This window comes from Hakea prostrata, unplaced genomic scaffold (assembly GCF_041222555.1).
Source record: "Hakea prostrata isolate BN-2017 unplaced genomic scaffold, UWA_Hpros_2 contig_31, whole genome shotgun sequence".
NCBI lineage: Eukaryota > Viridiplantae > Streptophyta > Magnoliopsida > Proteales > Proteaceae > Hakea > Hakea prostrata.
The window spans coordinates 78,136-150,224 of NW_028291150.1; the positions used below are offsets into that span (position 1 = coordinate 78,136).

General features: G+C 39.6%; 1 protein-coding gene, 1 long non-coding RNA gene and 1 pseudogene across 3 annotated transcripts; all 3 read left to right on the top strand.

The window, feature by feature from the left end:
• Window positions 1-15,254: 15,254 nt before the first annotated feature.
• LOC148999160 (pentatricopeptide repeat-containing protein At1g79490, mitochondrial pseudogene) lies at window positions 15,255-19,153 on the top strand (annotated as a pseudogene).
• Window positions 19,154-28,048: 8,895 nt separating this feature from the next.
• LOC148999161 (uncharacterized) lies at window positions 28,049-35,717 on the top strand. Of its 2 annotated transcripts, XR_016171005.1 has the most exons (4): window positions 28,049-28,636; window positions 32,649-33,002; window positions 33,135-33,797; window positions 35,171-35,717. It is a non-coding gene; the product is annotated as an uncharacterized LOC148999161 (long non-coding RNA). The 2 variants fall into 2 exon arrangements; XR_016171004.1 differs by having other exon boundaries at window positions 32,649-33,797.
• A 32,207-nt stretch (window positions 35,718-67,924) lies between these two features.
• Window positions 67,925-68,533, top strand: LOC148999162 (uncharacterized). The gene has a single exon (XM_089141411.1). It carries the CDS (start codon window positions 67,925-67,927, stop codon window positions 68,531-68,533), a length of 609 nt encoding a protein of 202 aa, XP_088997537.1.
• Window positions 68,534-72,089: the final 3,556 nt, after the last annotated feature.

The window sequence follows — 72,089 nt, forward strand, 5'->3', positions numbered from 1 at the left end:
CCTCTCACGGATTGGTTACCGGTCTTGAACGCCCATGAGCCCAAGTCTACTATTTGCAACCCTACCAATAAATGGCCCCCACAATGTGATTTGTGTCCCCTCATGGGTTGGTTACCAGTCTTGAGCGCCCATGAATCCCCATTGCTACCACAGGTTGTTCGGTCTCAATACCCTTCCGAATCGGGTCTAATATAATAGGGGTATTCCTAGCCAAACACTGCTAGACTAATCCTAGGTATGTCAACCAGTAGTTAGGGAAAGAGTCAAGGGGCACCATAGGAAAGCATCCCATACCACTTCCACTGATGTCCAAAGACAGAAACGCTAATAGGGCATTCCCCATTTCACAACTACGACCTAGGCATCCACATCACCTCATGATTCCAAACATATCATATTCACACTCATATCCACATCAGAGTCTATATCCCATTCTTATAATCAATAATCACTTCTAATATGTAATTCACAATGTGGACAAGCTACTGTAGTTGCAAAAGTATCATGATGTAAAAGAAACCAAACAACAGTAGTTAAATCATGCATTCATGTCATAATACATAAAGGCATGCAAGTAGGCATATTGTGAGTTGGAATACTCACCTCGTAATCTGAACTTATAGTCTTCAAATAAGATATCAGAGAACAGATCCAAAATCACCTAAATAAGCTTGACAAAACATGTATAGGTCATAAGAAGCAATTCCAAAAGATTGGAGTCTAAAAGGATCAAAACGGAGTTGCTGTTACTGCGGGTAGATTGGCTAGGTTGATTGGTCCAATTGACCCAGGCAATCTGCCCAGTGAACAATGCGCATCCAAAATCATATTTTTTATCCGAAACCTATTCTACGAGATTTGAAACGCTACGAAACTTGGAGGGAATCTCTAAAACAGTAATCTAAGACTAAATAGCATAGTTTAGACATCAAACAATGATCAAAACCATTACTTACTAATTAGAATCATGCTTTCTAATTTGGTAGAAAACATAGTTTTCATTGAAAACATGCTATGAATGAAAGAGATGAACTAGAGATGATGAGATCTCATTCTAGTAGACTAATACAGTAAATCAAGTATATGAATAATCATGGAGATGCATCTATAATGCTAGAAGAAATCAAAATAAGAGTATGATCATAGTTTTATGAAGAAAACATAAGAATCATGGTTTGTATTGAATATGATGATCATAGCATAGAGTATGAATGGAGATTTTAGAAGATATGATTGCAAGGATGCAACATCTTCTTCATAATCTCAGTTCAGAGAAGAGAATAATCATAGTAAGAATGAATCAATAACATATTAGAGTGATTACTAACCTTTGATTGAAGAACAAGAGAGAGAAAGCTTGAGAGTTGAGTGTAGATCTTCTTCCACACTAATGGAGGCTTGGAGAGGAGTTCCCTTCGTTCTCTAAGTGTTTTGGAGGCTAGGGAGACTAAAAATACGAAGTCCTATGGTATATATAGCAATATAACCCTATTTAGAAGATTCTGCCCAAATTTAGTATCCTTGGGTTGATTGGCTGGGTAGACTGACCCAAGCGACCCAGGCAGTCAGCAAAGCCTAAGTTAGGGAATTGAGGTCCTTTCTCTTATCGGAATCAAATGAGATATTACACACACAAACTATAACTTACCTAGCATGGAGAAATGCCTTCAAATTATGTCTAACCAAGCTCTAAGGTCATCAACCAATCTTCTCTTCATCAAGGTGCATTTCATCTCCAAATCAGACAAGGTTTTCAAATAGGGAATTCCATCATCAATTTTCTATGGGTTAGTGTGAAATCCAGCCCTATCCTAGCCCTAACCCTGATTTGGAAACCCGGTTGTTTTTAGGTCCGAAGACCCGGAGTAAAGGAAGAAGCCAACTATGGGCCATCTCAGTAGAAGACATGGTGTTTGACCTAGAACCCATGGAGATTGATGATGGAGTTCCATACTTGGAAGTCTGTGTAGATTTGGAAAGAAAGCTGCACCTAACTGAAGATGAGATTAGTTGAAGGACTTGGAGTATTATCTGACTTGGTTCGAAGGCATTTCTACACCCTAGGTATGTCACTTGATGTGAGTGCAAAAGCCCTTGAGGTTTGGTGTTCATTAGATCCTCCAATTCCCTGTTTGGACTTTGCTGACCTGATTGGTCGACCAAGCACACGACCAACTGTGTGTTAAATCCGAGAAAATCCAATTTTAGGGTTTTTCACCTCTATTTAAACACACTTTGTGTTTCTTAGTGTCCTCTGCCTCCAAAACACTCTGAGAACGTGGGAAGACTCATTTGAAACTCTCTTCGGTGATTTCGAAGAATTCTCCGCTAGATCTGAAGCCGATATGAAGCCTCTCATCTCAGATCTACCAATACAAGGTTAGTAATCTCTTTGGTGTCATGATTTATTCCTCTTTAATCTTGTTCTTGTTTGAGATTGAGAAGAAGATGTTGTATCCTTGCAACCATCTCTTCCATGATCTCATTCTGTCTTTAGGGTTTATGATCAGCATAGAGATCTCAACCCTAACTCTGAAAATTCTTCTTTAAACCCTAATTCTTCTTATCGATCTGATTTCTTAGCCGACTGAATCTAAAATCTCATGACGTACTTGCATTTGATTCTGATTACCTTTCCCTTGGATGAGATCTAAATCATCCCTTGTCTTTGCTGTGATTTCCATAGTATATTTTTTCATCAAATTCTAGGGTTTTCACCCAATTGGGGAAACCATGATTTTAAAGTAAAGGTAATGTTTTTAATCATTATTAGTGCCCGATCTTTACCCCCTTAGTGTTAGAATACTATCCTATGGATTTCCTCCAAGTTTCGTGAAGTTCCAAACCCTGTAGATTGAGTTTCGGATCAGAATTCCCGTATTTGCTTCGTACCGACTCTGTTGGTCGACTGGGTCGTTAGACCAATCAATCAACCAATGAAGTCAGAAGCTCTATTTTTCGCTCTGTTTGATTCGTTTGCTCTCCAATCTTTTAGGCATCTTTCCTAATGTTGTATCTATGATTGTTAGGGGTTTAATTGCTAAGTTTGGAACCTCTCTCTTTGATCTTTGGATTATCTTCGACGATAATTAAGGTAAGGACAATTATTTCATAATAACATAGATTGCGTATACCTTGGTTTCTAATTTAAGAAACTCTGAGTTTATTTACTATTCTTGTATTTTATACTTCTGATGTACTATTGTAAGTACAGTAGCACTTCACTTATGTCTTCTTTTTCATTATTCAAGTTTATATGAAATGCTTATTATTACATATTGTTTAATGAATAAATTACGCTTTTATATTCTCTTTTGTATGATGAAGTGTTGATTTTGTATGTCATGATTGATCGGAGAATGTGATTGATTAGGTATGGTTTGGTATTGAGAGGTGTCCTTTTGACACTTCTGTCCTTGGACATCAACGGAAATAGTATGGGATGTTTCCGAGGTTGCCCAATGATACATTCCTGAACCATTGGTTGTCATACCTAGGGCTGTCTAGCACTGTTTTGGCTAGGATGTCCCCGTCATGTTAGACCCTAGTCGGAAGGGTATTGAGACCGAACGACCCATGGTAGCAATGGGGATTCATGGGCGCTCAAGACAGGTAACCAACCCGTGAGAGGACATGAATCACATTGTGGGGGCCATTTATTGGGAGGGTTGCATATGGATAGACTTGGGCTCATGGGCGCTCAAGACCGGTAACCAACCCGTGAGGGGACATGAGAGCTTCCCATTTACCATATGTTGATAACCAATAGGGTTGAGGAGTCCGTAGTCCGGGACTATGAGGACTCTAGTGTGAAGGATACCGGAAAGGATCCCGAGAGAGGAGGAATGGACGTATCTGGAACTGACTTGATATGACTGAGTAGATGACTTGCATTAGGCTAGGCTTAACCCTGACATGCGCCAGTACTTAGACCAATGGTGATGTGAGAGAGCGGTGACTTAACCCCCAACCATGGAATGTCCTGAGGGATGACGGACCCATTACCAACCGGAGCCGAGTGACTGAGACTTACCCAGAGAAGTATGGTGCTATGACTTAAAGCATGTCTACCAATACATAGAGTTTAGATGCATACATATATTATCTGTTTCATATTGCATTGCATCTTCTTATGATCTGCAGCATGTTATTTATGTTGTTATGAGTTAACTTGCCTTGCTGAGTTCATTCAAACTCACTCCTTTTTGTGCAATCTTTTTGTTAGATTATTCTACAGGTATTGACTATTATGAAGGACAATACGATGAAGAGCAAGCCGATGAAGCGTACTACACGCAAGGTGCTGGCAACCATGAAGATAACACTGATGATCCCTTGAGTGATCAAGTTGCGTACTATGATTAGACATAACGTAGAATGGGAACATCTTTGCTGGATTGATGAAGTCCATTACTTTGAAGATGTTATCTATAGAGTAGAAAACTCGTAGTTCAGTTTGACTTTCTTTCCTTACTTTCTTTAGAAACAGTTGTAATTCTTTTTAGACTTACGTGCTACATTTCGCTCTAATTGTGGAGTGAGATTCCGCCTCACTCTACTTTCTTTTGATGTGCTTACATCTGGTATCATTTTCCGCACTCTGATTATACTGATATTCATTTCCTAATTTAGATCTTTTGTTTATAATATTAAAACATTGATTATTTTTTGTTCATGATTATGTTATTGCATATGTGGGAGGATGATTTCCTCGATACTGTTACACATTGATTATTTATGTTCACGATTATGTTATTGCTTATGTGGGAGGATGATTTCCTCGATACTTGATCTTTGGGTCTGTGGATAAGACACCCGGGTATGCCAGATAGGGTACCGGCTGGGTGGATGTGACAACCTCCACTGGTGTCCAATGACAGAAATGCCAAAAGGGCATTCCCCATTCCCCAATCACAACCTAGGCATTACATCTCAATTCAATCCATCATAATCATACCAATAAGACATTCACATGAGTAATATGAATCAATTCATACCCAATATAGATAAGAAAATTACATGAATAAGGTCCTACTGTAGTTATAGTGGTTAAAACAATAGATCAATTATAAACAAGACCTAAAACAGCAATATGATCATGCAATTCAATTCCACTATAAGTAGACATGTAATCTAGGTTATTTGTAAACGAACATCCTTACCTTAACTTGATTTGAATAACTACGGAGAAAAGGCTAGGGATAGGTCCAAAGAAACCCTAAACAAACTTAGAATAGGCATTAGGAACAACCCCAAAGACTAGAGCTGAAACTGACCAAAACTGGACAAGTTGTTGTCATTGTCCACTTTGGTTGGTCAGGCTTGGTCGCTTAGAGCGACCAAGGTGCTCCTATACGGACAGAAACCCTAGGTTTTGATTGGAAACCATCTTCCGGGATTCGAAACACTCCGAAATTTTAATGGAAGGTTACTAACAGTAAAAGAAAACTATCTAGCATGGTCAAGACACCTCCTAAGGTCAAAGGATAAGTAGTCCAACCAAATCATAAAATAGGCTTTTACCAAAATCAGTCCGTGTATTTCACAGAAAGACTAGAGAGAAAGGGGTTTCACTCTAGGAAAGAGAGAACAGTAGATCAAAATCAAGAATTGGCATTGGGAAGGATCTAATATGAAACAATAATCAAGGTCTCCGAATGGATACCCATTCATGAAGGTTACCCTAGAATTTCCCCTCAAAATCAATCTAAAGTAGATTCACAAAGTAATAGAGTCAATGGGGATTCACCCTAAAATTAAGGGGATAGAAGGGAAGGTCATAGAAATGGTATGAGGCCTTCCTCATAACCACAGAGGTAGAAAGAGATAAAGAAGAGAGTAGATCTAGAGCGAATGGAAGCGATCACCAACTTTGAAGAAGAACAATTGACTGAAGAACTTTGGCGGATGCTTGAGGATCTTCCAAAGCTTCGAAGAGAGTGCTAAGAGGTGCTTCCCACGTTCTCTGACGTCTTTAGAATATTATGGGACGAATTAGATCGAAAAATATAATATATAGAGCTTCGAAGTCCCGAAAATTCAAGGAGTGACAAAACTACCCCTGTCACCTCTGATCGGTCAGGGTTGGTCACTTAGAGCAACCAAGGTTGTCAGGAAGGCCAAAAATGGGTTTATATCCTCCAAACTCCTCAAACTCAACTGGGTCTTTTCCCAACTTAACAAAGGGTCTTACCTAGCCTTGTAGAACCTTCCAAAAAGTGTCAAGCTAGGGCTCAAGTCCATCAAACAAGCTCTTCCCCAACAAGTTGCAACTTCTTCTCAAAGTTCGGTAAGGTTTCCATATAAGAAACTCCATCATCAATCTCCATTGGTTCTAGGTCAAACTCAATGGATTCAATTGAGATGGCCCACAAATGTCTTCTGTGTTCACTTCAGTCTTCAGATCTACACTATAGATTTCCGGATTAAGTTTAGGTGGGATTTCATATGGTTGGTTTAATCGACCGTCTTAAATGACTTTCTTAAGCAACCACCAGGCATGGTATTTTATGTCAACGACATATCGTCGAAACTCGGCGATATATCGCCGTGTCGCCCAAGTCCAACACGAAAGTAGCAATGGAAAACGAAATGTACAAGATGTAGCCGGAAATCGGTTATTTTTTGTCGAACCAAAGAAATGTTGACGAAATCAAAGCTTTTGTCGTCGGCAGCATGAGTACAACCGTTGCTGGTGCGTTCTACCGCCGGAAGAGAGGAAGAAACTAACTGAATACAAGCCAAAGCTCTTCCATTTTTCAACAGACTGAATATTCCAGTCTTCTTTCCATTCGCCGGTAACAAAGTCTCTGGTTCTCTCCGCACAATCCCAAAATCCAAAACCCTCTTTGCTCTCTCTCTCTCTCTCTCCAACTCTTCTCCACCACCGCTGCAAGCTTGCAACTCTTCAATCTTCTCCCGCATGGCCTCAGTCTGCTCTCTCTCTCTCTCTCTCTCAGTTTGCGATCTCTTCTCTCCCTCATTCTGAGATCTCCCTCTCTCTCTCAGTCTGCAATCGTAACCCCAAAACCATTGTTGCTTGCTGTCGGCCATAGCAATTGGGTGTTGAGCCTCCTTTCTTGGTTGCTATCTCTGATCTCTCAGTCTACTCTCGCAGTTCGCCCCACTAAATGTTGGTGAAAGGTCGCTAACTTTTCGAGGTTTTGGTGGTGTCGCCGGCCATCGACACAGCTACACCAACCGATACTTCAGACCTTGCCACTAGCTTTTCTGGCAATTTTTCAAGTCTAAAATTCAGACTTCTGATCATCCATCTTTGATAGATTTTGGGATGATCTCACAGAATGTCTAGCACCTGTCAAAAAGCATCCATAACCCTATGGTCATCCACATATAATAAACAGGTTACCCCATGCCCCCTCACCTGCTACAATAGGCTTTTGGATACCCATGGGCCTTATTATATGCAACCCTACTATGAATGAACCATGGTATAACAATATCTCCTCACCTACTGCAACAAGCTATAGACCTAACACACTTAGCACTATGTCATGGGTCACTCAGCCTAGATGCCCATGCCAATAGGGTAACGACACGATGGGATCTTAGCCATGCATCTAGACACTTAAAGTATATGCACATATATAGTCTATATGAATACAAGATACCAAAAGTAATGGGCGAGCCCACTTTACAGGTAAAATATACATGTATGCATTATTCTTCCTTTCCCATCATATCATTATCATAATAATTGTAATTGAAAGTAAACATCAAGATAATAAACATAATTGAAAATACATGTTACTACCCTTGCATGCATGCCTTATAACAAAATCGCACAGTCGCACAACAAACATAATAATCATGGGACAGAATATGAAATAAAACACATGATAATATGAGATTGTCTCGCTCACATGTAGTGGTGTTATTACTCTTTCACCTTCTTCCCCTTCAACTCTGGTGGTCTCATCACCACCACTTGCATAACCAAGGAAGTAACAATACCTATGTGTTGGTCTTCCTCCTCTTCTGCATTTTGGATGGATCAAATGAGGACTGAAGTACAAAGGAGAGCATTTGCTTCAAAAATTCACAGAAGAGAAGTGAAAAGCCAATAAATCTCGCTTTGGAGTTTTGGTAGGGAAAAAAAACCCCATTGACGAAGCACCAATTTTGCAATTTTTTCCTTTCCTCTAATTTCTTTGCTTCTTTTGGAGATTAAAAGAAATTCTTTGGATCAGTGTACCATCGAAACAAAAAATGGAAAAATTCTTGATTAACCCATCTTCTAACCTTGATTACATTATTCGAAAAAATGAAACCAATACAAAAGATCATAATTTCTTGCATCTCATTTCGTTTCCTAAATTTTCCACCCTACCTACTTATTTGAGTTTTCAGTTTTGTTGTTCCATCAATCAAACTCTCAAACCTTGGTTCCCAAAAGCTTTCATAGCCATGGAAGAATAAATTTTCAAAAAAAATTATAGGATTATAGCAAGTCATATTAGACATGGGATCTTGGAAGAAGGGTAATGGGAAGGCTTTTTAAAAAGTTGATGAGGTTGGTGCTATTGGAGCCAAAGATGGAGATGGTGAAGGAGATGAGAGGATAGTCAAGTGAGGAGAGAGAATAGGTTAAAGGGATCAAACCACAATTGAGGGTTGGGAGAATGCTAATAGTTGGATTGGAATGAGCTAGGTGTTGAATCAAGTCCAAATGGGAACCTATCAGTACAAGAGAGGACAAAAATCCAAAGGGGGGTGGGCTAGTGTAGCGGGTAAGGGAGTTGGGTCATGACAGAAGATAAAGGGTAAAGGAGTGGATTAGATGGGGAGGTTGGGCAGGGTTTAAGGAGATTGACTGGGTAGGATGAGGAGTAGAAGAAGGTGGATTTTTATCAAATGAGCATGTCCATTACTCACATCCAAAGGTGTGAAACCCAGCCCTAACCTTTACCCGAAAACTCTATTGTTTGTAGGTCCGAAGACCTGAAGTAGAAGTGGAAGTCAACTATGGGCCATATCAGTGGAAGACATGGTGTTCGACTCCGAACCCATGGATATTGACGATGATGCCCCATACTTGGAGACCTTGATGGAATTAGGAAAGAGACTACATCTTGATGAAGGGAAGTTTGGTTGATGAACTTAGAGTTTGGTTGGACATGGTTTGAAGGCATTCCTCCATGCTAGGTGAATTATAGTTTATGTTGTGAGAAGCCCATTTGATTTAATAAGAGTTGGACCTTCATTTCCCTGACTTAGGTTTTGCTGATAGCCTGGGTCGACTGGGCCAATCGACCCATAGAGACAGAATCTATGTAAGATCCTCTGTTTAGGTTTATGATGCTCTATATAATAGAACTTCGTGTTTCTTAGCCTCCTTTGTTTCTAAAACCCCTGGAGAACGTGGAGAACTCTTCTCAAAGCCTCTCCTTGGTATTGATGAAGAACTCTTGCAAATTCTCAAGTTCTTCATCTCTTGTTAACTATCAAAGGTTAGTAATCTCTCTTACTTGATATTGATTTACTCTTGCTATGATCTATCATTTGTATTGAGATTATGAAGAAGGTACTGCATCTTTGCAATCGTCTCTTCTACAATCTCCATTCATTCTTGTATGCTATGATCTTCATACTTAATCTTAACCATGATTTTTATGATTTCTTCATGAAACTATGATCATACTCTTGATTTGATTCAATTCCTCTAGCATAATAGATGCATCTTTATGATTATTCATATCCTTGATTTACTGTGTTAATCTACTAGAATGAGATCTCATCATCTCTAGTTCTTCTCTTTAGTTCATAGCTTGTTTTCATTGAAAACTATGATTTTATCAAATTAGAAAGTTATGATTATAAATTAGTAAGTATTGGTTTTGATCGTTGTTTGATGTCTAATCTATGCTAGTTAGTCTTAGATTATTGTTTTAGAGATTCCCTTCAAGTTTCGTAGCGTTTCGAATCTTGTAGAATAGGTTTCAGATAAAAAATCAAATTTTGGATGCGTACTGTTCATTGGGTCGACTACTTGGGTCGACTGGACCAATCGACCCAGCCAGCCTTCCCAGCATGATAGTAAGGGATTTCTTCATCCGTCTTGATCCGTTTGATGTCTATTCTTTTAGGATTGCTTCTTAATGATTCTTTAATGCTTGTTTAGGGTTTGTTTGTTAATTTGGATCCATTCTCTTGTTCGTCAGGAATATCTTCGAATCTATTTAAGGTAAGGATAGTTGTTTCCATATTAATATAGATTGCGTGATTCTAGTTTCTAAATTGGGAAACACATAGATTTGCTACTGATATTGTAGTTTCTAATTATGATATGACTGTTGTAAGTACAGTAGGATCTTACTTTTATATTTCCTTTATGTACTTGATCATGTATGGACTCTTACTCATATATGTTACATATTCAATTGATCTTGTCTTTATGTATTCTTTCATATGATGATATATCAGTTGTGTACGTTATGACTGAATTGGGATTGGGATTGATTAGGTATGATTTGGGATTGGGGAATGTCCTTTTGACATTTCTATCATTGGACATCAGTGAGAATAGTATGGGATATTTCTGATGGTGCCCTTTGACGCTTTCCCAGATTATTGGTTGTCATACCTAGGACTTGTCTAGCAGTGTTTGGCTAGGATGTCCCTGTTATATCAGACCCGATTTGAAAGGGTATTGAGATCGAGTAACCCGTGGTAGCAATGGGGATTTATGGGCGCTCAAGACCGGTGAGTTCTATCCATGAGAGGACATGAATCACATTGTGGATACTCGTGAGAGGCCATTCACTGGTAGAGTGGCAAATAGTAGACTTGGGCTCATGGGCGCTCAAGACCGGTAGCCAACCCGTGAGAGGACATGAGAGCTTCCCGTTTATTATTTGTGGATGACCAATAGGGTTAATGAATCTGTAGTCCGAGTTGGTTGTAGCCATAGGATACACTGACTCTAGTGTGAAGGATACCGGAAAGGATCGCCTCGGGCGAGGAATGGATGTATCTAGATCTAAGTTGATATAACCAAGTAGATGACTTGCATTTGGCTAGGCTTTACCTTGACATGTGTAAAATCCAGCTTTTACCTAACCTTGAGCCGACCCGGTCATTATTGTGTTTGTAGGTCCGAAGACCCAAAGTGGTGGTAGAAGGGACTTATGGGCCCTGCTGGTTGATGACGTGGTGTCGGAACTCCAGTATATGGACATTGATGATGCTACTCCTTCCTTGAGCACATTGTCAATGTTAAGTTAGAATCTGCGCACTGATGAAGAGTGAGACAGTTGAGATATCAAACGGATTCCTTTGCATAATCTGAAGGTACTCCCTAAAACTAGACCTCTTAAGTGAACTGTAGGAGAAAACCCCATGCAATTTGACCTTGTATAGCCCTCCAAGTCCACACCTAAAGTTGCTGAACTTTCCTGTTAAATTCTGCAGAAACATATTTTGGTCGATACAGGTTTGCTGAACACAGGTTTAAAGATTCTCTGGAATATTCTTTTCTATTTATTTATTCATCGAGACTGGAGCCCTATTCTAGCGTTTTCAACATCTGAGAACGTGGGAGAGCCTCTCAATAACTTCTTCTTGGTAATGGTGAAGCATCTACTCCATTAATCATTGCCAACCACTCATCATTTCCACTTTCTTGTTCCACTCTCAAGGTATGACTCTCTCTCCTAATCACTTTCTCACTCATCTTTTCTCTATTTTACTATTGGGACCATGGCCAAGGTGCTGCAACCTTGCAAACACCTTGCCATGAGCCTTCTATACCTCATATATTGATGTTTTCACCGATATGACTATGATTTATTCACCTCATGATCATTAACTACACATTTCCATGATTTATTGCTCACCAACTTGCTTTATTTACCAAAACTGAGATGAAGCCTATGATTAACCTAATCTACACCTTGCATATGAGTTCAATGTTGCTTCTAAGTGATTCCCTATCTAATCCCTTATGTTTTCCCCCAATTTGCATTAAGATATAGCTAATGCCATGTTTAACAACTCTTGATCTTGATAAGTAAATTTGGGGATTTCTAAATGGACCATTGGATTATGTTAAATTCTTGATAATTAGTGTCCCTATGTTGTGCTTAGACTATTCCCCAAGTTTCGTATTGATCCGAGACCCGAAAGACCAAATCTGGGCCAAAACCCAAAAAGCCGACTTGTCGTCCGAAATCTTCTTAGTCGATGCTTGTTGGTCGATACTATCGACCAAATGTATCGACCAACAGAGTTGTTGTCAGCAACTTTTGCCTAGTTTTGATTCGTTCGATCTCCGATTGTTCTGATTTCTTCTCTAACCTTTCATATATGCTTGTTTAGGGTTTTAAGACTATTTGGGCCACTTGCTTGTGATCTTGGACCATTCTCTTCTCCAATTCAAGGTAAGGATAGTTATCGATAAAATTACATAGGACATGGAATTTTGACTTGGTGTTCCTAACCTAGTGAGCATAGTTTCTATTTCATATTCCTATCATGTTAGACTTGCTACATATGTCTTTCAACAGTAGCTTTGTGTTTACATTATTTTATTTCAATGTCTTATCATGTTTATCAATTTCAATATATGATGACTTATGTCAGTGTCATGAATCGAATGTTTATTATGATGTTGTATTTTGTGAATTGATATGATGAACTTGGGCATGTGATTGCTTAAGTATAACTTGGGATTGAGGAGTACCCTATTGGTGCTTCTGTCCTTGGACATTGGAGGGAATAGTATGGGATGTTCTTCGGAGGTGTCCATCGACGCTTTCCCGGGTTATTGGATGACATACATAGGACTTGTCTAGATGTATGGCTAGGATGTCCCTATCATATCAGACCCAATTCGGAAGGGCATTGAGACCGAACGATCCGTGGTAGTAGTGTGGATTTGTGGGCGCTCAAGACCGGTAACCACCCCGTGAGAGGACATAAATTGCATTGCGGTTACCCGAAAGGGGTCATTTATTGGTAGGGTTGCAAATGGCTAGACTTGGGCTCACAGGCACTCAAGACCGGTGAAATGATCGGTGAGGAGGACGTGAGAGCTTCCCGTCTACCATTTGTGGATGACCAATAGGGTTGATGAGTCCGGTGAGTAATATCCGTGACTCTAGTGTGAAGGATACCGGAAAGGATCCCGAGAGGGGAGGAATGGACGTATCTGGAACTGACATGATATGATTAAGTAGATGACTTGCATTGGGCTAGGCTTTACCTTGACATGCGCCAATACTTGTACCAAATGGTGATGTGAGAGAGTGGTGACCGAAACCCCCAACCATGGATTTGTCCGAGAGGGATGCAGGACCCAATTCCCCTTGTGATGAGTGACTGAGACTACCTAAAGAAGTATGGTGCTATGACTTAAAGCATGTCTACCATAGATGACTAGCATACTTAGAATAGAATCATATTGCATTATATGTCTCATATCATCTGCATTATTTTATGATTATCTTGTGGCTCATGTATTGTGTAATAACTTCCTTGCTGAGTTCTTTTGAACTCATTCCTTTTCTGTTGCAATATTTTGCTAGGCTACTCTGCAGGTGATTACTCTGATGGTACGTTTCCTGAGGTGAACCCGGATGCCTCATACTACTATCCGGAGGCTAGCTACAATGAAGACTTTGGTGACGATACCGAAGCAGATCCTCCGGCGTATTAGGGTTAGCCCTGGGATAGTATGGGAGCAGCCATATTGGGTCTCTGAGGTCTTCACTATCGAAGAGAACATATTTATTGTGGAGGAGACTTATGTGTAGCTACCCCCCCCTTTTTTGTGACAGTTAAACTCAGAGGAAGTGTAATAACCTTAAATTAAATTTCATAACTTGAGATTTGTACTTATTTAATTTTGACCTCACTTCCACTTATTTGAAGGAGTCCGCCCACTGCCTTCTTAATTTATCTTATATGATATTTACTTCCGTACTCTGATTATCCTTGGTATTTCATTTTTGAATTCTATGATTATCAATTGTTAGTTTAATATTGATTGTTCATGATTGTGTTTTCGTCGATGTGGATGATGTGGTCCTTGAACTATTGATCTTCGGGGCTGTGGATCACATCCCGGGTATGCCAGATAGGGTACTGGCTGGGTGGATGTGACAACATGCGCCAATACTTAGACCAATGGTGATGTGAGAGAGCGGTGACCTAAACATTAGCCATGGAATGTCCCGAGGGATGCATGACCCAACAACTACCACCAGCAGAGCCCAAGATACCAAGATGGTTGAGGGAGAGTGAATGACCTACCCAAAGAAGTATGATGCTATGACTTAAAGCATGTCTGCCTATATAGACCAGCATACATAGAGTTAGACTCATATATGCATTATCTGTCTCATATCATTTTGCATCATGCTATGTTTCGCTATCATGTTATTTATATTGTTATGGGATAACTTGCCTTGCTGAGTTCTCTTGAACTCATTCCTTTCATGCAAATATCATTTGTTAGATTATTCTACAAGTGTTGATGACTATGACGACCAGTACGAGGGAGCGCAAACCGATGAAACAAACTTCACTCAAGGTGCTAGCAGTTACGAAGATTACGATGATGATCCCTCGTTTGATCATGCTGCGTACCAGGATTAGCCCTACCTTGGAGTGGAAGTAGCCGTGTTTAATTTATGAAGTTTATGTTTATGAAGACATTCTTTATAAAGTAAAAGAAACTCTAGTTTAGTTAGATTATTTCTTCCTTTCTTTTGGGAATCAATTGTAATCTTTTCTTTTAGTTTCGAGCTATATTTTCGCTGTGACATGTGGAGTGATATCCGCCTCACTTTACCTTTTGATTATATATATTGGTATCATTTTCACACTCTGATGTTATTTCGTTATATTGCTTGATTTTTTAATTAATATTGATAACTTTGATTTAGTTTTGTTCTTGATTATATTATTGTGAATGTAGGAGGTTGATTTCCTCGATACTGATCTTTAGGGCTGTGGATCACACACTCAGGTATGTCAGATAGGATACTGGCTGGTTGGATGTGACAATATGTGATGTAAGATTTTGGAGACAAAATTATGTGCTTGATGGACGTGTTTTTCAGCCCAGAAGAAAATGACTGGCCGTATATGTGGTGACCTGAGGGGGGAAGGTCGGGCCAAAGGGATAGGTTGGGTTACATGGAAATTACTTTTACGCACCGACAGGGTCAATTGGAGGAGGACCTCCGGAATATGCTTTGAAGGGGTTAGAAGGGAACACGCTAGAGGATCCCATAGACGCATAGAGCAGGGTTATAAAACAGAGAGCTTGTAAGCCTTCTATCAATAAGTATACGGGTGATCGAAGCGCTAGCAGAGGCGGTTGCAGCAGGTTCTTCGCGGAGGAGCTTGTCGTCCTCGAGCCAAAGGACAGATGCGGCGACCTGGAGGTTGACTTCATCCTTTTACCAGTTCGTCTTTAGTGCTAATTGTCAACCATGGACTGCTGTTGGTATCTGTAACTAAGACTAGAGAAATGGTTTCTCGGGGTATTATTTGCCGTCGAAATCTCAAACTAGTAACCAATGGATTGAAAAATCTCCACTTGCTTAGGAAAAACCCTAACTGGGCATTTCCATTTTCGACCTTTGGTGGAGCCATTGATACTGAGAAGTCCTATTCCCGCTGCAAAACGCATAACTGTTATTGCGGAAATTTTGGACTTTCAGCACACAAGGATTATTCCAGTTGGATTACCTCATTTTCCATTCAAAATCGTAGCTCTTGGAGAAATTTCTGTTCAGGAAGAAGCAGTGATGATTCCAGTGAGTGGACAGAAGACCTGGTTTATTTGGATGAATCGGGTGAGGTGATGTTCTCCGGGAAGGGAATCCGTTCAGTGGAGCCTGGGATGGATGGTCATTTCATGGTTGGTGGACTGAGAAAACCCTTATTGAATGTTTCAGCTGTTGCCAAAATTGTGGAGATTGTGAAGAGATGGAAATGGGGGCCTGAAATGGAAACCCAGTTGGATAAGCTCCATTTTGTTCCGAACATGGGTCACTTAAATCAGGCTTTGAAGGTTATTGGAGAACCAGAAACCTCGCTGAGCTTATTTCGATGGGCTAAGAGGCAATCTTGGTATTGCCCGAGTGATGAGAGTTATCTTCTTCTGTTTGATCGACTCAATCAGATTAGAGATTTTGAAGGAATTCAGCTGTTGTTTGATGAGATGATTAAAGAATGTAGTGGCAAGGGAATTTCATCGTTCATGGCATATAACCAGGTGATTCAGCATCTTGCTGGGGCTGAGAAATTGGAAGTTTCCTTCTGTTGTTTCAAGAAGCTTCAAGATTCGGGAGGTAAAATTAATACTCAGACTTACAACGCGCTTATGACATTGTTTCTGAACAAGGGTTTGCCTTACAAGGCATTTGAAATATATGAGGCTATGGAAGTAGCTGGTTGCTCATTGGATGGGTCAACTTATGAAATGATGATACCGAGCTTGGCAAAATCTGGACGTCTCGATGCTGCTTTCAAGCTTTTCCAAGAGATGAAAGAAAAGGGATTTCGGCCCAACTACTCCATATTTGCATGCCTAGTTGATTCAATGGGAAAAGCAGGGAGGTTGGACACTTCAATGAAAGTATACATGGAAATGCAGGGTTTTGGCTTTAGGCCGTCAGCAACAATGTATGTGTCCCTAATCGAGTCATTCATTAAGGCGGGGAAACTAGATGCAGGTCTGAGAATATGGGATGAGATGAAAAAAGGTGGCTTTAGGCCCAATTATGGGCTTTACACAATGATTGTCGAGTCTCATGCAAAATCTGGAAAGCTTGATATCGCAATGTCAGTTTTTTCAGATATGGATAAAGCTGGGTTTCTACCAACACCGTCTACCTATTCTTGTCTGTTAGAAATGCATGCTGCATCGGGACAAGTGGACTCAGCCATGAAGCTGTATAACTCTATGACCAATGCAGGTTTGAGGCCTGGGCTGAGCACGTATACATCCCTTTTAACAGTCCTAGCAAATAAGAAGCTTGTGGATGTGGCTGCCAAGATTCTACTTGAAATGAAAGCCATGGGGTTTTCTGTTGATGTGAGTGCCAGTGATGTTCTGATGATCTACATTAAGGATGGTTCCGTTGATCTCGCTTTGAGGTGGCTGCGTTTCATGGGTGCATCTGGAATTCGAACTAATAATTTTATCATTAGGCAGCTCTTTGAAACATGCATGAAAAATGGTTTGTATGAATCAGCTAAACCTCTGCTTGAGACTTATGTAAATTCTGCTGCAAAAGTTGATCTCATATTGTATACATCAATCCTGGCCCATCTCGTAAGATGCCAAGATGAACAGAATGAGAGGCATTTGATGTCAATCTTGAGTGCGACAAAACATAAGGCACACTCTTTCATGTGTGGGCTCTTTACAGGCCCAGAACAGAGAAAGCAACCAGTTTTATCATTTGTGAGGGAATTTTTCCAGGGCATTGACTATGAGCTGGAAGAGGGTGCTGCCAGGTACTTTGTAAATGTTCTTCTAAATTACCTAGTGCTCATGGGACAAATAAACAGAGCTCGATGTGTCTGGAAGGTTGCCTATGAGAATAAGCTCTTCCCGAAGGCGATAGTCTTTGATCAACATATTGCCTGGTCACTGGATGTCAGAAACTTATCAGTGGGTGCTGCTCTCATTGCTATTGTGCACACTCTTCATAGGTTCAGGAAGCGGATGTTGTATTATGGTGTTGTCCCAAGAAGAATCAAACTAGTTACAGGGCCCACCCTGAAGATTGTGATAGCACAGCTTCTAGATTCGGTCCAATCACCATTTGAGGTCAGTAAGGTTGTTTTGAGATGCCCAGGGGATTCTGTGTTAGAGTGGTTTAAGAAGCCAATTGTTCAACAGTTTCTTTTGAATGAACTTCCTTCTAGGGCTGATATTCTCATGCACAAGCTTAACACTTTCTTTCCAAGTTCAGCACCAGAAATTAGATCACTATCCCCGCCTAAATCATTAGTCATGGGGAAAGCCATGTAACAATTAGCAGTAGTGAGGATGATGTTCTTTTATTTTTTGTATTTCTATTATTCAGTGTTATTTCACTGTGCAGTTTTTGCTTTTCAGACCCATCATATTTTATTTATGCTATTTGTCTGTGCTGTTACCCCAAAACTTAAAATATAAGAAGTATTGTGGTTGGTGAATTGTGACTTGAGATATTGTAGATATCTAATATAGGTTTCTTAATTTGAAACAGTTTGTATGACCTATTATTGATCTTTTCCTCTGTGTATGAACTCAGTCGGTTATTTTAGCAGGCCTATACCTAGGAAAACATGTTTATATCTCAAACCCTTAATCCTGTTTCTGGTTATCATTGAGCAACTACTGAAAAATTTAATGATTTAATTAAGTGGTTTGATCAGTTTAGACCACAGTTTGTCCAATTTATCTGGGAGTTATGAAACCAAACATTTTAGACACAAACCAGTCACTCCCAAGTCCATATCTGCAACCCCTAGGGGGTGGGGGTGGGGGAACAGCCCCACACCACATTTGATTTTTAGGTGGTCGTCCCACTCAAAGGTTGTACCCAACCCATCACATCTAATTCAGTAATTCTTCTATGAATCAGCTGATTCTACGATCTGATTCCCATTTTATTGCCTGCAATTTGGTATCATCCCATTTGAGTGTGAATCGGGTGAAGGATGGCAACCACACCACTCTGAAGAAGATGATCTGGACTTCCTGTCCAGAGTCTCCAGGCATGCTGATCAACAAACGATAACAAGATTGAAGCTGTGAAGACCCCAGAGATCTGCAAATATACTGTTCCCAGATTATCACCAATTCAGGAGTGCAGAAATCAAAAACTGGAAGTCTTTGTTCAGAAGCAACCACTGATGGCTATGAGACAAAGATCAAAAGGCAATGTATGATTTGGTGGCCAAAGCAGCTCTCATTTTTGCACCCCAGTTCTGTTATACTTTTTGGCTAGTTCATCCGTTTGTCTTCTATTTCTCTCGACATTGCTGTAGCTGTTGCAGCTTCCACCGCAAGGTATTTTAAATTTTCAGTCTCTTTCTGTGAATTTTATCTGCAGGTACAAAATCCCCATTTGATTTTTTGTGTTTGTCATATTCTTCCTTGTTTTAAGCCTTGAATTAAGTTCACTTCAACGGGTATCAAGCTGGGCATTTTCATGTTCAATAGGAATGTCTTTGTTTGATGGATTAAAATGGGGTGGACAAAGAGGGTGGGATTTAAGGAAGTTTGTCTGCTGACGGGTCACCTAGCTGTTAGGCGTTAACCTGGCTTATGAAGGGGGTAAAACCTGGGAATTAGTTCAATACATGTGTTTGCTTTTGCTTTTCATATTGGTATTGAATCTGAAGAAATTGGAGATAATTTACAGCAATTTATGATCCGTCCCTGGCTTATGAAGGGGGTAAAACCTGGGAATTAGTTCAATACACGTGGTTGCTTTTGCTTTTCATATTGGTATTGAATCTGAAGAAATTGGAGATAAATTACAGCAATTTATGATCCGTCACTAATTAAATAACCCCATCATGGTTGCTGCAGTGTAGTGAACTCAAATCAAACTGAATTAGGTCAATACATGTGGCTGCTTTTGCTTTTCATATTGGTATCGAATCTGAAGAAATTGGAAATAAATTGCTTTGGAAATAAATGACAGCAATTTATGATCCGTCACTAATTAAATAACCCCATCATGGTTGCTGCAGTGTAGTTAACTCAAATCAAACTGAATGCCAGTTTATTTTGTTGGTGAAGATTCTAGTGCCGTTCTACTTGTATTGTTGAAGAAGCTCATAAATAGGGTGATGCTTTTTGTGACAACAGCATAGCCATGGCATTGGCATGATGAAACCTTGAAAAAGGTCTGGTGGAACTCCTGAAGATTCTGCATGTTAATGATTTACCAAGTCCGTGCTTAATTGTTGGGTTTATGTATCCATCAAACTCAGTTTACTTTAATTTGAAGATACATTGTTTAGTTTAATATTATCATATGTTACATAAAAGGACAAGCTATCTGTATCCTCAAGTTTTCACTTTAAATTGAAGTCACTGCAAGGGTCTGACTGGGCACACTTATCATATGAACATTGCTTTGGTACACCTAGATGTGTTTGATGTCAGGGTACAAGTATGAGAACCTGGATCGATTTATTCCACTGTGCATTTGGGTTCTCTGTAATTAACAAGCACAGGGAATAACTTGGGGTTTCAATGAGGATCCCTTGATCCCTTTAGCGTAAATTTCCCAGTCTGGACTAACTTATGGGGTATTATCTATTCTATCTGTTATACCTCAAAGGAAATCCTCTTCCCCTTCAGATTTCATGCCACTTTCTGACAAACCCCTGGGTTTGAGGCAGAAATCAATGGGTCTTCTGGTAATGAGATTGTAGGGAAATTCAGGCTTGGGTGATTGCCAAATTTTGCTCTGTTGGGTCCTTTTTCTCTCTTTCTTTTGTTAGAACTAGACTGGGTTGAACAATACAGAGAATGGTTGTTTGAGGCAGGGATAATGAAACTCATAACTCTAGATTTTAAGTTTAAAGTCCAGCATCATTGTGAAATTTAATTTTGGCTGATAGTCAAATTTTGCTCTTTTGTCTCTCTTTTTCCTCCCCTGGGATAGGAACCGGGTTGACCAATATTAGGTAACGGGAGATTGAGGCAGATCAAGTGATATTGACAGCGCTAGATTTTTAGCTTGATGTATAGCATTCTTATGTTCGTCTTGCATCCATCCTTGATATATTTGGACTTGAATTTGTTTTTGGTGAACCTGGCAATGAGTTTGGTGACTGAAGGATATATGCCTATCTTAAACCTTTCATATGTAATCCGTTGATGATTTAGTGTTGTCACATGTGCATTTACATGTGTAATATTCTAATGCCTTGTCGTTCTGGGAAATATTAATTTAAAGTTGTTTGCTTACATCTTATACTCAAATAATTATGTTAGAGGTGTGATTCTGGTGGCGCAGTAAGGCAGCTGCTATGCCAGTTTTGGCATCTAAATTGGTGCAGATTTAGGATTGAAGGTGTACTTGGGTGGTGAATCAAAGTTCCAAGCTCCGTCAGGAAAGAGGTATCATTTTCAGTTTGTGAAGTCCGTTGGACTCCAAAACTGATCCAATCTCAAACAAGATCTTGCAGTTGAGTAAGCACTGTAATGCATCACTCCACTGAGTAACTTCAACATGATTTGGTGGTCGATAGCTCTGAATTGGTGAATATAATCAGATGGCCAACGCCGGCTGTGCATGATGATGGATGGATTGCTCACATTGCAGCATTGCTTGTTGTTAAGTATCCAAAACCTCTTATGCACTTACATGTAGTACCTGCCATATGCACAATGGTGAGAAGTAGACTTCTCTTTGTGATTAAAATTGTACTTTGGTGTTGATTTGGCTGTTTGGAATTATGTTAAAGAACAGGTTAATGTTATGGCCTCCTGTTGGTTGGTTGGTTTATAATTATAAGTTATGGTTCAAGTTATTATTATTCAGTTGGTTAGTGAGGGTAATTATGTAACTTTGTATATTTCTTGTATATTTCACATTATTATAAATAGGAAGCTTAGGAGTCACATTGATTACCTAAGGATTCAATTATTTCCACATGGCATTAGAGCTAAGTTAAATTAGAATCGCAAAACCAAGGTTTTTTTTTCTCTTTCTTTTTCCTTCTTTCTTTCTTCCGCCTCTTTCTTCCTCTATTTTCGTTTCGTTTCTTTTCTTTTCTTTTCTTTTCTTTTCTTTCTTCCACCTCGACTCTCTATTTTTGTCTGTTTCTACCATAGCCAGCATTTTCACCTTTCCTTCTCCTTTTCTTCTTCCTTTTGTGTTCTACAACACCAAGAAAAAACTCTATTTTTTTTTGCTTCTCTCTTTCTTCTTTTTTTCTTTTTTTCTTTTGCTTATCTCTTTCTCGATTTTTTTTTTTTTTTTTGCCTCTGCTCGCTTTCTAGCTGTGTTTCGCCATTAACCGGCTTCTTCATCCCCCTCCTTTCTCCTTTGTTTCTCCTTTATTTCTGCTATTCTCTTCTCTATTGCAATGCAGATTTTTTTTTTTTTTTGAGTTTTACTCCTCTACTTTGTTTCTGCTAATAGCTGAAGTTTCTCCTTTGTTTCTACTATTCTCTTCTCTACTGCAATGCATAATTTTGTTTGTTTGTTTGTTTGTTTGTTTGTTTGTTTGTTTCTGTTGTTCTCTTTCTACTACAATGCAAAAACTTTTTTTTTGGGAGTTTTCTTCTAACAGCAAACCTGATTGGAGGGCAAGCATCCATGTAGTCAACCCCATTTAGTTGGGACAAGGCTTGTTGTTGTTGTTTTTTCTAACAGCAAGTTTTATGCAGTATTGATCAGAAAATTACTGCAACATTGAATCCAAAAAAACCCCCGCCCCAGAGAAATATTTTTTGACCTCTTACACCTTCCTGGGATATTTCAGAACTAGTTTGCTGCTTGTAGAACAACAAGTTTTATCAGATTTTTCTCCAGCATATTTGATCCGCCCTTCCATCAGGTTTGGTCAGAATTTTTAGCAAGTTTGATCAGAATTTTTAGCAGGTTTGATCAAAATTGTTTTTGGTGGTCTTGGTGAGTGGATTGAAGATGTGACTACACCGGATGTTTATGCAATTCCGACAAGTCATGAAAATTATTCCAACCTTCTATCACTCTCTGTTAGGTTCGATAAAACCAACTACTTGATCTGGTCTCGTTCTACCTATTTGACAATTACTGGAAGAGATCTAGTCGGTCATATTATGGGCACTAAACCAAACCTTTGACTGCTGGCATTCTTCAAGATAAGTGGATTTCACACGACTCTCTTATCATGCCATTCCTCTTGAATTCCATGCATCCAAATCTAGCCAGGGGATATTTATTGTTTGATACAGCAGCCCAGATTTGGAAGGCTACTAAAGATAATTATGGACAACTAGGGAATGATGCGCAGATCTATGAGCTACGAAAGAAACCTCATGAGACCACACAGAAAGAGCTGACAGTTGCCCAATACTATGCTAAATGACGCTCTCTCTAGCAAGAGTTAAACCATTATGGTGACTACCAACCGACTAATCATGATGATGTGGTTGCCTACAGGAAATATGTTGACAAAATTCGAGTGTATGATTTCTTGGTTGGCTTAAATGTAAAGTATGGTCAGATTCGAGTACAAGTTTTGAGTCGCTCCCCCTTTCGTACATTGGAACACTCCTATGCACTTGTTCATGTGAGGAGAGTCATCGTTTGGCTTTGTTACATAATCTTATAGTGGAAAAATTTGCTCTTTAGAGTGTGATTATCATGTGTCGGACAGAATCAGTCAAACATATAGTTAAGCGTGAGCGTTGCCACAAGCCCTATCATACCAAAGCCACATGTTGGAAATTACATGGGAAACCTACAGATTTTTAACAAAAAAGGGGCTCAAAAGAAGGGTAAACCCAAAGCTCATTATTCAGAAACTGTATCTACTACAACTACTTCAGATATTGGTTTTTCCCAAGAAGAGTTGCTTGCTCTAAGGCGCATTCTACAGTCGTCTACCGCTGCCACTGCCCCTTCCAATGCCTCGTCAACTGCACATTCTAATTCCTACCTTGCTACTTCAAGTACCGTATTTAACAGCTTCCATGCTTCTTCAGTTTCTGTTCCATGGATTATTGATATTGGAGCGACAAACCATATGACAATTTCTGCTTCTCTTTTCTTGAATTATTTACCTACCTCAAGGAAATATAAGGTCCATATAGCTGATGGTTCTTACTCTTCTATTGTTGGAAAGGGAGCCATACAACATTCATCATCCCTTTCTTTGTCCTCAATTTTACATGTTCCATCTTTTTTCTACTAACCTTCTTTCTATTAGTAGTCTTACCAATAGACTTGAATTGTATGGTAACATTTTTCCCTTCCTACTGTGTCTTTCAAGATCTAGTAACGAGGGAAGGAGATTAGATGTGGTAAACTAGACAAGGGCCTCTACTTGTTGGAATCGAATGGAGCCTCTTCTTCTGCTATGCTTGCTACTCCTCATCAGATCAATTTGTCAGTTCTCCACCAGTGACATTGTAGGCTTGGCCATCCCCCTATAGGTACTCTAAGAAAACTTTTCCCCGATTTAGTCTCATCTTGTCATAGGGAATTTTTTTGTGAAGCTTGTGTTTTTGCTAAACAGATTTGTTCAAGTTATTTGCCTTCTAATAATAATATAAGTTCTATTCCATTTATGTTAATTCATAGTGATGTGTGGGGGCCTTGTCACCGTATATCTATTACTGACCATCTTTTTTTGGTTACTTTTATTGATTGTCATTCTCGGTCCACATGGATTTATCTTTAAAAAAAAAAAAAAATAATGACGTTTTCCGATGTTTTCAAGATTTTTTATTATGGTTAAAACTCAATTCAATGTCACTGTGAAGGTCCTTTGCAGTGACAATGGAACCGAGTATAGTGAAAAAGAATTTCAGAGATACCTCTCTGATTCTAGCATAATACATCAGACTAGTTGTGTTGCTACTGCAACCCAAAATGGAGTGGCCGAACGAAAGAATAGACATCTTTTAGAGATTGCTCGTTCTCTTCTAATTGCCATGAATGTCCCCGACCAATATTGGAGTGACGCAATTCTCACTGTGTCATACCTCATGAATAGGATGCCTAGTAGAATCATTGACTTTAAATGCCCCAATGAGGTCCTTCAAGGGACATCTTCCTTTGTAGTTCTTCCAATGATATTTGGTTATGTGTGTTATGCCAGAACTTCAACCCACAAGAGTAAGTTGGAACCTCGTGGCCCCCGTTGCATTTTTTTGGGGTATTCTATTACTCAAAAGGGTTACAAATGTTACCATCCTCCTTCGAGGAAGACGATAGTGTCCATGGATGTCATTTTTAATGAGTTTACTCCTTATTATACACCTCTCCAAAGAGAGACTCAAAGAGCAAAAGTGTTTTTTTCCCACTTTTGATGTTCTTGTCACATATGGAGACCTATCAAACCTAATTCAGCCCTAGTTAGAGGTTCAAGAAGAGATTCCTGAATAGGGGGAGCATTCAACCAGCATACATGTAGATACCCAGTCTTCCCTTTCCCCATCTGAACCTTTTGAGGATCCTATTCGAGGGGAGACCACTCTTGTAAGGCACACTATTGAGGTCTTTCAAAGGCAAATTGACCAAAAGCAAGGATGTGCAAACCTATCAGAGGAAGAAAACCAATCGACAACAGTAGGTAGAGAAGGTTGACATGTTACCACTCCAATCTCCTAATCCAGATTTTGGTCTTGTAACTATCCCTAAGGTATCTTCTTTTTGACCTCCCTATTGCTGTTAGAAAAGGAACCAGATAGTGTACTCACCATCCTATAGCTAAATACGTTTCTTATGATTCTTTGTATGACTCCTACCAAGCTTTCATATCCTCTTTATCTACTGCATCTATTCCAAAGACTTGGCAAGAAGCCTATGGTAATAAAAATTGGAAGGCAGCAATGGTAGAGGAAATGCAGGCTATGAAGAAGAATGGTACTTGAGAGTTGGTTACTCTTCCTTCAGGGAAACAACCGGTAGGTTGTAAGTGGGTGTTCGTGGTAAAACAAAACATGGATGGTTCAGACAACCGATTGAAGGCTAGATTGGTTGCAAAAGGGTTCACTTATACTTATGGAATTGATTATCAAGAGACCTTTGCTCCTATTGCAAAATTGAATACAGTCAGGGTCTTGTTATCAATAGTTGTGAATCAAGATTGGGATTTACATCAATTAGATGTAAAGAATGCATTTTTGTATGGAGAATTGAAAGAAGAGGTCTACATGGAAATCCCACATGGATTCTTTGACAACAAAACAGAAGGGAAGGTTTGTCAGTTGAAGCGGTCAATTTATGGGTTGAAGCAATCTCCCCGGTGTTGGTTTGGATGCCTCTAAAAAGCTGTGACATCGATAGGTTACAAGCAAAGTAATGTTGATCATATTCTCTTTATGAAAAGGTTAGGAACTCACATCATGCTTCTTATAGTCTATGTAGATGACATTGTCATCAATGGGAATGATGGGGCAGAAATACAAAAGCTGAAGAGCTTCCTTAACAAGGAATTTGAGGTTAAAGATCTAGGGAAACTCAAGTATTTCTTGGGAATTGAGGTTGCTAGATCAGAATAAGGCATCTATTTGTCCCCAAATAAGTATATCCTAGACTTACTTTCAGAAGTGGGAATGTTGGGATGTAAAGCCATGGATACCCCAATTGAAACAGGCATTAAGCTTAAAGAGAAAGAGGGAGTACTAGTAAATAAAGGGAGATATCAGAGGTTGGTTGGAAAACTGATTTATTTGTCTCACACCAGACCTAACATTGCTTTCTCAGTAAGCCTAGTGAGTCAATTTATGCATGACCCATACTCGACTTATATGAATGTTGTTATTAAAATACTTCAGTATTTGAAATCCACACCAGGAAAGGGAATACTTTTGTCACCCTCAAATAATTTGGAAGTTGAAGCTTATATAGATGCTGATTGGGCTAGTTCACCAGACAGAAAATCAATAGCAAGATATTGTACATTTGTTGGGGGCAATCTAGTAACTTGGAGAAGCAAGAAGCAAAATTTGGTGTCATTGTCTAGTATAGAGGCCGAGTATAGATCCAGGGTTTGAGGAGTATGTAAACTTTTATGGCTTAAAGATCTATTAGAAGATATTGGGTTTCCTGTTACAAGTCCCATGATATTATATTGTGACAACAGGGCTGCTATTAGTATAGCTAATAATCCAGTTCAACATGATCGTACAAAACATATTGAGATAGATAGATTTTTTGTCAAAGGAAAGTTGGAACAAGGGCTAATATGCATGCCTTTTGTGAAATTTGGAGATCAAATAGTTGACATCTTTACTAAAGGATTAAAGGAAGGAGATTTCTACCCTATTTTGAGCAAGTTGGGCATGATTAATATCTATGCCTCAACTTGAGGGAGAGTGTTGGTTGGTTTAATTATAAGTTATGGTTCAAGTTATTATTATTCAGTTGGTTAGTGAGGGTAATTATATGACTTTGGATATTTCACATTATTATAAATAGGAAGCTTAGGGATCACATTGATTACCTAATGTTTCAATTATTTCCACACTTTCATTCTTCAGAGCTTGCTAGGAAAGTGAATTTATCATATTTTACTATTGTCCACACTACCATGCACTCAAGTGGATCAAAGAACTATCGGAAGAGTGTGTTCTTGTTCCAGCTTTGCTAATATTAGCTCACAACTTCAATAAATGGTGATGCGGTTGACAATAAGAGCCCTACATGCTTGCAATGAGCAACTCCACAGTAGTGTCCAGCACTGAGATGAAAGTAGCTGAGTCAATATTAGTTCTACTTTTAGGGTTTCCTCAACAAATGAACATCAAACCTAGAAGTTGGAAAGGTACTAAATTGAAACAGGATTAACATTTAAAAAGCTAATATTAGATACTTGATGTTTTTATCCTTGTTTGTAATGATATTGAATTAGTTTATCTATGTTCAATCACATGAAAATCAGAATTTTATTTCCTCTCCGCCTATTATAAGTTTCTCAATTATATATATACATCCTCATTGTCAATTTCCAAATGGTTTTCCCAATGCCCAGTTAGAATGCAATGTTAGAGACCGTAGAATGACAATACTCCAGCTATCCCTTAATTGGGATAGATATCATTTTCCCAGAAAGTTATTGCTTCTCATGACCATTGATTACTTTTCACACTCCAATAAGACAAAAGCCTATTTATCTGGAGGGAAAAACATGGTTGTGGTTGTGAAGTCCAGTGTGCTCCGGATTTTGCTTCAGCGCTGGGCATTAAATGCGCAGCGCTGAGCTGCGAACGGCCTAGATGAAGCCTCATGGTATAATTTAGTGTGAATCGTTGATCTTCAACATGTGAGTTTACATCAGTTTTAAGTGAAGTAACCAGTTCTGCTCATGCAGTTCAGTTAAGTTTGTTTCAAACCAAACCGGTTCATATCCTTAGAGCCAAATCGAAATATTGTTTCCCTCTTCTTCTCCATTCTCGTTCGAGCTGAAACAGAAAACAGGGGAGAGAGAGAGTCTAGAACGAGAGTCCGAAGCCCTAAACTTGGAGGAGAGAAAGTCTGCGAACGAGAGTCCGAACAAAGCTTCGATCCTGGTTTTTCAAATCGACGAACTACCCTCGTCTTCTTCATTGCATTGAGAAGCAATCTAAGAGGAGAGAGAAAAAGAGATCTCAGTTGTGCAAGGGTTTTTCCGACGAACGAACTAAGGAGAAAGAGAGAGAGCTTGCGAACGAGAGGAAGCCGTTCCTGCATCAGCTTCTTGCTTCTGCTTCTTGCTTCTGCTTCTTGCATCTGCTTCTTGTGTTTGCTTCTCAAACCCTAAAGGGAGCGTGTCTACTACGAAGGAGAGGAAGAAAGAAGTTAGGGTTCTTGCATCTGCTTCTTCATTCTTAAATAACCAAACGAGAGGTCTGCGAACGGTTCCTTGATCGGACGACACACAGGGTCTTTAGGGAAAAGAAAAAAAAAAGAAAAAGAAAGCTTAGGGCAACCTGCATTTCGGTTCCTTGGTAAGCCATAAAATCGAACAAGTTTCCTGTTTTTTAACTAGGAAAGGTTTTCTATTGATGCTGTTATTGATGTCAAGTAATTATTTCGCTATGTTTAAATTTGGAAGCTCAGAGATACCCAAGGAGAATCCTTTCTTGGGACCTGATAGCACTCGTATCAAGAAAAAACAAGGAAGCTTAGGTTTACAATTTGGTCTTGAAACTTTGTCATATTTTGTCAAATGCTAAGATGACATGCATTTTTTTATTTATTATTTGATGGAATAATTCATTTTTGATCATAGTATTTTTGGATATAATTCATATTTGACCAGATTCTCCCTCCAAAGATATCATTGTAGCCTTCTTCCACAACTAGCAACATGATTGACAAATCCTAGTGAAGAAATTTGTAGTTGATTTTGTCTTCTTGTGTCATGGTTTTTCTCTCATATTGTGAAGCTTTACAAATTTAATTAACAGATTTTAACTATTTAAGTTTTTGAGTATTATCCTTCTTGTATGTGCTAGACTCTGACATATTTTAACTATTTAATTTTTTGAATATGATCCTTCTCGTATGTGCTAGACTCTGACTACTATTGTCACATCCACCCAGCCGGTATCCTATCTCGCATACCCGGGATGTGATCCACAGCCCGAAGATCCAGATCGAGCGGCCATGCCTCCCACATACACGATAACATAATCATGAACAATATAATCAATGTATAAAGAACTAATAGATAGATCAAAAGAATAAGACAAGATAGATAATCAGAGTGTGGAAACATTTAAGTATCAACTTCAAAGTGATAACATCTCAAAGAGAAGGAGTGATCAGAAGTCACTCCTTCACAAATAGCGGAAGCAGTAGTAAATCAAGTTTAGTTACAGACAATATCATAAATAAATCCATAAAACCGGAGAGAGAAGATCCCAATGATTACGGCCATCCAGGGAAATGGGGCCTACACATAGGTTTCTTCTATCCTAATGAAGACTCCTCGAGGTATGGATGAAGTTTACCCAACGTGGCCGCTCCCTCACAAGAGTGGGGCTAACCCTGGAACGAACTATAATCCTCCTCGGCACCGCAATCCTGACTCTCTCATAGTAGCCATCACCCGCAGGGTAGTATGCGGGATCATAGCTCGGGTCGAGGACGCGCCATCAAGATCGCAGCACTGCAGGAAAATCTAACAAATTGCACAAAAAGGAATGAGTTCAAAAGAACTCAAGCAAGGCAAGTCGTTTCACAATACACGGTCCATTTGATACAATTCACATACGATGCAATATGATATGAGGCAAAATGAAATATGATTCTATATTAAGTATGCCGGTCTCTAAGGTAGACATGCTTTAAGCCATAGCACCATACTCCTTTGGGTCGTCAATTACACCCCCTCAATCATAAGATATCTTGGGTCCGCCCGGGAAGTTCGGTAAGGTCATCTCATAAACCATGGTTGGGGAATCGACCATCGCCTCTCACATCACCGTTTGGTATAAGTACAGGCGCATGTCACGGTAAAGCCTAGCCCAATGCAAGTCATCTACTCGGCCATATCATGTCGGATCCATATACGTCCATTCCTCGCCCCGGCGATCCTTTCCGGTATCCTTCACACTAGAGTCAAGGATATTACTCACCGGACTCACCAACCCTATTGGTCATCCACATATAGTAAACGGGAAGCTTTCACGTCCTCTCACGGATTGGTTACCGGTCTTGAGCGCCCGTGAGCCCAGGTCTATCCATATGCAATCCTACCAATAAATGGCCCCTTTCGAGTATCCGCAATATAGTTCAAGCCCTCTCACGGAGTGGATACCGGTCTTGAGTACTCTTGTTCATATTCTACCACGGGTCGTTCGGTCTCAATACCCTTCCGATTCGGGTCGATACGACAAGGAAAATATCCTAACCATACACCTAGACAACCCATATATGTCACCCAATGACCCGGGAAAGTGTCGATAGGCACCATCGGAGAACATCCCATACTATTCCCTCCGATGCCCAAGGACAGAAGTGTCGAAAGGACACCTCCCAATCCCAAGTCATACGTAATCAATCATAAGCTCAATCTCATCATATCATACTTGAATCAATAATTCATCATATAAACAATGTATATCATAACATGATTGATCATATTTAAATTCATAAAGCATAATTGAACATGGTATTCTAAATAATATATGACATTGTATTACTGATAAGAAACATTTAACAGTCATGTATGGTAAAGGAATACTCATATTAACATAATCATTAACTTCCCATAATGTAAGCATGTTGATGTAATTAACATACTTAAGTTAACGACCGTCCTTACCTTAATCAAGTTGTAATTAAATTCAAGGATCACCAAGAATGGTTCCAAGTCGGTGTTGACACCCTAGATAACATACAAGCAACATCGAGAAGAAAACATTCAAATCGGGGTTCAAACGGATCAATTCGGCTGAAAACAGGCTTTAACAACTCTTGGTTGATCGCTTGGTCGATGTCGGTCCTAGCAATCGACCAAGACTTGTTAACCGGGCAGCAAAGGAAATGTGATCGAAGCGCCCTTCCACCGCTCCGATTGACATGAAATTTGGAGGGCATGTTTATAACAAGAAGAGGATATTGCACACCAATTTTCATGAAGATCCAACGGTTCAATCAAAAATGCCCAATTCGAAATATTAGGTTCTATATGGTAATCCTCAAGAATCAAAATGGAATTTATAGAAATTGTAAAGGATGGTAGGAATCAATCAAATAAAGGATAAGAATTGAGTTAGAGTCTTAATTTCAATATAGTCTAAGCTTATCATGCAATTACATATCGATTTGAATCAATTAGGCTAGATTGAATAGAATCAAAGTGATGAAGTGAAATTAATCTTAATTGAATCATAGCATATCATGAGTGAAGATGTTTAAGGAATTGGAGAGGGGCAACTCATGGTTGAGTGTTTGCAAGATTGCAGCACTTCAGCCATGGTCTCAAGATTATCAAATGATAGGGAAATGAATAGATTAGAAGAGGATAGAAAGAATCATACCTTGGATTGATGATTAACACATACACCAATGATTAGAGTCAAGATTTTCCCAAACTTCAAAGAATAGCCCAAGAGAGTGTCCAACCTCGAGCTCTGGAGTGCCAATGATTAGGTTAGGTCCTCATTCACGAGTTCCAAGAAGGTAGCGGCAAAATGGGAAGAGATTTCATGAATATTCGGATTTCATGACTCTTGGTCGATTGTCAGTCGACCAAGCATTCGACCAAGCTATGACAGCAACTTCGGGAGAGGATTCGGAGGGCTATACAGGGTCAAATCGAGTGGGGTTTTCTCCTACAAGTCAATCAACAAGTCTAGTTTCAGAAAATACCTTCGGATTGATCATGGGATTCCGGGAAGGTCTTCAACTAATTCAATCTTCGTCGATGCGCAGATTCTCACTCAAAACTGACAATGTGTTCAAGTAAGGGGCATCATCGTCAATGTCCATAGGCTCTGCTTCTAGCATCAAATCATCAACTAAGAGGGCCCACAGGTCTCTTCTACCACCGCTTCGGGTCTTTGGACCTGCAACAGTATAAAATCCGGGCCGGGTCAGGGTTAGGATAAGGCCGGATTTTACAACCATTCTCCTCGTCAGTTTCCTTGTCGACAGGCCATTATCCTCATCTTTTTCCTTGTGTAGCAGCATTTATCTTTTTGTTGAATTGAGAATGACTTTGCATATGATTTGTAACAAGTGATCACTTTGTGCATGCTGTCTACTAGACATGTTGGTTTTGTGAGAGCAACAATTTGATTGCAATATTTAGGGTTTTCTAATTCAAGTTGCAGATGGATACTTCCAAGCTTTATTTGCTATGTTTAAATAAATTTTGGTTTATGCAATATATATTGTTGTCATTGAAATTGAGGTGAACCATTTTATATTGCCTCTTAGTTCATATGTGTTACTTGAGTTTCATACTTTGGATTGTTGTTAAGCTAATATGTTTTGTGATCTATGCAGCAAATACTAAATCCACGATGGCTCCGAAAGCAGCGATGAAGGGAAAAAAAATAAGGGCACAAAAAGGAAAGCAACCAGTTGTGGATGAATGGTTTGTGCAGCCGGGGGCTAAAGAAAGGTTTGAGACCCTAAAGAAGCAAACAATAGTAGAAGGAAGGGAGGTAGAAACAAAATCCTTTCAAGCTGTAGGTGTATGTGATATGCTTAAAGGGATAGGTTGGGAGAGCATGTTGCATTTAAAAGCCAAGTGTTATCTTGAGCTAGTTAGGATTTTTTATGCAAATTTTCATTTTATTGGGCAGCAAGAAGACTTGAAAGCCATCTCCTATGTTAAAGGGACTCGCATTGAGCTAGGTATTGATAACCTAGCTTCCATTCTTGAAATTTCAGATGAGGGTCCTTGTCTCTTTTGGGAACCTAGAAAGAAATTTAAGCACTTGGTTAATGTTGATACCACGTTTAGTGATATTATGGTAAATTATACAGGTGACACCAGCATCACCCGCATCAAGGAAAACAGTTGAAACCTATTCCCCACATGTTGAGCCACATCATCCAACACAACATCATCCCCCGTAAGGGTCATCGTGAGTCCATAAATTCTTTTCAAGCCTATGTGACCCATTGTGTTCATAGTTTGAAGCATCTAAACCTGCCCTTCATCATTCTTCGGATGATGCAATGTGCTTTAGTGACACACAATCGTGGTCTACCATACAGTAGAGTCCTAAGTTACATATTTAATGTATCTGGAGTTGATGGTAAGGGGGAGGAACCTTCTAAGGAGAGAGAAGTTATAATTTGTTGTAACAAATTTTCTTGTGGAGAAGTGGCAGATTTTCAAAACCCTCCTCCAGATGTAGGAGCACATCCTCCAGCAAATGAGGAGTCACACTTCACACATGCTCAGTTGTTGGCTTTTCAACAGCATATGGATGGAAGATATGCAAAATTGGAGGATCATGTGCTTTATATGCGTCATCAGCAGGACCAAATGGCTCGTCAGCAGGATCAAATGGCTCGTCTGCTGGACCAAATGGCTCACCACTTGCAGATTCCGGTGCCCACAAGATCTCCATCAAATTCTACATCATATTTTGAGTAGGAAAACACAAAGTATTGAGTGCAATACTGGTTCATATTGATACAGTAAGTAGTGTTTAAATGTTTTGCTTTTAATCTCTTATATTGATCTGTTTGCTTTAGAACTTTGTCATGTTGTCATTTATATGAAGATAAATATAGTGAAAATCGGTTCGGTTACTGTTCAAGTAGAATAGATGGTAGGGAAGTGGTTTTCTTTTTGAGAATATTTTGTCTCTGAAAATGTAGTAAGAAGAGGATGCTAAAATAAATACAGTAGGATAAAATGGTTGGGGGGAGGGGGTAATGGTCATGTCTAGATATGTGTTTAATGGTTTTGTGAAGTTGTGCTAGCATTGATTGTGTAACTATGTAGGTTCTTTTTATTGATTATTACCTGATAAAATTATGCTGCAGTTAAACTCTATTCATAATATTTTAGTACATTGAAGAGTGTTTGTAGCTATTTTCTCTATCACCATGATGTTATCAAATAGTCTTACAAAAATAGAACCATGCCGAGGGCAATTTTAGAAAGAAATCTCTCAAACATGCTTGTCATTTATGTCATGAGATGAATATTAAGTTGAAAAAACACTGAAGGGTCCCTAAACTACTCCTAACAACATGATGGGCTGAAATAATTTATTTTATGTCATAGTACAATAGTTTATCTGGATAATTGGGTTTAGTCTGCAAACCAATAAATAGGTGGAGGAGTGGAATCTTAGTATTTATGATTGTCATATGCATTTGGCATCTGAGAGCAACTGCATTTGCCTTGACTCTTTCCATTTATGAAATAAGGAGGAATGGAACCTAATTTATTATTATTTGGGCACCTCAATTGGTTACTCTGAATAGCTCCTATGGTTAAGATGCTCTAGTCATGTACCTGAGCTTCATTGCTAGTAATTGTGGCTCTTGGGTCATCAAGGGGAGTATTAGATTGTCAGATTTTTGGGGCTGTGTAGTTCAATTATTTAATTTATACATATATATTCAATATGAAATATGGGTGAATCTTTATAGGGACTAATTGTTGGAGTCTTGGAGAAAAGTTTGATTGTTATAAGGTTTATTCTATTGTTTTTTTTTTCCACCTAGTTTTGGGATCACTATAAGATGGATGTGGCATATTTCTTACAGTGACCTGAAGAGAAATCAACCGACAACTATATGAAATCTAGTGTTTCTAACCTTTCTTACTCTCCTTCAAATTTTTGTGATGTTATTTATAGTTTTTGGTTCAATTATTACTAGTATCACTATGCTATGGCTGTATCTCTTCCTATCATGAAAATGAAAATTCTTATTTTGAGTTTTATAGTGGCTTTTCTTACTTTTTATTCTCAACTGCAAAGTATGGATTGCTAGCGTCGGTGATCTCCATTGTGGTATTGTTTATATGCATGGTTGCCACCCCCTTCAAAATCCAGTGCGGGAAAAGGAAGCAAGAAGAGGTGTTGGGAATCTATGTTGAGGAACCAGCTCCATGAAGTTGTTTGTAGTTCAAATTTTGGAAAGAAGATGTCAGCTTCATGACTAGTGTTTAGGGCATACTATTTATTAAATGCTTAGTTTTATTTTTTGTATTCCTGGTGAGAACTTAATTTTTTTTTGGTAGTTTGCTCCTGCATCTTTTACCATCGAGATTCAGTTTTTGGTGTGAAAGGTGAATCTGAATTGAGTCATGCTTTGTATCGCTATGGTTACTTTCTGCAAACTGGTTAAAGACTAATTTTATTATTATTTGGGCACCTCAATTGGTTACTCTGAATAGCTCCTATGGTTAAGATGCTCTAGTCATGTACCTGAGCTCATTGCTAGTAATTGTGGCTCTTGGGTCATCAAGGGTTGTATTAGATTGTCAGGTTTTTTTTGGGGCTATGTAGTTCAATTATTTAATTTATACATATATGTTCAATGTGAAATATGGGTGAATATTTATAAGGATTAATTGTTGGAGTCTTGCAGAAAAGTTTGATTGTTATAAGGTTTATTCTATTGTTTTTTTTTCCACCTAGTTTTGGGATCGCTATAAGATGGATGTGGCATATTTCTTACAATGACCTGATGAGAAATCAACCGACAGCTGTGATGAAAAGGCATGGTGTCGTTTCACACCCCCGTTATTATTTTGATCATGTTGTTCCAAGTAATTTGGTTATGCTCACTATTTGTTAACTGTGATACTGTGGTGCAACTTAAGTTTTTCTATCGGAGTATAATCCATTAATTTGGATCTCCAAAACTTGCCACATGAGTTACTCAAAGTAAAATGAAATAAGTTTATTCCTAAGAATAGCTCATTTAGATTGAAACCACATTAACTTTTACGTTACATGGGGAAAAACCAACCCTAATTTTGTACGCAATAGACTTCTTACCAAACAAAATTAACACCCAATAAACTACTCTATATTTAATTTAAAAAAAAAAAAAAAAAAAACAAAATCCTTTCCACACATACACAGATGTTTATCAGATAATGATTCAATTTGGCCTCTAAACCTATGCTTGGGATGGCATCAGATAGCTAGCTTTTAATCTCGGTGTTTCTCATCTTTTAATTTTAGAGTGAATATACTTTGTGCTGAAGTAGAGACAATCACAAGTGCCTCACTTTTTCTCTTCATCACCAATTTTCATCCTTCAAAATTTGGTTTCTTTGAAAAAACAACCCAAATTGTTAAATATAAAGGATATATGCCCATTTTAGTGAAACGCACCGTGCCTTTTTAAATATAGAGGATATATGCCCATTTTAGTGAAACCGCATGGTGCCGTTTCACACCCCCGCGAAATGGCACCACGCCTTTTCGTCACTGTGAGGAAAAGGCATGGTGCCTTTTTGCAGGTGTTGGAAACGGCACCATGCCTTTTAAAATTTTAAAAGGATATATGTCCATTTTAGCGAAACGGCATGGTGCCGTTTCACACCCCCGCGAAACGGCACCATGCCTTTTCATCACTATGATGAAAAGGTATGGTGCCCTTTTGCAGGCGTTGGAAACGGCACCATGCCTTTTTAAAGTTTAAAGAATATGTGCCCATTTTAGTGAAAAGGCATGGTGCCGTTTCACACCCCCGCGAAACGGCACCACGCATTTTCGTTATTGTGATGAAAAGGCATGGTGCCGTTTCACACCCCCGCGAAACGGCACCACGCATTTTTGTCATTGTGATGAAAAGGCATGGTGCCCTTTAGCAGGCGTTGGAAACGGCACCATGCCTTTTCAAAGTTTAAAGAATATATATGCCCATTTAAGTGAAACGGCATGTTGCCGTTTCACACCCCCACGAAATGGCACCACGCCTTTTCGTCACTGTGATGAAAAGGAATGGTGCCCTTTTGCAGGCATTGGAAACGGCACCATGCCTTTTTAAAGTTTAGAGAATATATGTCCATTTTAGTGAAACGGCATGGTGCCGTTTCACACCCCCGTGAAACAGCACCACACCTTTTCGTCACTGTGATGAAAAGGCATGGTACCCTTTTGCAGGCGTTGGAAACGGCACCATGCCTTTTTAAAGTTTAAAGAATATATATGCCCATTTAAGTGAAACGGTATAGTGCCATTTCACACCCACGCAAAACGGCACCATGCCTTTTTAAATTTTAAAGGGGTGTATGTGGAACCGGGTTTTTTTTTGGGGGGGGGGGGGGGGGAGGGTGGAGGGGGGGGGGGAGGTTGGGGGGGGGGGGGGGGGGGGGGGGGGGGGGTGGGGGGGGATGGGGGGGTGGGGGGATGATACCCCATACTTGAAGACAATGTTCGATATAGGAAAGAGACTACGCCTTGATGAAGAGAAGATTGGTTGATGACCTTAGAGCTTGGTGGGATATGATTTAAAGCCATTTTTCATGCTAGGTAAGTTATAGAATATGTGTTTAAAGTTTCGTTTGATTCCGAGTAGTGGAAGACCCTCAAATCCATATTTTTGGCTTTGCTGTCAGCCTGGGTCAACTGCTTGGGTCGATTGGGCTAGGCTACCCAGCCAATTGACCCAGAGATGCTGAACTCGAATAGAATCTTCTGTTTAGGTTATGTTGCTATATATACCCCATGACTTCGTGATTTTAGTATCCCTAGCCTCCAAAACACTTAGAGAACGAAGGGAAACCATCTCCAAGCCTCCAAAGGTGAAGAAGAACACCTAATCTTGCAAACTTGCTAGTTCTCTCTCTTATTTTTCAATCAAAGGTTAGTATTCAATCTTTTGTGTTATTGATTCATTCTTTCCATGATCACTCTCATCTTTGAACTGAGATTTATGATGAAGATGCTGCAACCTTGTAGTCATATCTTTACAATCTCTTTTCATTCTCTTAAGCCATGATCATCTCATTCATTCTTAATATGATTTTTATGATTTCTTCTTAAAACATGATAATATTCTTATTTTGATTTAATCTAGCATATTAGATGTCTCTCCATGATTATTCATACCTCTGATCTACTGTGTTCTTGTACTAGAATGAGATCTTGTCATCTCTAGTTCATATCTTTCGTTCATAGCATGTTTCCAATGAAAACCATGATTTTTACCAAAATAGAAACTATGATTTCAAATTAGTAAGTAATAGTTTTAATGGTTGTTTGATGTCTAAAATATGATTTTTAGTCTTAGACTACTGTGTTAGACATTCTCTCCAAGTTTCGTCGCATTCCGGATTGTTTAGCATAGGTTTCGGATCAAGATTCCCTTTTTATTTTCGGATTTGTCGTTGGGCAGACTGCTTGGGTCAACTGACTCAGTCAACCCAGCCAATCAACCCGCAAAAGCAGAATTTGATTTCTTTGTCCGATTCGATTCGATTGATGCTCATTCTTTTAGGACTACTTCCTAATGACTGTATGATGTTATTCTAGGGTTTGTTTGCTAAATTTGGATTCATCCTCTTGTTTGTCCGGAATATATTCGAATCTATTTAAGGTAAGGAAAGTTGTTACCATATTAACATAGATTGCATAGATTTAGTTTCTAATTTGGGAACTACTTAGATTTGCTACTGTTATGTTAGTTTCTATTATGATATGAATGTTGTAAGTACAGTAGGATCTTATTTCCTTATTTACTTTATGTACTTGGATCATGTATGAATACTTATTCATGTATGTTGTTCATTATTTCGATATTGTCTTATTATACTCTTTTGTTTGATGAGATATCTGTCGTGGATGATATGACTGAATTATGATTGTGATTGTTTAGGTATGATTTGGGATTGGGGAATGTCCTTTTGACATTTCTGTCCTTGGACCTCATTGGGAGTAGTATGGGATATTTCCAATGTTGCCCTTTGACACTTTCCCTGATTATTGGTTGTCATACCTAGGATTTGTCTAGCAGTGTTTGGCTAGGTTATACCCCTATTATATCAGACTCGATTCGGAAGGGTATTGAGACCGAACGACCCGTGGTAGCAATGGGGATTCATGGGTGCTCAAGAGCGGTGAGTTATATCCGTGAGGGGACATGAATCACATTGTGGGGGCCATTTATGGGTAGAGTTGCATATGGATAGACTTGGGCTCATGGGCGTTCAAGACTAGTAACCAACTCGTGAGAGGACATGAGAGCTTCTCGTTTACTATATGTGGATGACCTATAGGGTTGATGAGTCCGTATTTGAGAGAGTCGGATATGCTGACTCTAGTGTGAAGGATACCGGAAAGGATCCCGAGAGGGGAGGAATGGATGTATCTGGATCTGAGTTGATGTAACTAAGTAGATGACTTGCATTGGGCTAGGTTTTACCCTGATATGCTCCAATACTTAGACCAAACGGTGATGTGAGAGAGAGGTGACTTAACCCCCAGCCATGGATTGTCCAAGATGGATGAAGGACCCTTTGCCAACCGAGGATGAGTGAATTGAGACCTACCCAAAGAAGTATGGTGCCATGACTTAAAGCATGTCTGCCTATAGAGACCACTATACATAGAGTTAGACTCATACATGCATTGTCTGTCTCATATCATATCATATGGTGCTTTGCTTATGTTATCATGTTATTTATGCTATTATGGAATAACTTGCCTTGCTGAGTTTCTTTTGAAACTCATTCCTTTTGTACAACATGTTTTGTTAGATTTTTCTGCAGGCCCTGATGGCTATGAAGCGCAATATGAGGAAGCGCAAGATGAAGAAGCGTACCATACGCAAGGTGTTGGCGACTACGAAGATTACCTTGAGGATTCCTCGAGTGGTCTCACCGGTTACCAAGATTAGCTCTACTGTGGAGTGGGAATGTTTGAGCGTTATCGATGAAGTCTATGTTTATGAAGACGTTCTTTACAAAGTAGAATAGACTTAGCTTAGTTAGATTATATCTTTCTTTCTTGTCTTTAGAATCAGTTGTAATCTCCTTTGACTTTTGATCCACATTCCGCTGTACTCGTGGAGTGAGATTCCGCCTCACTCTACATTTGACTTTGTATATCTATTGGTATCTTTTCCGCACTTTGATGATTATCTCGTTACTTTACTTTGATTCATTTGAATAATATTGTTAACCTTGATTTAGTCTTGTTCTTGATTGTATTATTGTGAATGTGGGAGGTTGATTTACAAACTATTGGATCTTGTGGACTATGGATCACACACTCGGGTATGCCAGATAAGGTACCGGCTGGGTGGATGTGACAATATATGTCATTTTAGTGAAACGGCATGGTGCCGTTTCTCACCCCAGCGAAATGGCACCACACCTTTTTATCATTGTGATGAAAAGGCATGGTGCCTTTTTGCAGGTGCTGGAAACGGCACCATGCCTTTTAAAATTTTAAAAGGATATATGTCCATTTTAGTGAAACGGCACCACGCCTTTTCGTCACTTGACCAAGATGTGCTCTTTTCTATTTTTTTTCTCCCCATTTTTTATGCTTTTTTATTTGTGGTTGGGACTTGCAAGAGAGCATTAATCAAGTTCCCAAGATGTAAATAAGCTCTGGTGTTACGCAATATGCACGTTATCATGATCATGAGTGCTCTACCACACCATTCAAGCCATGTCCATTACAACAACACAACCCCACGAATCATTTCTTAATCAACCCCGAATTTGGAGTTGAAGGTAAATAATTGACAAATTCTATTTCACCCACGACAAAGACATCGTCATTATAGAATTCCAACTGTCTGTTGAAGCCTTTCAACCCTGCAAGGATAATGAAGCGTCCAGTAGGAGGTAAGAAAAGGCGTGGTGTCGTTTACCTTCCTACTGTCCATGGAAGCCTTTACTCTTCTTTTTTTTCCCCTCACCCTTCATCACAACCACCACAGCAGCAACCAAGCCTACATCCTGTCCCAAACCTTCCCATCCCTGCAACCCCAGCCCTGCCCTCTCTATTGTACAACCACCACATTACACTGCAACTCCTGTAACCAGCCCCATCTAAAACCCACACTAACAAGAAAACAATAGAATTTCCATTAATAATTTCCTAATTCAAGCACAACTAGTGAAGCCTACTTATAGGCTTATAGCTTGGCTAAGCTTCACAAAATAAGACATCTCAAAAGTTGATCACTATAGCTCGAACCTAGCATTAATCCCTGGTTATGTGTCATCTACCAAAACAATATCATCAGCAAAATGCATAAAACAAGGAATTGACCATAGATCCAAAATGGGTACCTAGCATGAACCTGAAGAATGACCTTACGAACAAAATATCATTCTCAAATTTGCTTCAATCAAGTTACAAAATACATGTCCAGAATTTGTATGAACAATTTGTAGTTCTATTTCCTCAAATCATAATATTACATTTCCAACATACGAAATGGTTACAAACAGAGCCATTTGAAATGGTTACACACAGAGCCATACGAAATGGTTACAAACAGAATTTGTATGAACAATTTGTAATTCTAGACTGCTTCCTGTGCACATACTTCACTGCTGCGATTTTAGAAATGCGTTCACGGCAGTTCACTTGCAGTGCATCAACATTAGCTTCAACCTATGTTCCAATCAAAGATAAACTTGTGAGAAGTTCACAATTCGCAGTACTACTGCTATGCTTCATGTTTTTGAATACAAAAGTCTGGAATCATACACCTAAACTAGGGTACAAAGTTGAAGCATAAAAATGACAAAAAGAAAATATGCTTTACAAAGCAATGGAATATAGCATTGTTGGAAAGAACATACCAGAGGATTTTGAGGCTTCAGGTCCCTATGGCAAACTCCAGGAACACTGTGCATATAACTTGGGCCCCTAAATAACATACAAATCTAAAAGAGTTAGATATGTAAGCCTCACAAGGGAAGTTAGGCGGTATGTAAACTAAGAAACAAAACCGAGATATGACTAGGAACACCACTCCAGTCAGCTAGGCTAAAAAAAATCGTAAACATACTCCACTAAAAAAGAAAATAAACCAAATGGTAAAGGAAACTCGTTCCAGCCGTAGCTGTGATTGGAATCTTAGAGATCTTGAACTTCTAAATTAAGCGTTCAAACAAAGACTGGACTGGTAAAGAGTCATAGTCCAGCCATGCTTTACAATATCATAATAAACTTTAGGATGAAAAACTCCAAACAACCACCCAAGATCCTAGTTTTAAGAACCTTGAAATGCGAATCCCTTGGGTGGCTGCATCATCCTGTTCAATAATAAAATTTCTTTCGACTCTTTTAAGCATATGATAATAATGCCCAAAAACTGACATGATTTAGAGGGAGGGTATGAAGCTTGAAACTACACTTTAGGTTAAAATCCAAACATTGACATGATTTAAAGGGAGGGTATAAAGCATGCGTGGCTGGCAATTCTGCCTGAAAAGCATGTCTGGGAACACCACTCCAGTCAGGTATGTAAACTCTTAAGGAACCTTAATTTAGTTATGTAAACTAGGAAACCATATACCGAAGAGTATATATAAATGTTTACATGAGTAGAACCTTGAGATGGATATAGTTGATCAACTATGCCAAACACTGTTGAACCCTGTGAGGTACCTATTTGCTATATAATCCAACAACACATATAAACAACATTATGGTAATTTAAAAGAAAAAATATATATTTTTTAATAGTAATTTTAAATGAATTTTTGTATATATATTATACTTGTAACAATGACAAGAAACTAGACTATGGCATATCTTCATATCCACCATACAAACCCAATGTGGTCACTGAAGATGGTATTTCGGATGATGGTACGTCGATGGAGCTCTGTTCTTCCACTGGCTTTTTCCTTCTATTTTTGTTTCTGCCTTTTTCATACCATGGCTTCTTTCTCTTTAATCCACCTTTTTGAGATTCTTTCTTTTTAAGGTGTAGTTGTGTATATGTTTCAACAGATTTTGTTGAAACATGGTCAACATGGTTTACACCAAATTCATCTTCAAGCTCCTGATTTATCCCATTAGCATGCCTATCGAGTATCTTAAGTCCAACCTTTGTATTACATGCTTCATTAAGAAGTTCCAAATAATTGGGAACCATCATCCTATACCGCTATAAGTGACTTAGTTTGTCATTTACTTCAATACCTTCCATTTCTCTCCTGTCATTTAGGGACAATATTCTTATCCCCTTCATCCATCTCATCAAAATATATCTTTTAGGAATGGAGTTTATTTGTAAGTAACCTAAGACTTTCAAGGCATGACTACAAAGGATGCCTTCTCTCTCAAATAGTCTACAACTACATGTCATACTCCCCTCAGCTGGATTATGCAACACTTTGTGTTCCTTTCCAATCTTATGTTCACACTCACTTTCTTCCAATATCACATAATGATAATTTAGATCACTTACACTCTTGGATTTGATAACATGGCTAAGATTCAAATCATACTCCGTCTTAAACATCTTAAATATATTTGGAGTATATACTCTGAAAGCTTCTTTCAAGACACCTATCTTTGAATGGAAACCCCCAAGTATGGTATTTCGTGCATCAAACTCTTGTTTTAGTTCATTGGCACGTTTTGCATCGACAACATTTTGAAAGTATTCCATAAATCGTATAAGATCAAAACTGGACTTCAGACATTTTTTCAGATCCGCATTGATGCTTTCAGCAAGTTGTGTGCTCCTCACACCTATTGTGAAAAGTTCATGCATGTAACAACATGCCCATTTTTCTTTCAATATATATGTCTTATCCAACCAAGAAGTGTCTTGAAGCCGAGGATTGTCTCTCAAATTCTTCCATGCATTTTCAAATTCATCAACTTCAGTGTACTCCCAAATGCATTTTTTCAAACAGTTGCTAAATAATGAGTTTTCATGCATCATATACCCGAGGTGTTTCTTTGCATTTTGCAAAAGATGCCAACAACACAATGCATGATGGGTACTATGTGAAACCTCTGCTATTGCCCTTGTCATTGCAGCATCCTGGTCAGTGAATAGGATCTTCGGCTTCTTCTGACCATTACTTCTAAAGAAAGTCTCAAATAACCTCTTAAATGATTAAGTAGCTTCATCATAAAGCCAAGCAGCACAAAAAATAACTGCAGTCCTATGATGGTTAAAGCCTACAAATACACCCTAGGGCCTATATTCCCTATTTGTGCAGAAAGTAGTGTCAAAACTACCACATCACCGAACAATTCATAATCACACTGCATCCATAATCAGCTTTGAATATATTTGTTATCTTTCCTCATTGTCCATCTGTAAACATTACACAAAAGTAGAGTTTATCTCCCGTTGTTTATCTAAATAGAGTATCAAACTCCCAGCCTCCCCAAAAGCTAAATCACGTTGCCGTTTGGTATTGAGATAATTCTGTAGATCTTTCTTGGTGAAGCCAACATTTTCATTCCCTCTTGCTTGGAAACCCAATAAATCAAATGTTAATTTGGTCCCCAGTCCAGTTCTCTCAGCTAAATCTATCTTAGGAGCTTGGGTAGTAAATATTGCACGCTGAGACCGCATAAAATGTGCGGTATTTGATGTGTGAAGAAGATGGTTGTGTTCTTCAACAAAGTCTTTACATTCATACTGTCCATCTGCCTATAATGATATGCTCATCTTTGCACCACAGCCAGTTCTAGTCTCTGCACGATGTACTGTTCTCACTTTATCTGATTCCTTCCGCTTTCCTTGTTTACTACAAACATAAGTCCTTTGCACAATGACAGTTGGATCTTCTGTGCTCTTATGGCAATAGGCTCTTCCTATACTAAATCCAATATTACACCCATATTGGCTATAAAAAGTATAGGCTTCTTCTTCTGATGTAAATCTCATGTCAATTCGAGGCTCAGGACAATCAGCCATTGCAATAAACTAGCCAATCAACCATTGAGATACAATTATAAACACAATAAAATGTGAGGAAACATGTCTAAAATTCAAACATTTTATTACAATTCGGTGTTTCTAATAAAATTTCATCCTTCCATCAACAAATAGCACAACACAATGAAAATTGTTGGGATAATTGTATTACAAATTCTACAAAATACAAAGAATGAAATTGCAACACAATTGAAAGATGAAGATCCTTAGCCAATCCGGAGAGCTTGAAGTTGCAACTGAATGAACCACTGATCAATGAGGTTGAGTCACACCTTAAGTGCTGTCTTTAAGGTAATTGATGCACCCTACTACCAAGGGTTCTTCGCACCACCACCTCCAAGATAAAGCAACCTCCAACTAGAAGATGAGGTAGTTCTTCTAGTCCCTTCAAGGAGCCAAAAGCTAGAGCACAACACAAAGACAAATTCAAAGAAAGAAATTAACTTTGTAACACAAAATAATGTGAGAGTGAGGAGTGTCTCTCTAGCACACCACATGCAAGGAAAGGTTGGGTTTATATAGGCCCAAACCTCACCTTACACCCCTTAGGATTCTTAAGGCAATGAATTGGAGAATCAATTCTCCACTAATGGAGAATCAATGGCTTGTCCCTCCTCCACTAATGAGAATAAACCACCTTGACCTAACCTCCCCACTACTTGGAGAAGTAACTCTCATATTCACTTCTTTGGAATGACTTGGATGTAATCCATTCAAAGACCTTAACCCCACTCATGGTAATGGCCATGAATGGTCATGAAGTTGAAATGAGAAATGAAGGTCAAGAGTTAGAATTTGAGTAAATTCCATCATTCAAGTAAGCCCACCTCATCACCATGATCAAGACCTTTAAGACCCATGATCAATGTCATGAAGAGCCTCATAACCAAGGTCATGAAGGGCCTCCTTTACTCATGATGCCTCATTATCACCCTTACCTCATGGGTCCCACACACTAACAAAATAATTAAATAAAAGAAATGCAAAAACTAATTTTGAAACTTAATACATAGATAATATAGATTTTAATAAAAAACCTAACAATCCCCCACAAGTTTCAAAATTGCAAAAAAGGACTCGTATTGTGACTTTATTAGACACTAAATGACACATCGTTGTAGGTGTCTTTCAGACTTGAACCTACACTAGGTCTAATGAGTCGTGCTACAGAGTACGAGTGGAGTCAGACTCCTTGAACCTTTCCTCATTAGTGTAGCTGACCGCCCCATCATCCATGTCTTAAAGGTCGACTTTTGGAGCTACTTTTTATACTATACATTGGACTTTTGAATCGGCCATGTCCCTTATCCTGGATTCATGAATGTTTAAAGAACTCGCCTATAAGTTCTCATTGGCGGCGGCCAAACCACCTACATCCACTTAGGTTAGTCTCTAATGTGCACCACAACTAACACACACCCACATTCCTTGGGATTAGACTAATTAAGAGCTTCGCTCAACCTTACCCTTGTGGTAGTACTATTACCTTCACCTACACCCTAGAATGGAATAATTATAAATAGTAGTACTGAACCGGTCTTCCCATGACTTCGTTTGTACCCCTTGAACCTAATTCAGGTATTTAGCCTCTTCACATAGGTAGGGAATTCATTTCTGACTTCACATAATCGATAGCTATCATTCCTTCATCTATGTACTGTCACACAAGATTGTGTCTAAGGCATATATGCGTCCTTTTACCATTGTACACCTTATTCTTTTTTAAAGATAACAAGATGTCAACATGGCTTCCCCCATATATCAAGTGGTATATTAGAACTCAACAACATGGAGTTCATCATCTCTTTAAGAGATCTATTTTTCCTTTCCGCTACCCCATTTGATTCTATGGAATAGGAAGAAAACAACTTTTCAGTTTTTTCCCTTCTTGAACCTACAATCTTTCTTGAAATGGCCAACCTTTCCACAAACAAAACAAGCCAATTTCTTCTTCTTAGAAGACTCATCATAGTCTTGATGACTTTTCCTCTTCTTGTTTTGCTTGTTGGTTTCCACCAAGTTCACTTTTAGGCTTCTTTCCCCAAGGTCTTTTTCACCATTGTCTTTGAACCGGTTCATTTCTTCAATCTTGATCCCTACAACCAACTGGTCTAAGGTCAATCCTGTCTTCTTATGTTTCATAGACATCTTGAAAGCATTCCATGAAGGTGGAAGTTTCTCAATCAAGGCACCGGTTACAAATCTTCAGGTAGGAGCATTTTCTCTATTGCTAGCTTCTCAACCACAATTTGAAATAAATCAATTTGGGTTGATATGGTGTCACTATCTTTCATAGAAAAATTTAGAAAGTTAGCCACCAAATATTTCTTTGAACCAGCATCTTCAAGAGAATACTTTTTAACCAAAGCATCCCAAATCGAATAAGCATATTCTAATGAATTATACACATGGTATAAGTCATTAGATAATGCATTCAAAATTTGATTCTTGCATTGATAGTCCGCTTGAATCCAAGCCACCCTTTTGCCCTCCTTAATAGGATCAGTACTTTTTTCTGGCATGGGTTCAGTCAAGGCAAATGCCACCCAATTTGGGCTAAGGCAAACTGTCACATCCTCCCAGCCGGTACCCTAACTGGCATACCCGAGAGTGTGATCCATAGCCCTGAAGATCAAGTATCGAGGAAATCATCCTCCCACATATACAATAACATAATCATAAACAGGAATTAATCAAGGTTTAATATTATAAACAAGGTTCAAAACAAAAATGAATAATCAGTATAATCAAAGTGCGGAAAAGATACCGGATATCCAATGATATCAAAAAGGAGTAAAGTGAGGCGGAAACTCACTTCACCAAAATAGCAGAACGTAGTATGAAAGTCAAAAGGAATTACAACTGAAACAAATGTACTAAGAAATAAACTAAGATCAAGCATCTTCTAGTTTATAGATAATGTCTTCATAAGTATGGACTTCGTCAATCCAATGAATCCATTCTAACTCTATGCTGTTTTCAAAAGTAGTACGCAGCTTGATCCGCCGGGGGATCATCAGAGTAATCTTGATCGTCGCCAGCACCTTGCGTGTAATACGCTTCATTGGCTTGCGCTTCACTGTACTGCTCGTCATAATAATCTGTACCTGCAGGATAATCTAAACAAAGAATATACAAAAAGGAATGAGTTTCGAAGAAACTCAGTAAGGTAGTTAATCCATAACATCATAGATAACATGTGGCAAAACATAACATGATGCAATGCAGTATAAAACAGATAAAGTGTGAATGCATCTAACTCTATGTATGCTGGTCTCTATGGTAGACATGCATTAAGTCATAGCATCGTATTTCTTAGGGAAAGTCCGCTCACACCCTCAACCATACAAGATATCTTGGGTTCCCTCAACCATTTAAGGTATCTTGGGCAGCCGGTTGGTAATGGGTCCTGCATCCCTCTCAGACAAACCATGGTAGGGGGTTAAGTCAACACACTCTCTCACAACCATTTGGCATAAGTACTGGCGCATGTCAGGGAAAAGCCTAGCCCAATGCAAGTCATCTAGTCAGTTACATCAACTTAGGTCCAGATACTTCCATTCCTCGTCCTTGACGATCCTTTCCGGTATCCTTTCCACTAGAATCCTAATAGTCCCTGACTACGGACTCATCAACCCTATCGGTTATCCACATATGGTAAACGGGAAGCTCTCATGTCCCCTCACGGATCATTTCACCAGTCTTGAGCACCCATGAGCCCAAGTCTAGCCATATGCAACCCTCCAATAAATGGCCCCCACAATGTGATTCCCGTCCTCTCATGGGTTGGTTACCGGTCTTGAGCGCCCATGAATCCCCATTTCTACCATGGGTTGTTCGGTCTCAATACCCTTCCGAATCGGGTCTGATATAACAGGGGTATATCCTAGCCAAACACTGCTAGACATCCCTAGGTATGACAACCATTGATTCGGGAAAGTGTCGATGGGCAACCCCGGAAACATCCCATACTATTTCCGATAATGTCCAAGGACAGAAGTGTCAAAATGACACCTCCCAATCCCAAACCAAACTTAATCAAACACATTCTCAGATCAGTCATGACATACACAACCAGTAGTTCATCATATAAAAGAGAATGTAAAAGCAAAATCAGATTAAGCAGTAATAAGTAATTCATATAACATGAATAATGAAAAAGATGATAGAAACAAGTGCTACTGTTCCCACAGTAGGAGATCAAAATTAAAATACAACAACAGTAGGTAATCTCATAGTTTCATAAAGTAGAAACCAGAGAACAAGCAATCTATGCAGTTAAGGAATTAACTGTCCTTACCTTCTAACTTGGATGGGATCTTAAAGAATCAAGTATGATCTTGACTAAACACGAGAAGACAGTCCTAAACAAGTGCACACAACATGTTAGGAAAGATGCATAAAGGAAAAGATCATAAATCAATCGAAACAGACCAAGATTGAGGTTGCTTGTACTCATTGGTCGATTGATTGGTCTGCTGGACCAGTCGACCAATGAGTTGACCAATGCAGACAGTGGCCTGCAAGAATCCGAATTTTGAGAATCCAGAACTGAATTCGATGGTTCAAAAGGGTACAAATCAAAGGGGAATTATCATGGTAGTATTCTAGGGTATAGAGGATATCAAATCATAAATCAAATCAAGTTCCCAAATTATAACCTAGGAACACAAAGGTTAACCTACTAGGTTAAACATAGATTATGAGAGAAAAATATTATAATCAAAGATTCAAGAATTAGGATATGAGGATTACGAGATATAGTAAAGAAAACACATTGATTGGGTTACCATAATCAAACTAGAGGTTCTTGATCTTACCCAAGAATTAGGGTTTTACCCTTTTTGGTTCCCTCGGAAAATAATTGAGAGCTCTGAATGAAGGGAGATAAATTGTTAGCCAAAAATAACAAGAAGGGTCATTCAATGATGAAGTTTAGGTTAACACAATATTACCCAAGAAGATTTTCCTTCACAAGGGAGGTTACCAAAAGCTCTCCAGACGATCTCACAGGTTAGGGTTTCAAAGGATTAGGGTTAGGGTTTCGAAGATTCCACTGGCTGAGGTTAAGATCATGATGATGATCATGGATCTTAAAGATCATGATGAGATCATGGAATAGATGGTTGCAAGAGTGCATCATCTTCTTCTTGATCTCAACGAAGAACAGAATAAAAGAAAGAAAATCAGAGGTAGAAGAGAGAGTGAGTGAAATCATACCTTTGTTGTAGGAGGATGAAGAATTCTTCAAGTCTTTGCGAGAGATCACCAAAGAATGCAAGGGAATGGGTTAGATTAGGGTTCTAACTCGTTCCAGAGGCTTATGAGGCAGAGGAGGCGGAGTATTCCCGAGATTAGACTTAAATAGAAGAGACAGGATTCAAATTTCAAAAACAGAATCAATTGGTCGATTGATTGTCCAATCGACCAATGAGTCGACCAATCAAGACAGCAACTTCAAAACAGGGAATTGAAGGCTCCGATCAAGTCCAAACATCAAGGGGTTTTGCACACACCTAGAGTGACATACCTAGGAGTTAGAAATGCCTTTGAATCAATACAGAGACCACTCCAAGACCATCAACTAATCCAATCTTCATCCGGGTGCAGTTTCCACCATTTGGACACTGGCATCAACACTCATGGATTCCAATCCAACCATCAAATCTTCAACAGAAATGGCCCAAAGATGACTTCTTGCCTTACTTCGGGTCACTGGTCCTACAAATAACAAAGTTTCCAGATTAGGGTCAGGGCTGGGTTTCACACAAACAACAACATTTGCCTCCACCGTTTGAAGTTTTAACCTCCAAACTGTTCGACTTTGTCAAACTCAGAGACAATCCACATCTTACCCAAATTTGGGATAAGATCTATCACTTTTGGAATTACATTAGTGGGAATTGAATCATGGGTAGCAAGGAATGGATATTTCATACCATCTATGGCAACGAATGTGTCGTCTCCTTGTTTGTTGATTTTGCCTTCAACGGTATTGTTTGAAGGATCTCCTCAGGTGTTAACTCCATCAACAACCTCAACGTTGTTGTTATCGTCTTTATTGAAGTCGCCATCTCCAAGACATGCCATTGGATCTTTCAAAAGTCAATTACCTTAAACTTGTTGGGGTAATTGTATTACAAATTCTACAAAATACAAAGAATGAAATTGCAACACAATTGAAAGATGAAGATCCTTAGCCAATCCGGAGAGCTTGAAGTTGCAACCAAACGAACCACCGATCAATGAGGTTGAGTCACACCTTGAGTGATGTCTTTAAGGTAATTGATGCACCCTACTACCAAGGGTTCTTCGTGTAATATCTAGCCCTATTCTAACCCTGACCCTAACCCGGATCCATTGTTGTATTTAGGTCCGAAGACCTGAAGCGGTGGTAGAAGAGATTTATGGACCATTCTGATTGATAACTATGATTCGGAGACCGAGCCCATGGACATTGACGATGATACCCCTTGCTTAAATGCATTGTCAGTGTCACATCCACCCAGCCGGTACCCCATTTGGAATACCCGGGATGTGATCCACAGTCCAAGGATCAATGATCTGAGGTCCATGCCTCCCACATACACGGTAACACAATCATGAACAATAATAATCAATGGTAAAAACAGCTAATACTAAGTATCATGAATAAGATAAGATTAACTAAATCAGAGTGCGGAATATAGATAATAATAAAGTGTGATCAAAATCATAAAGGGTGAGAAGGTGTGGTAGCCACCCTCTCAGAGCAGCGGAAAAGAAGTAAATCAAGTTAGTTACATATCCAAGTGTCACCAGAATAATTCAAAGACAAGTTAATTACAAGATCCAAGGTTCCACAAATACACCAGGGGAATGGGGCACTATGCTAGGGTTTCTTCTATACTAATGGTAGTCTCCTCAACAGTACGGATGAAGTAAACCCAACGCTGCTGCTCCCGCACAACTGTGGGGCTAACCCTAGTGCGGATAGTAATCCTCCTCGGCTCCAATATACGGATCCTCATCGACACCACTACCCGGAGGGTAGTATGTGGAATCATAGTACGCCTCATAGGAGGTGCCATCGTAATCTTCGGGCACTGGAATGTAATCTAAAACATTTGCACAAAAAGGAATGAGTTCGAAGAACTCAAGCAAGGAAGTTATTCCATAATTAGAAATCATACACATTCAGAACATATAATAATGCAATGCGATATGGAACATATGATGTAGATATGAGCCTGACTCTATGAATGCTGGTCTCTAGGGTAGACATGCTTTAAGTCATAGCACCGTACTTCTCTGGGTCGTTAGTCACTCTCCCATTTCCATATCTTGGGAATGCCCGGGGAAGATCGGTAAAGTCATCAAAAAGCTGTGGTAAGGGGATCGGTCACCACTCTCTCACATCACCATTTGGTCAATTACTGGCGCATGTCACAGTAAAGCCTAGCCCAATGCAAGTCATCTACTCAGTCGGTCAAGTCAGATTCAGATACGTCCATTCCTCGCCCCCGGCGATCCTTTCCGGTATCCTTCACACTAGAGTCAGCGAAATCCCAGATTTCGGACTCATCAACCCTATTGGTCATCCACATATAGTAAACGGGAAGCTCTCACGTCCTCTCACAGATTGGTTACCGGTCTTGAGCGCCCGTGAGCCCAAGTCTATCCATATGCAACTCTACCAATAAATGGCCCCTTTCAGGTATTCGTAGCATGGTTTATGTCCCCTACCGGATTGGCTACCGGCCTAGAGCGCCCATCCAACCATATACTACCACGGGTTGTTCGGTCTCAATGCCCTTCCGATTCGGGTCTGACACGACAAGGATGAACCTAGCCACACAACTAGACAATCCTATGTATGTCATGCAATAACTTGGGAAAGTGTCGATAGGCACCATCGGAGAACATCCCATACTATTCCCTCCGATGCCCAAAGACAGAAGTGTCAGTAGGACACCCCCAAATCCCAAGTCATATGTAAGCAATCACACATCCAATCTCATCATTTCTCATGCATCCAATGCATATTCATAATAGTAATCAAATCATGATATTAAAACGAATCATTATAAACATAAGCAAATCAAAATGATAAAGTAACACAACAAAAGTATAAAGATTTAAATGCTACTGTTCTAACACATATGTAACAGTCTCATAATGATTGAAAGGAAATTTAGGGATTTCATTCTTTAAATAAAGCACAGTTCAATATTTGATGACTTATATGTTTATGGATATAACCATCCTTACCTTGGATGAGTTGATGATGAATTGAGAATACCAAGAATAGTCCAATAGAAGTGTTAAGGCCCTAAACAAACATCAATAATAAGTTAGAAAAGAAGTCGGGAAGATCGGATGTCATTTGGGTCAAAACTGACCAAGGTTGCTGTCAGCAACAACTTTGGTCGATGGTCTTGGTCGATGGTATCGACCAAAATTGTCATCGGGGCAGAATAGTGGATTTTGGGGATTTTGGTCCGAAATGAGTCTTCCGGTGTTCGGATCAATCTGAAACTTGGAGGCATACTTAACAACAGTAGTAGGACACTATAAATCAAGGAATTAACCCAATCCAATGGTCTAATTAAAAAGCCCCAATTTGAGCTATCAAGTTCAAGTGATAAACATCATGGCATGAGTTGGAATTGATTGTATTGATGAGGAATGGCATGCAATAGTTAGAGGAACTAATAGAAATTCGATTGGAATCATATGGCAATGTTAAACATGAACATAATACACTCTATAGCTCAGTTTGATATCAAATGGTATGATGTTAATAGGTAAATCATGGAATACATATGCTAGGCATGAGATATAAGCATAGCATCAATGAATAGCTAAGGAAATCATGGATTGAGCATGAGTAGGCACTTGGAGTGGTGGTTGCAAGGTTGCAGCACCATTCCAAATGTCTCATCAGCAAGATGACAATAAAAAAGAGTAGAAAATGGTAGGGTAGAGAGTGGAATGAGGAGTCATACCTTAGTGTGGAAGATGAAGACAAGAATCAATGATAAACTAAGTGTCTTTGATTAGATACCCTTCACACTAACCAAGGAGCTGCTTTGGGAAGCTCTCCCCATGTTCCCAGGTGAGAAAAATGATTGCAAAAGGCTCAAGGCTCGAGGTCATATTAAATAGAAAATGAATATTTCATGGAATCATTAACTTGGCAGACTGGGATATTTTGGTCGATGGTCCTTGGTCCATGGTATCGACCAAAAGGATCGACCAAAATATTTTCAGCAGAAAACTCTGGTTTAGAACAGCAACTTCAAGTAGGGATTTGAAAGGCTATACAAGGTCAAATTGAATGAGGTTTTCTTCCACAATTCAATCAAGAAGTCTAGTTTCGGGGAATACCTTCGGATTGTGCACAGGAGGTCATTTGGTACATCAACCATATTAATCTTCTCCGATGCGCAGACTTTCCTTAAACACTGACAATGCATTTAAGCAAGGGGTATCATTGTCAATGTCCATGGGCTCAGTCTCCGAATCATGATCATCAATCAGAATGGTCCATAAATTTCTTCTTCCACCGCTTCGGGTCTTCGGACCTGAATACAACAGTGGATCCGGGTCAGGGTCAAGGTTAGAATAGGGCTGGATATTACAGTCAGTGTTTAAGGAAAGTCTGCGCATCGGAATTAATCTAGTTGAAGTACTTAATGACCTCCAGTGCACAATCCGAAGGTATTCCCCGAAACTAGACTTCTCGATTGAATTGTAGAAGAAAACATCACTCAAATTGACCTTGTATAGCCTTTCAAAACCCTACTTGAAGTTGCTGAACTAAACCTGATTTTCTGCTGAGAAACATTTTGGTTGATCCTCTTTGGTCGATACCATCGACCAAAGTTTCCTAGTCTGCCAAGTTAATGATTCCATGGAATATTCCCATCCTATTTATTATAACCTCGAGCCTTGAGCCCTATTGCAATCATTTTCACACTTGAAAACCAGGGGGGAGTTTCCCAAAGCAACTCCTAGGCTAATGTGAAGGGTACTCCACCAAAAACTCATTGTTTATCATTGATTCTTGTCTACATCTTCAACATTAAGGTATGAATCATCATTCCACTCTCTATTCTACCTTTTTTCTATTCTTTTCTATTCCTCTCTTGCTATTGAGACATTGGAGATGGTGCTGCAACCTTGCAACCACCACTCCAAGTGTCTACTCATGCTCAATCCATGATCTTCTTAGCCAACCATCGATGCTATGCCCCCATCTCATGCCTAGCATATGTATTCCTTAAATTTTCTATTAACATCATGCCATTTTGTACAAAACTGAGTTGTATGGTATGCTATGTTCATGTTTATCACTATTATATGATTTCAATCGAATTTCTATTAGTTCCCCTAGCTATTACATGCCATTTCCATGTCAATGCAATCAATTCCAATTCATGCCATGATGCTTGTCACTTGAACTTGATAGCTCAATATGGGGCTTTTTGTTTAGACCATTGGATTAGGGTATTTTCTTGACTTATAGTGTCCTACTACTGTTCTTAAGCATTCCTCCAAGTTTCAGATTGATCCAAACACCGGAAAACCAAATTTGGATGAAAACCCCCAAAATCCACCATTCTGTCCCGAAGAGAATTTTGGTCGATCCTCTTTGGTTGATGCCATCGACCAAAGACCATCATCCAAAGTTGTTGCTTGACAGCAACCTTGGCAATCTTGATCCAATTAGCATCCGATCTTCCTGATTTCTTTTCTAACTTATTATTGATGTTTGTTTAGGGTCTTAACAATTCTTTTGGACCATTTCTTGGTATTCTCAATTCATCATCAACTCTTAAGAATTATGTTGTGAGAGTGAATATAAATACTTATCTAATTAACTCTTAAGCATAATTAACTAACTAGTAATTATTAATTTGCATTTTGGATTCTGCTGCATTGCTGTTTAAGTCAAACTAGGATATTGAAATCAGACTAGGCAAGGAAGAGGAATCACAATCACATTAGGACTTAACTGGCCAATTTCCTAATTGAAGACACACTATGAGGGGGTGCAGAACATTGTTGGCTTTCACTATTCGAGTCAAACTAGGAATAATCAGAACAGGCAAGGAAAGAGGAATTGGAACGGCTTTCTCTATTTGAGTCAAACTAGGAAATCAAAATCGGACAAAGGCAAGGAAAGCAGATCCAATTTGCAGATATGCCCCTCGGAGAAATCCTAGATTTTAGCTGTTCAAGAAATTGATATTACACGCAAGGAACTTCAAGAATACCTAACATGATTGCGTAGAGGAAGTATCAGTAGGAGCAACACTTCGAGGCTCTTCAGGTATTCAGCTTTCCTATGTGCTCAACAAGTTTCTCTTGTTAAGCAAATTCACAAACGATGAGAAAGTTATGGTTCTTCTCTTGTTAATGGAGATAAATACCAAAGGCTGGTCGGGAAACACATTTATCTACACATGCTTTGTTAATATATGTGATATTTTCCACTTCAGTGGTAATCATTCTATGTCATGTCCACCCCAGATTGGATAAGATCTGACTTTATTCTTTCCAAAATCACAGGGAACTTCTTCCCAAGCTGGTTCAATCTTCCCTTATTCTTTCTCTTCTCCCTTCTTTATTCACATCTCCTTCTTGGTCTTGGGTTGATTGTTAGCGTTAACTTTCTAATTGACGCATCTGTCATATGGTAGCAGAGCATAAAGTCTGATCTCATGTGAAGATAACCATTGCAGTTTGAGAGTCATCTTGATATCTCTATTACACCTGCAGCAAACCGTTATTGCCCATCGATATCTCTATTACACCTGCAGCAAACCATTATTCCCTTATTCTTTCTCTTCTCCCTTCTTTATTCACATCTCCTTCTTCGTCTTGGGTTGATTATTAGCGTTAACTTTCTAATTGGTGCATCTGTCATATGGTAGCAGAGCATTAAGTCTGACCTCATGTGAAGATAACCATTGCAGTTTGAGAGTCATCTTGATATCTCTATTACACCTGCAGCAAACCGTTATTGCCCATCGCTAGCTAGTCTACTAAGAGACTTGCTGTTCAAGTTATGAGCCAAACCTTCTTCTTTTCAAGCTATGATGGATTAAACTATTTACTGCCCTATTTTATCAAGATCATGCCTACAGCAACTGTTTCTGGAAATTCTTGAAGTCCCTCTTGCAGGTTAAGAGTTCATTTTTGCCTTAGGCTGCTTCTGATCTGCTGATAGGTTATGGTAAAAGTTTCAATGCAGTTTCAGAGTCAAATTCAGATTCAGATTTGTTAAGATGTTCATACTTTGAGATGATTGTTGGCCATTATTTTCTATCGTGGAAAGGTGCACTGGAAATTATTGGAATCTGGTTAGAATGCTACTTTTGGCAATTGTTTTGTTTAATCCATGCCCAGTGCTACACGTAAAGGGGAGATTTAAGGCTTATTCCCTATCGGTTCAAGACTTTGATCTGAAACAGCAAAAATAACTACCTATTGGTCCGTAGTAACCTATACTACCTATTTGGTCACAGTAACAACTACCTACTAGGTCCACAGTAACTCATGCTACTTTTTACCAACACACACTTTTACCTACTACTTCCCTTCTTGCGAAGAGCTTATCTGCGGGCATCAGAGCTGCACTTTTATCTATTTGTTTCAACATTGGAACTTCACTTTTCATCTACTTGCATGGACATTGGAGCTGCACTTTTATCTACTTGTGTGGACATTGGAGCTACACTTTTATCTTCTCGGAGACACCTGCCTACACTACTTACCTCTTGTGATGTAGCCATTGGAGATGCTACACTTTTGAGGTAATTGCTACTTGCCACTTACTACTAATGGCATTATTAGGATAGTGCCTCGATATTATTGTTGCTGCAATGCTTGTGGAAGTGATTCTTGTTCACTACCGCCTATTGTTCCCATTATTGGACTGTTTGTTCAAAACGATGATTATTAAGATGTTATTGATTATCTTCTAGGTGAACTCCTCTTGCTGTTAACCAGCGTCTGCTATTGCTATTGATACTCAAGATTATGAAGCTTGAATATATGTTCATGTTATTCCACGCTGGAGCCTTGCATATGTATATTCCAGCTTGAGGGAGCATGTTATAATATGTATTGATTTACCACTTCAGTGGTAACCACACTATGTGGGGTCCACCCCATATTGGGTTAGATCTGATTTTATTATGTCCAGAATCACAGCAAGCTTCTTCCAAGCTGGTTCAATCTTCCCTTATTCTTCTTTCTCTTCTCCCTTCTTTCTTCACCGCTTCTTCATGGTCTTGGGTTGATTATTAATGCAAACTCTCTAAATTGCTACATTTGTTGCATGCTTCATCCAGATACTTATGATGCGGTAGGAGTTGAGTCAGTTTACACATGCTCCTAAAGTGAATTATTAGACGTTGTCTACCGCATTCTTAGATATTTAAAGTCCTCTCCAAGGAAAGAAGTAACGTATGCCAGGCACAAGCACTTGAGAGTTGAAGGTTCCACAAGTGTTGACTAGGTTAGATCCATCTCAAACAAAAGGCTGAATCTAGCTATTTCACACTGAAGGTATACAATCTCATTTCATTTATAGCAATTCTGGCAAAAAAATTCTGAAATGTGGAAACTTTTTGAGGGTCATTCAATGGGTTTAAGGTCAAGTTAATTCCTAAAACTTCATGGAAACTCTATTTCAGTCCATAAACACGTCACATTGCAAAAATTACCCAGAATTGGTGTTAAGATGTGCACCCCCTTGACTTGAAGTATATGGTTGAATCCACATGCATAATTAGACATTATAAATCGTTTAAGTACTAGAGAATATAAATAATAAGCAATTTAAACAAGAATGAAGTTTAGATAAATACTGTCATTTGAAAATACTGTCAAAGCTTATGTGAATAAATAAGTTTAGAAGGCATCATCATATCACTACCCTCCTAAAGTCCTAATACAGTTGTCCAGTAATTAGTAAATACCTATACTAACTATTATGCCATCTAGGATCGCACTAAAGGTCTCACAGACCCTACTCGTATTATTCTCTGATTGTAGGACATTAATGCCACACCATAGCTTGTTGGAAGAAACAAGTATCACCCTCCAAAGTTGAGATATTAAAAAAAAAAAAAAAAGAAAAAAAAAAAATATATATATATATATATATATATATATATATATATATATATATATATATATATATATATATATATATATATATATATATATATATATATATACTAGCAAACTTACACACGTGCAAATGCACGTGACCATGTATGAAGGATTAAGAGAGTGAGATATTGAAAGTTATTTTGTAAGATATCTTAATATGGAATAAAATAAAATAAAAGCAACCACAAGTGGAGAAACGATAATTTTCTAAGGAAAATGGCATGCATCATAATTAAAGAAAAGACAGAGTCGTGCCTTCTATAATCTCTAACACTTCATTCTAATCGAATATTGGGAATACCATTTTTAAATTCAATATCCTAGCTAAAAATGTAGGAACAATATTGTGACATTTTTTTTCTCTATCTCTAAATAATTAACAAAGTGAATAAAAGCAAAGAATAATCCACCAACAGAAACATAAATCACAAAATCTAGACGCATAATGCAATAGATGAAGAAGCAAAGAACATGCATGAGCGTCATCAGATTCATCAGAGCAACCGGTATCCATATCAACCGATGCCCAACTCTCATCATCGTCATCACTCAGGCCAAGAGTAAATGTAGTCTTAGCTGTTAACAATCCAAAATGGAACTTCAGTCAATGTAGAATTTGTGAAGAGAGATAACTCTTATTGTGTGAAAAGGAAATTGTGGGGCTTTACCAAAAGTAAATTTCTTCGTTAGGGGATCTGAAGCTGCTTGTCTTCATCTGATCTCTGCAAGATTCAACAAGTATTACATCAAAGCACCAATAAAGTTTCAGATTAATAAAAATAATGCTCCTTAAAAACTACATGAAATGAACCTTGGATAGATGATAAATACCAAGAATCATAAGCAAAATACTATATAAAGTTCTCCCTTTTTTCTCTTCCAATAAATAATCTTCATTTTTGGAAAGAATGCAAACAACCAAGATTTACATTAAATATTAGAGATCTCAAATGTAACATAATATCAAAGCCCATATAAGAATTACAGAGATGATTAGAAGAAAAGGCTTTTGCAGATTAAAAATTCATAAAATGCTATTGAAGCATCCACAGATCTACTGAATAGCACTTTCATCCAGGCCTTTTGAGAACATTCTATTAAGCTTGAGAGGAGATATATATAAATAAATAAAATAAAATAAGGAAGAAAAGAAGCCAAGAAGCTGCATTTGATATAACCCAACAATGAACTCATGGTGGTCCTTTTTTCATCCTTAGCACCACGTATGAATGATCCAAGAGAAGAGGGCTTAGACTCAATACCCCATGCAACTCAGGAAAAAAAACTGGCTTTTACTTAGTAAAAACCTGCTTTTTGAGTGTGTTTCAGTATATCTAAGTAAAGATCAATATAGCAAGGATGAATTTTACAAATCAAAATATTCGTTTTTTCCCCCATATTAGCTAATTTTCTCAAATAAATACATGCTACTTGTAATGATCTCAGACCAATATAACATATAAAAGTGTAAATTATGTATTTCTAAATGAATACGCTCTTTGAGTGTGTGTTTCTGAAATTGACTTAGTGTTATATGACACAAGTTACCTAATAGTCTTGCATTTTCTCTCAAGACAGGCTAACACATTCTCTCCTGCATTTGTACTTGGACAATCCTGTGTATAATAAAAAATTGTGAGTCCTTGATCTTGAGAACAGAGAAAACAAAAGAAATATCCTTAGGTTTATTAGTGGACCAGGGGCGGGGAGGGCAACCTGCAGTGCAGCATCCTGCAATAAGCAAATCCATCTTGCTGCTTCTTCTGGGCTAGTTGCTCCCAACTAAGAATCAGTGAAATCATAAATTAAATATTGATTATTCATAGATGATGGAAGAATTTTATTCTATAAAGAAAAAATTAACCACACCTTAAGCTGGTCATTGGATTGGAAGTGTTATAAATGGTAAAAGCAAAAAACACCTGCAAGTGGCAACAAACTATAATTGCAGAGCCATAACTTTTCCTATTCCTTGTTGATTATCCATCGCAGAATTCAGCTGTATGCGTGAACTGATCTATTCATCTGTCAGCGGGTTAGTTCTGTTAGTTCTGACTTATCGGCTTCAAATCCTTCTATTTTCCAAGCCATAAGATGCATGTCATCTTCAAAACTCTTTGTTGGAGGTGCTATAAGTCTTCCTTTCTAGTTCTATATGTATTAACTTCTCATGATCATATATCATTTTCTGATATATTCTATTTTTCATTACCTCACAAGTATTTCATATACTACTGATGATCAAAGTTTGAGAGATGTATCATAGGTATTTCATATACTACTGATGATCAAAGTTTGACAATGATTTTCTTTATATATCAAATCATTGTCACGTGCAAATCTGTTAAGTTTCTTGTCACAGACTAATGCGTTAACCAACATCGAAGGATTGACTTAACAGTGAGTATGGTTAAGTTTAGATTTTGGTGTGTTTTTTTTTAAGGTAATAAAGTTTAAATCTGACATATTTTAGGATTATTCAACTGATTTTTTATTTTTTTACTTTGTTTTGATTTTTTTTGGTGATAGGTGTGGTGATGCAGGAAGAGAGGGAGAGTAGTTTGATTTTAAGAAAGTGGTGGTTGTACTAGCTTTGGAGAAGCTACTCTCATTTTCTGCAAAGATTAGCACCGCTCAGGAATAATTAATTAAACATTTGACAGCAGAATTAGTGCCAGTTATCAAGCTTTCAAATACCGAAAATTAAATAGTGTATATTTAAAGATTGTATTGTACATCTTTGGAGATAAAGGAATAGCATGAAGGCAACTTTCATTAAAAAAATTGTAGTGAGGTGGGAATTGAAGAGGTGACCTAGCTTGCCTCTTGGGAGCCAACAACTGAGCTATCTGCTGCACACACCATAATAAATATACACAATTGATTGTTGCACAATTGAATATTACCAGTAAATAGTAAAGTTAAAGAAAGAGAACAAGGCAACATACTTGAAAATTGAAATTAAAACCCTTGTAAACAAAAACCAATAATGTCATTTCTCATTTTTTTTTTTTTTTTTTTTTTTTTTTTTTTTTTTTTTTTTTTTAATAAGAAAAAACCCAATAGTGTAAATATAACATTATTCAATTAACAAATAATAAAGCTTCCATTTTTTATGAATCATGCTTTATCTTGGTAAGCCAAACCGATTAAGGCTTTACCAACCTCCAGGAGAACCATAGTAAGGAGCTAGCATTAGAATTAAATCCTCAAATTAGACCTCTGGTCTTTTCTGGGTCTCCTAATGTAGACAGATATAAGTACTTGGCACACTTCTTCATCAAGTGCTACATCAATGGATCAATCCTTGAATCATCAGTGATGGGAAACCACGCCGGGCATTTCTTCCAACTTCGATCAATGGTTGATGTTTCCCAGATAATCAAGCTTTTAAGTTCTTGATTTCCCTTTCGATCAACTCTCATTTTTCTGTGATTTGGTTTTCACCATCTGCAGCACCTCCTGGTATCGCCATTTTTTCTACTTGTTGGGTTGCTTTCCTAGCCTATTTATGAGAAGAAAAAAAAGGCAAACCAGAAAATAAGGACAGAGAGTTTAGTAATTTCCTTAAGAAATTAAATTATGAAAAAATTGGTTAATTTTGATCTTACCTCATTATCCCAATCACAACAAATGTTGATGATAGCCAATACCAATGTTTGCATTGCAGTTCTACAAATCATCCCAATCCAAATACCCTGATTTTGTCATTCTCAAACATTAGTAAACAATAACATAAAAGAAGTTTGCCTTTATGCTGTAAAATTCCAAAAAAAAAAAAATATTAAACTTATAATTGAGTTCAAACTTCTGCCCCTATCACATATTTCCCTTCCCCAGAGAACCTATGGGGCCCAGTCACTATAATTGGTTGATAATGACCCAAAAAATAAAATAATAAAAGTTGATAAGGACATAAATAAGCAAACAACTAAATTAAAAATTGCAGGAAATGAATATTTGTGTATAAAACTTTGATGCTAAATGTATTCTAAATCAAAAGAAATTGGCATTCATTGCATAACATAGCTGTTTAGGGGAAAGAAAAAACATAAAACTAATGATATGGAACCTTCATGGTTAATCGGGTATAACCCGAGTGGGGCTCCCCAGATAGTCGGGACGTGACCAACTGCAACGAATGAAACGCACATCCCAAATAAGGTGGTCGCTCCCCATAAGGACAGTCAACTCTGCTACCAACTGTGCTGGAACCAATAACAGAAAGGCGAAATCTCCGGATAGGCAACGGCTCTTGTCGGGCTAACTTACCAAATATGTATAAGGTAAGTTAATCATTATAAGATAGGGGACGCATCTCCTTGGTAAGCAATCCAATACACACTGAGTCTATTCTTGTGTAGCTTTTGCACGAGACCTCTCGCTCTTCGTTATCTGACTTCATCATCGGAGGCGGCTGCCCGGCACACAAGCCGGCCCGCATCTAACCTTTTTTGCAGGACCCATCGTCCAGGATACGAGAGGAGGCTCAGTCGGATCCAAAAGCATAATTGATTCGCATCAGTTTGGCGCCGTCTGTGGGAACGACAAAGCTTGGAAGCCATGGTGCGACGAGCCAACAGACGTTCCCGACAAGAAAGCACCGGGGATGATCGAGTAATTCCCGAAGAAATGGTTGACCCGTCAACCCACGAAGAACAAGAGGGACTTCAAGAGAATCTGGTTCTGGAAGATCCCAATGAAGAAGGAACATCGCGAGGTCCTCGGGACCAGGCCATTATGGCAGATATGGACGAGATACGAAAAGGCATGCTCGAAATGCAGGGGGTATTACGCGGTTTAGTGCATCAAATTGGGGTCGAACAAGGACCCAAGCGTAATACACAGTCGGGAAGGCTAATGAGAGCCTTCAGGACAGTACGAGGAGCCCGACATCCAAGGCGTATCCCAAGAGTAAGAAACACTCGGGAACAAAGGGAAACACATCCCGATGGTAGCAAGCGCCAAACCACGCCCAATGGGACAAGGATCAGTGCTTTAGAGCGCATCTCGTTGCCGCCTAAAACAGGATCCTTGCCCCAAAGGAATCGTCAGGAGGAGATCGTGGATAAAGAAGAAGAGGGGGAAAGCCAACCCCGGCCTTCAAAATCGAGAATTTCGACATCTCGGGCACCATCCCAAAGGAAGGAGGCAACGACTCCCCGTTCGGGGGGAGGACGTGTCGAATCTGATGAGGACGGTGCAAGGCAGAACCGGCTATGAAAGCGAGTAGCAGAGGTCGAACGAAAGTTGGAGGATCGGGATCGTGACAAAGATCTTGATGTGGTAGATCGGGAGCCGTTCTCGGACGAGATCATGAACATGCCTCTCCCCGGAAACTTTATCATGCCAACCTTCACCCCTTTTGAAGGGAAAACAAATCCAAAGGAGCATATCAGTTACTTCAAGTCAGTAATGACTGTATTAGGCCGGGAGGATGAATTGCTCTGCAATCCCAACGTCACTCAAGGGCCCGGCCATCAAATGGTTCAGCAGTCTGCGACCGGCATCAATAAATAATTTTCGAGAATTGGCCCAGAAATTCATAGCCCGGTTCCGTAGCGCGATCGGGAGTAAAAAGACATCCGATAGCCTTTTTGGCATACGGAAAGGAAGGAATGAATCTATTCGGGATTATCTAAAAAGGTTCGATGAGGTTGCCATTGAGATCGAGGAGCTTGATGATCAAGTTGCGTACAGTGCGCTTTGGAGTGGCATTACACACCAAAAGACTTTTGGAAGTCCTACTAACGAACAAGCCAAAAACGTACGGGACACTGCTACGCAAATGTCAGAAGCAAGCCAGTGTATACGAGGTGATAAATGCTCGGGTTAAGGCCGATCGGGATAGGAGGTCTGATCGGGATGTAGATAAAGCCTCCCCGAGTGAAAGGAATCCAAGATCAAAAGGTAAATGGAAGCGTGACCAAGAGAGAGTAAGTTATACTCCTCTTAACGCAAAGCCATCAGAAATCTTGATGAATATTCGGGATAAAAATTCATTAAAATGGCCCGGGAAGCTACGTGCACCACCAGAGGATCGGGATATGACAAAATACTGCCGATTCCATCAAGATTACGACCACCACACGGATGGGTGCCGAAGTCTGAAGTTTGAAATTGAGAAACTGATCCAACAAGGTAAGCTGGGTCACTATGTAAAACATTCGGGAAAAACCCGAACACACTCACCTGAATCAAAAAAGAGAGGTCGATCCCCTAGTCCGATGGAGGTTGCCAAAAAAGCGGACAAGGGAAAGGAAAACGCAGATCGGGAAGAAACGCCTGTGTACGTGATTATGGGAGGACCAACTGTGGATTCTATCAGAAAAGCGAAGCAGAAGGCTCGGTTCGTAGGGGCTGTTCATTTGCCTAAGAAAAGGCAAAATCCGGCATGTCCCGAACCAATAACTTTTATGGACGCAGACTTAGATGGTGTTATATCGCCACATGATGACGCGATTATCATCAAAGTCAAAATAGCAAATTGGGAAGTTCACCGAGTTTTGGTGGACACAGGGTCCTCTGTTGATCTAATCTCGTACGACGCTTTCAAAAGATTGAAGTTGGCCGATGATCTGCTGACACCGTCGTCAACACCACTGTATCGTTTCGCAGGATCTTCCACAGTGGCGGAGGGAACGATCCATCTGGATCTCAAAGTCGGGAAGTCACCCCGAGATACATTGGTTCAGGTAAATTTCATGGTGGTAAAGGAGCTGTCAGCATACAATGTCATTTTGGGACGACCGACACTAAATGCGCTTGAAGCAGTCGTGTCTCCCAGACATATGAAGTTAAAGTTCCCGACCGAATCAGGAATCGGGGAATGTTGTTCAGACCAATCAGCTTCCCGCCAGTGCTACACAAGTTACTTGAAGGAAAAACGTAAGCCAGAGAACTCGGGAACTGCCATGAACGTCGAGGTCCGGGACGATTTAGATGAGGAAAGCATGCAGCGGGCAGAGCCCGTAGAAAAGTTGGAAAGGATACAGCTGAGTCAATCTCTTCCCGACCGAGGGATGTTTATTGGCTCCGAGCAACCAGAGGATTTCAAGAAAGAGCTTACTCGGTTCTTGTGCGATAATGCAGATATCTTTGCATGGTCAGCAAATGACATGCCCGGGATAGACAGGCGGGTAGCAGAGCACAAACTCTTGATACAGAAAGATGCTACCCCGGTCATCCAAAGACGAAGGAATTTTGCGATAGAAAAACATGAAGCAATCAGGGTCGAGGTGGAAAAATTGGAAAGATCGGGTTTTATAAAACCGATTGAATGCCCAATCTGGCTGGCCAATGTAGTTATGGTCAAGAAGGCGAACGGGAAATGGAGAATGTGTACTAACTACACAGATTTGAACAAAGCTTGCCCAAAAGATTGTTACCCCCTCCTAAGGATTGATCTTCTGATCGATGCCACTGCTGGCCACGAAGTCCTTAGTTTCATGGATGCTTACTCGGGATATAACCAGATTCTGATGAGTCAGGAGGATGAGAAACATACTTCATTCATGACCGATCGGGAAAGTTATTATTACCGAGTGATGCCTTTCGGGTTGAAAAATGCAGGGGCGACTTATCAGAGAGCTATCAATCAAATTTTCCAACGACAGATCGGGCGGAATATGGAGGTTTACGTAGACGACATGCTCGTGAAGAGTTTGGTTCGGGCAAAACATTTGACTGACCTGGAGGAAACGTTCGATGTGCTTAGAATGTACCAAATGCGCCTGAACCCTGAAAAATGCGCTTTTGGGGTTTCCTCGGGAAAGTTCCTCGGGTTCATGGTTTCCCGAAGAGGAATCGAGGCTAACCTAGAGAAGATCAAAGCACTGATCGAGATGGCACCACCCGTGACTATAAAAGAAATCCAGTGTTTGACCGGGAGGGTGGCCGCTTTAAATCTGTTCATATCCCGAGCAAGAGAAAAGTGCAATACTTTCTTCAAAGCTTTGAAAACTACATCAAGCTTGGGAACAATCTCTTGGACACAAGAATGCTAACGGGCATTTGATCAACTTATAGCGTATCTTGGGACACCGCCTGTCTTAGCACGGCCCCTAACCGGGGAAACTCTTACGGTTTACCTTGCAATTTCACCAACGGCGGTCAGTGCAGTGCTGGTCAGAGGAGACATAGTTCAAAACCCGGTCTACTATGTGAGCCATGTACTTATAGATGCTGAGACACGGTACCCGGACGTAGATAAGCGGCCGTTGGCGCTTTTGGTGGCATCATGAAAACTAAGGCCCTACTTTCAATCACATCCGATAGTGGTCCCGACTAATTTTCCACTAAAGAAAATACTTCAAAGGCCTGATGTAGCAGGAAGGATGGTCGAGTGGTCCGTGGAGCTTAGCGAGTACCAGATCGAGTTCAGACCGAGGACGGCCATAAAAGCTCAAGGGCTAGCCAACTTTGTTGTCGAAAGCACTCTACCACAGAGGAACGACCAAATACCAAAGGCTGGAGTATCCGACTTGTGGATTCTGCACGTTGATGGTTCGAGCAATATTTCGGGATCGGGAGCAGGCCGACCCTCTTGTAGTCCTGAGAACTTCATCATTAACTATGCTATAAGGTTCAAATTCTCAGCCTCAAACAATGAAGCAGAATACGAAGCTGTCATAGCAGGCTTACGAGTGGCCCGAGCCCTCAGAGTTCGGGAATTAGAAGTAAGAAGTGATTCTCAACTGATTGTCAATCAAATCAAAGGAGAATATGAAGCAAAGGATGAAAGAATGGCTAGGTACTTGGTCAAGGTTGGACAGTTACAAGCTTTCTTTGATCGGGTAACATACCGACAAATACCCAGAAAAGAAAATGAAAACGCGGACGAACTCTCCCGATTGTCCACGGCAAACTACAAAAACCTGGACCCGGCAGTTTACATTGAAGAACTAAGCAGCCCGAGCATCCAGGAGGCAGAAACCTTTGAAATCAATGAGGAACCAGACTGGACTACACCCCTCATAACATATATTCGGGACGATATTCTCCCGACTGATCCCAAGGAAGCAAAAAGAGTCCGGAATCAGGCAGCCCGGTTCACCATGGTTGGGGACCAGCTGTATAGGAGGTCGTTCACAAATCCCCTCTTGAGATGTGTTGGACCGTCCCGGGCAAGCTATGCCCTAGCTGAGATCCACGAGGGCATCTGTGGTGCACATATGGGCGGGAAGGCGTTGGCTCAAAAGGTATTACGGTCGGGCATCTTCTGGCCTACAGTACAAAAGGATGCGATTGAATATGTCCGCAAATGCGAACGATGTCAGAAACATGCTAACGTCCCGAAGTTACCGGCAGTCCCCATGATGTCTGTCTCAAACCCGACGCCATTTGCGATGTGAGGAATGGACCTTGTCGGGAAACTACCGAAAGCTCCCAAGAATCGGGAGTATATGGTGGTTGCAATAGATTACTTCACAAAATGGGTCGAGGCTGAACCATTATCCTCCATCACAGAGAAACAGATGGAAAAGTTTTTTGAAGAAAAGATAATATATAGATTTGGAATACCTCGCATCCTGGTGACAGACAATGGCAAGCAATTTGAAGGTGCAGGATTCAGGTCCTTTTGTATGAGATACCATATAGAACATCAATTCGCCTCGATAGCCTACCCCCAGAGCAATGGGCAAGTAGAGGTCACCAACAGGACACTTCTCGATGGGATCAAGAAAAGGTTGGAGGATAATCGAGCAATGTGGGTCGAGGAACTCCCGAGTGTCCTCTGGTCATACAGAACTACGGTGCGAACCCCGACTGGCGAAACTCCTTTTTGTTTAGCCTATGGGACAGAAGCCTTAGCCCCTGTAGAAGTGCTAGCCGGGTCATTGCGATATGATGTATTTGATGAAGGCCAGAATGACCAGGGCCTAAGGGAGAACCTAGATCTTTTGCAAGAAGTCCGAACAAAAGCACAACAGAAGAATCTGTTGTATCAAAGGAGAGCAGCACAACACTACAACTGTCGGGTCAAAAGCCGAAGGTACAGATCGAGAGATCTAGTTTTGAGACGTACTGGGGCTTCAGATCCGAGAAATCAAGGAAAGTTAACTCCAACGTGGGAAGGACCTTACCTGGAAGAAAAGGAAACAAGGCCGGAATCATACCGACTGAAAGATGTGGAGAGTGGAAAACCAATCAATCGTTCATGGAATTCCACCAATTTAAGAAAGTTCTACCAATAAAGGCATTGGGTCTGTCCCATTTATGCCTACGTCTTTTACAAGGTCATATCTTTTTAAGAAAAGATACAATAAAATCGGGTCCATCTACATAAAGACAAATCTTTTCTTAAAGATACAAGTCATTCGGGTCAACCCGTTTGATTAATTACTCCTTAAAGGACTTAAATCTTTTCTTAAAGATACAAGTCATTCGGGTCACTCCCATTTGATTAATTATTCCTTTTCGGACTTACATCTTTCCTTAAAAGATACAAGTCATTCGGGTCAATCCCGTTTGATTAATTACTCCTTAAAGGACTTACATCTTTCCTTAAAAGATACAAGTCATTCGGATCAATCCCGTTTGATTAATTACTCCTTAAAGTACTTAAATCTTTTCATAAAGATACAAGTCATTCGGGTCACTCCCGTTTGATTAATTATTCTTTTTCGGACTTACATCTTTCCTTAAAAGATACAAGTCATTTGGATCAATCCCGTTTGATTAATTACTCCTTAAAGGACTTAAGTCTTTTCTTAAAGATACAAGTCATTCGGGTCACTCCCGTTTGATTACTTATTCCTATTTGAATTTACATCTTTCCTTAAAAGATACAAGTCATTCGGGTCACTCCCGTTTAGTTAATTACGCCTTTTTTGGTCACTCTTTTGTGCAGCGAAGAATAAAGGAGAAATACTTGATTCATTCATAAAGGGATTACAGTATTTAAAGACAAAAGATCAAAAGAAGCCAAGTCTCAACAAGTCTTAGTCGATTTTTACATAAGGACTCCCGGGAAGATCTTCTCTAGTAGTTGGTTCAATCACGCCTTCAAGAGACTCTAGCATACCTACAGTATCGGCAGGGGAACCTTGACCCTCTTCCTCTCCCCGAACTAGTTCATCTTGCACCTCACTAACCTCTTCCCGAGCTGTTGCTTCTTCATCTTCACCCTCCCCTCCTACTTCATCCTCGGGAGAAGGTTGGGGAAGAGGATCAATATAATCCATCGCGTCAGGAAAAGGGAAGACTTCAAGTTCGGAGAGACCTTCGGGATGGGGGCGATTGAGCTCATCATAAACCTGAGGGTCCAAGAGCTTCTCCAACTCTAGGGGACGAGGAAGATCCGTCTGCTCCAGAGCCTTTTTAAAGGCAACGCGCATACCTCTCTTGAAGGCGGGAGTAGCAATGGCCAAAGTGAGATTTTTAAATTCTGGAGTCTGGAAGTATTCCTCCAACACACCCCGTCTAGAGGCTTCAGGTCCCGAGGACTCCAACTCCTTTAACTTGTCTCTCAGTTGGTTATTTTCATTCTTCTCCGCCACCAAGAGGGCCTCAGACGCCCTCAAATCTTCAGTAACCTTCCCGACTCTCTCTTCCAAGTCATTGACCTTCCCTTTATATTTACTTTTGCTTTTGGAAAGGACATCCCTTTCCTTCTTCAACTTGGCCGCTTTCTCTTCGGCCTCTTTCAGTTTCTTCTCCGCCTCTCCCTTTTCGGTTATAGCAGTACGGGCCCGAACGTTCGACTCCCCGTGGAGCTGTTCGGCCAGCGCTAACTGCTTAGCTTGATCTCGAGCCCTACGGAGAGACTTGGAAAATATGTGCACAGCACCAGCAACGTATCTGAAAAAGAAATGCTTCCCGGATAAGACGAATGAAAATAAGGAGGCGGGAGGAAAAGACAGATGAATTAAGAAAAGTACCTGAATCCTTCATTGAAAAACTCCCTATTCGGGAGATTACGCAGATACATTTGGTCAGCATCATTTGTGGCCTCATTCAGCCACTGTTCGGCGTACCTGGAATCACCAAAAACGGTGTTAAGGCCGAGATCACAGGCTGAAGAGGAGGGTGCGATCTCCCGAGCAGGTTCGTCGATACGAACCCTCTTTGGAAGGCGAGGAAGGCCGTCCGCTTTACGTTTCTCAGCTCCCGAGGAAGGAGCTTTCTTCTTTGGACTTTTATCAGTCCCGATAGTTATTACCTCAGAAGATGGTCGGCCAGAGGGGGGAACTGTCTTTGCAGACGCGGGAACTTGTGCTGGGGCTTTTGTTTTCAGCACTCCCGAAGCAGATGGTTTGCTAGAAGGCACAGGTTTCCGCCTTCTTGCCTCGTCCATATTCCCGAGCGCCATCGCCAGAAGGTCATCCTCAGAAATGTTTTGGCTCACTGGAAAACAAAGAAGATGTATCAGGTCAGCACAACATGGATGACAGTAAAGCAATAAAACAGAGACTTACTTAGGGAGAAACCCCATAGCCGAAGAACTGACTCATACTCCATGGAATACCCATGGATTGCGAGCTCATCATCATCAACCATGTTAATTATGTCAACATATCTCTCCTCGTCGGGATATAGGCCGACAGGAATATTTAGACGATCAATCTTCCCCTTGGGAACTTCCTGGAATTGAGTACGGAAGGGCTCGGGAGAAGGTGGCTTGAAGAAAAGATAAAATTCCCGCCACTTCTTGGTGGTGGACGGGAGGGAGTCTTTCAAAATAAAATTCCCTTGAGAAGGGGAAATTCTCTTGGACAGAAAAAACCAACCGCGTTTGCTGTGAGGATGAAGGGAGTAATAATGATGGAATAGGCCGAAAGTCGGGAAGACTCCTAGGCTTTTACAGAAGCCGATGAACCCGATCATGATCCGCCAACTGTTCGGGCTCAAGTTAGACGGGCTAAGCCCGTAGTGGTCAAGCACATCAACAAAAAGATAGTGCAGAGG

What these genes read in the sequence shown, in the direction of transcription:
- LOC148999162 (XM_089141411.1), top strand. Translation starts at nt 67,925, where the DNA reads ATGGCTAGGTACTTGGTCAAGGTTGGACAGTTACAAGCTTTCTTTGAT.